The sequence below is a fragment of the Hippocampus zosterae genome, chromosome 2 (assembly GCF_025434085.1).
Source record: "Hippocampus zosterae strain Florida chromosome 2, ASM2543408v3, whole genome shotgun sequence".
NCBI classification, from domain to species: domain Eukaryota; kingdom Metazoa; phylum Chordata; class Actinopteri; order Syngnathiformes; family Syngnathidae; genus Hippocampus; species Hippocampus zosterae.
The window spans coordinates 17853316-17925404 of NC_067452.1; the positions used below are offsets into that span (position 1 = coordinate 17853316).

General features: G+C 44.8%; 2 protein-coding genes across 5 annotated transcripts; one reads left to right on the forward strand and one right to left on the reverse strand.

Annotated features, from left to right (window-relative positions):
- Positions 1 to 7741: 7741 nt before the first annotated feature.
- LOC127595824 (sodium/potassium-transporting ATPase subunit alpha-1) lies at positions 7742 to 37448 on the reverse strand. 4 transcript variants are annotated; one of them, XM_052057708.1, is made up of 24 exons: positions 37280 to 37448; positions 36900 to 37010; positions 34780 to 34839; positions 33995 to 34096; positions 33798 to 33899; positions 33605 to 33718; positions 33395 to 33529; positions 33170 to 33287; positions 32826 to 33094; positions 32692 to 32748; positions 13247 to 13498; positions 12747 to 12881; positions 12465 to 12660; positions 12205 to 12380; positions 11980 to 12116; positions 11654 to 11801; positions 11376 to 11547; positions 11143 to 11297; positions 10934 to 11057; positions 10175 to 10320; positions 9970 to 10100; positions 8481 to 8582; positions 8300 to 8391; positions 7742 to 8100 (listed from the first exon to the last, which is right to left on the reverse strand). In XM_052057708.1, the coding sequence occupies exons 1-24, from the start codon at positions 37289 to 37291 to the stop codon at positions 8072 to 8074; spliced, it is 3075 nt and encodes a 1024-aa protein (XP_051913668.1). In that variant the 5' UTR covers positions 37292 to 37448; the 3' UTR covers positions 7742 to 8071. The 4 variants fall into 4 exon arrangements, with proteins under 4 accessions (XP_051913668.1, XP_051913666.1, XP_051913670.1 ...); XM_052057706.1 differs by having other exon boundaries at positions 11376 to 11544; positions 11651 to 11801; XM_052057710.1 differs by lacking the exons at positions 32692 to 32748; positions 32826 to 33094; positions 33170 to 33287; ... (5 more) ...; positions 36900 to 37010; positions 37280 to 37448 and adding exons at positions 13622 to 13890; positions 13995 to 14112; positions 14195 to 14329; ... (4 more) ...; positions 16729 to 16842; positions 21685 to 21893 and having other exon boundaries at positions 11376 to 11544; positions 11651 to 11801; positions 13247 to 13555.
- Positions 37449 to 56621: 19173 nt separating this feature from the next.
- On the forward strand, positions 56622 to 68790 carry obsl1a (obscurin like cytoskeletal adaptor 1a). Its single transcript, XM_052057662.1, has 25 exons — positions 56622 to 57024; positions 57313 to 58478; positions 59299 to 59568; positions 59664 to 59924; positions 60552 to 60854; positions 60955 to 61221; positions 61313 to 61588; positions 61901 to 62015; positions 62144 to 62304; positions 62394 to 62666; positions 62752 to 63027; positions 63102 to 63377; positions 63466 to 63741; positions 63818 to 64093; positions 64178 to 64447; positions 64530 to 64796; positions 64864 to 65133; positions 66183 to 66449; positions 66547 to 66813; positions 66886 to 66998; positions 67088 to 67241; positions 67329 to 67490; positions 67864 to 67968; positions 68040 to 68306; positions 68399 to 68790. The coding sequence occupies exons 2-25, from the start codon at positions 57350 to 57352 to the stop codon at positions 68677 to 68679; spliced, it is 6582 nt and encodes a 2193-aa protein (XP_051913622.1). The 5' UTR covers positions 56622 to 57024; positions 57313 to 57349; the 3' UTR covers positions 68680 to 68790.
- The last annotated feature ends 3299 nt before the right edge of the window (positions 68791 to 72089 follow it).

Below are 72089 nucleotides of genomic sequence, written 5' to 3' on the forward strand. Positions count from 1 at the left end.
TGTCACCTTCTCTAAGGCTAAATGGTTCAGTACTTTTTGCACAAGCTGCTGTTCTCTAACAAGGAGCTTAATGGCAAAATTCATAACTTTTCAGAACCATGCTTATACAAGAAAAATGCATTGACAAAACTCGCAAATTCCAAATACAAATACTGTCATTCAGAGGATTTGCTTGCAAAATATGACATATTGTTGAAATAACAAGCATGGTGAAGTATGGTTTTATTTTTTGAGGGATTCTGAGGTTTTTACAATGCTATATATCTGATGGCAAAGGAGAAGTGAGACTAGCAAAATTGTATACTCTAAATATTAAGGCATTTAACAAACAAAATATTTTCAGGATGCTGGCACACCGCAACCTGGTACACATCAAATACATCTTTCTAATGAGCTGCCGGGCCACTTGAGTTCAAGCCAAATGAGGATGTTTCCATGGGATGAGAGACAGCTGTCAACATTCACTTGTGTGCCAATTACCGTTTATTTTGGAGGCACTCAAGTCGTCTGTTACACACACATTTGCATTGCGTTCAACTTTTCTAAATTGTGTAACTTCAAAGACGGTGCTAGCTTGGCCAACTAATTAATTCACTTCTTCAAATCATGCTGGGAATCATTGTCTTTCTCAGAGGCTGCCTGTTAAAGCACAAACTGGTCATTACCAGGAAAAGAATGGAATGATACAATAAATAGTAATAATGTAACAATATTGTGCTTGTAGTTTGCAGTATGTGCAACAACTGCACTTCATAATACTGATGGCAGTTTCTAAGAATTTGACCCCTCTCATTCGCTGTAGGCATATACAGTAACCATGCAAATAGTGTACTGTATTGAAGCTATTGAAGCTCTTAGTGTGCTCTAAACTGGTTCAACACCAATGAAAGGTACAATGACAATGCAGTGTTACAAGTAGTTGTCCTCTAGTCTGAAAGTTAAAAAAGTATTTGATTAGAAAAATATTGTAGAGCACTTGATTTCATTGTTCAGTGTCAAGAAGTGAAAGTGAAAATGTAAACAACATACAAAACATGCAAACGCATTCCTCACTGTAAAAGAAGCCAGCTAGTCATCATCATGCAACTGGTGTCTTAGAAGATCAATAGACTCCTTACCGGTTGACATTTCTCATATTTACTGAGAAATATGGTTGTCTGCAATTCAGAGATGTGTTCCTCGAGCTGATCCTTGGCCTCGTAGTCAAGTCCATGGTCCTTGGCCTCGGGAGTCAAGTCCTTGGCCTTGGCCTCGGACGGCCGGTCCTCGGACACAATGAGGGATTAGAGCCTAGAATCCCTTGCATAAGGACCGCAAAAATCACGAAGGAATCCCATATTGATGGATTAACTTTGTCGCTTTAAGAGGAGCGGGTCTGCCACTGACAGGTGACAGTTAGCGCAACGTGTAAAGAGCGGCATCACAGTTAGTTCCAATCACGGTTTGTTGCGTTCGCGATCGGCAGTTTGAGTAGTGTGTAAGACTTTCTGTAACAGTGGTGTCTTTTATTTAGTTATTTTTGCACAGTCGTCACGTTTGGGCGGTCGCACTAGAATGTTTAAACCAAGTAATTTGGGTAACAGCTGGAGTCAATAATGCCGGCACTTCATCTCCGGGTTTGGCCGTTGGGATTTGGAGTCCTTTTGCTCGATTCCAGTTATGTTAGCTGAATGCTTTCTCATGTTTGGAATAATGAATATTGATAATACATAGTTCAAAATCATGGTTGATTTAATTATTTATTATTATTGTTGTGAAGTTGACGTTATGTGCGCATACGGGTTGTTATTTTAGTCCGCAAACTGAGCAGTCGCGCGGATGGAAGTTTGAGATGGCGGCGAAAAAAACTCATCAAGGTCCACTAATTACGATATTTAAGAAATGGGAATGCTTGTCTGATTTTTCGTATGAATCGTCCAAAGGGCGTATCACTAAACTCACCTGTGCCATATGCACAGAACGCGAGAGCAAAACACCACGCGAGGCACGATTACGAGGCAAATTGGTCATTAGATTTGTAGGCTAATCGCTGTGAAAAATATTATGAAACAGTATTGGTTATTCTATCATTTACTGGTTGTAGCATGGTAACTTTATGAATAAAATATTCGCCACAACGTGTAGTAATGCTAATGTTAACTACTTCGCAAAAGATCTGCGATCCCTAGGCTCAAAGGTGGGGATCGAACCGTCGCCAATTCCTAGTGGATCGCAGTGAAGTCCGTAAGGGAGCCTCCACGCCGAATTGATGGGACTTTCCATCACTGGAGAGTTGGTGCGAAGTGGTAATGACCTTCGGGTCAGCAAAATCCCGCGGGACCACGTCCGGCGGTATACAAATCCACCGCAGTCCTGGCGTTAAGCACCTAGCAAGGCGGCGGCCCGGATCCCCAAGCAGACCATCCCCATGGGTTATGAAGGAATGCCCACCCTTCAAAATAAAACACTGGGCCCGGCGCACCCACGGTCCAACCTCGGGTGCTGCAGACCCCCTGGACCACCACCGTCGGCCACCGCGCTGCCGTGGACCCTGGCCACGGGGTCGAAGTGCGGGGGCGGGGTTGCGACCCGTCCCCCTCCCTCAAGCTAAATAGCCCCCAGGATGGCGATTCTCCCCCTCCCCCTCCTGCCCCCTCAACCCGTTTCCCCCTTCTCCCGATCCCCTTAACCTCAAGAAGTCCGGCGGCGATGGCGCGGGACGTCGGGGACAGGCTCAGATGAGGGCCCACGTCCCTAGTTCCACAACCACACCTCGGCGGCCGTGGCACGATGGTCGCTCCCCTTGTGAACTGGTGATGGTGCAAGGGAGAGGCAGCGACCACGGTGGCGGAGCAGGACTCTTTAGTCGTAGCGCTGCTCCCCTCAATCCGAGGAAGGGCCAATAAAAGGCGGCCTAAACACGGCCATCACCGCCACCGATTGGCTGGAGACCCGCCTCCAGCAGATTCATCCTTCATGCGGGCGAAACAAATACAAATACAATAACCGGACTGCTTTCCTGGAAATCGGCGCTTGGAATGTACGAACCCTGATGGACAATGCAAGAGCAAAAAGACCGGAGCGTAGGACTGCCCTCATCGTCCTTGAGATTCAGAAGCTCGGCCTGGACATTGTGGCCCTCTCCGAGACCCGTCTCCCTGGCGCCGGGCACATCGAGGAGTCTCGGCACGGGTACACCTTCTTCTGGAGCGGACGAGCTGTGGAGGAGAGAAGAATTCACGGTGTAGGGTTCTGCGTTAAGTCACGTCTGGTTAGGGATCACAACATCATCCCCGTAAGAACTTCTGAGAGACTCATGTCCATCACCCTACCTCTGTGTCAATCCCAATCCCTTGTGATCATCAGCGCCTATGCACCTACCCTGGACGCCATGGCCTGATCCTCGCGTCAACCCCCGGATAAGCTCTTGGTTCTGGGGGATTTCAACGCGCGTGTGGGCTGGGACCATCAGCTTTGGGGAGGGATTCTGGGGAAGGAACGCGTTGGCAACTGCAACGAAAATGGAGAACTACTCCTTGGTCTCTGCGCAGAGACGGAGATGGTAATAACCAACAGACTGTTTCGGATGGCCAACAAGCACAAGACTACCTGGCAACATCCAAGATCCGGCCACTGGCACCTGGTCGATTACGTCCTTACCCGCATCTGCGACCGAGCGGACGTCATGGTCAGGAGGGCAATCCGCTCCATGGATGACGGATGGTCCGATCACAGGCTGGTAGCCTCAAGACTTAGGCTGAAGATCCCTCCTGCGAAAAGAAGGAAGAAGATCCCCAAGAGGATACGTTTCAATGTTGGGCTGCTGAGGAATCCCGAAGTCCTCAAACAGTACCAGACGTCCCTCGCGGACAAACTGGACACTCAACCTCGGACCCTTCCTGCCACTGTCCACTCAGACTGGGAGCAATTGAAAACTGCGCTCACCAAATTCGCGGAAGAGGTCCTCGGTATCCAGAAGAGGAGAAATCCAGATTGGTTTGCCAAAAACCTGGAAGAAATTGAGCCACTTATTTCAAGAAAGACAGAGGCTCGCATTGCATGGCAGAACTGTGTTTCCTCCAAGAGACATGAAGAAGTCTACCGGGCGGCCAAGAGTGAAGCACAGAGAGAGATCCGGAGGATCCAAAATCAATGGTGGGTCAACTTTGCCCACCAAATGCAGAGTTTCGCTGACCGTCACGATACCAGATCCTTCTTCGAAGCTACGAGGAAGATCATCGGTCCGGCTCACAGTCCTCCAATGGCTGTGAAGGCAAAGGACGGCACAATCCTGCAGGAAAAGGAGGATACTCACCAGCGATGGAAGGAGCATTTCATGGAGCTCCGGAACCGTCCGACATGCGCAACAGACGGCTTCCTCGATCCTGTCCCCCAGGTCCCTGTGCAACACTGGATGACGGAGCTGCCTACTCTCCGGGAGATCTCCGGAGCCCTGAGGAGGATGAAGAACAAAGCTGCTGGAGTTGACGACATCCCGATAGAACTTTCACAAGCTGGGGTTGCACATCTCCTCACCCGCCTCCACACCTTAATCCTTCAATGCTGGGTCGAGGAGACGGTGCCTGGAGAACTGAAGGACTCCGTCATCATCACGATATTCAAGAAGGGCGACAAACTGTGGAAACTATCGTGGAATTTCCCTGCTGTCAACTGCTGGAAAACTCATGTCGTATACTGGCCGACCGACTCACCTGTCTCGCTGAGCAGGTTCTTCCGGAGTCCCAGGCGGGCTTTCGTCCAGGCAGGGGAACCGCGGACATGGTGTTCTGCGCCAGAAAGCTCCTGGAGAAGTGCCGGGAGCAGCGGAGGGAGTTCCACGCCATCTTTTATGATCTGGCCAAAGCGTTTGATTCTGTGCCCCGAGCAGCACTCTGGAAAGTGCTGGAACGTCAAGGCTGCCCCCCCCCAAATTTATATCCCTCATCCGGATGTTTCACGACGGCATGAAGGGTTGCGTCCTGACTCAGGGCGAAATGACTCCCCCATTCCTGGTTCGGACAGGTGTCAAACAGGGCTGCACGGTGGCGCCGATGTTGTTCTGCCTCTACATCGCCGCGCTCATCCACCACGTCACGCCTGTCAAGGAGCACGGAATCAGTCTACGCTACCAAACTGAAGGGTCGCTCTTCAACCTCAGCCGTTTTAGGAGCAAGGGGGGACCATGGTCACGACCGTCAGCGAACTCCAGTACTCTGGTGACAATGCTGCGGTCTCCAACTCCTCCTGGGGCCTCCAGCTCATCGCGGACGGCTTCGCCGCGGCGTACAGGACCTTTGGCCTCTCCGTCAACACCAAAAAGACCAAGACCCTCCACCTGAACCATCATCCAGCCCAAATCACCATAGACGACGAACCCATCGAGCAGGTCTCTGCGTTCCCTTACCTGGGTAGCATAATCTAGCAGCACGCCGGCCTCACGGAGGACCTCACTCACCGTATCCAGGCCGCCCACACAGCCTTTGGACGCCTCGGTCGTCGGGTCTTCAGGAATCACGCCATTTCCACCAACACGAAGATCAGGGTGTATAAGTCTGTCGTCCTCCCGACTTCTCTATGGCGCCGAATGTTGGACCCTCTATCGGAGCAGCATCAAGAGGCTCGAGAGGTTCCACCTAGGACGACTCCGATCTCTCCTCAACGTTTCCTGGGAGGAGAGATTGACTAATAATGAGATCCTCACCTGGGCTGGCCTCACGAGTATCGAGGCCATGATCACCCTGGCCCAACTGCGGTGGGCCACGTGTAGCGGATGAGCAACGACCGTCTCCCGAAGCAGCTCCTCTACGCGGAGTTGCTGTAGGGCACCCGTCCCCACGGTGTCCCGAAAAGATGATTCAAAGACCAGCTAAAGGGTCATCTTCACCGGTGCCGGATTCCCCCCGCACAGTGGGCTGACCTGGCCGCGGATCGGGCGGCCTGGCGTGGGGCTGTGCGGGGCGGGGTCTTCTATACTTGACGCGTCGCTGCGGAGGAGGACCGGTGAGCGCGGAGGAAGGAGAGGGCCCTGCAACCTCCCGGTCCCCCAACCCACTTCTGTCAATCCTGCGGGCGGGGTTTTCGGGAAAGACTGGGCCTCCACAGTCATCGGAGACACAAGCACCAGGAGCCGTCGCCCTGTCCTGGGGGCCGCATTCCTCGATAACGAGGGCCTTCACCGACAATGTTAACTGTTGGTAGAACTCATGATGACGTGTGTTAAATTCTTTCATCAAATTGATCGTAGATTACACATGCATCGTCTTGGGAAGAGGATGTAAAGCCACATCAATACTTACCTGTATTAATGATTACTAGTCAATTAATCTTTGCAGTGTGAGATTGGAAAAAATACTCTGATGATGCCACATGAGCACACCCGTTTTTGATCCATTTATTTTTTAGAATAAACCTGGAGTACACAGCTGCTGATGTAATGTTCATTGTTAATGCATCGTTGTCAAACATTGACCCTTGAAACATACTTTTGATGTTCAAAATTCTTGATTATCAATATCAGTCAAAATAGAAAAATGGGTTCCCATGATGAACGTTTACGGAACCCAACATTTGTAATCGTGGTTTCCCACTGGGTAATCCGACAGAACCGAAAAACAGCTACCATGAATTTCCGAAATCCTCAGGCCTGCTCCTGAATTATTTAAATTTTTGCAGCATTTGTTTATCTTTGTTGTTTGTGTTATTATCTTATGCAATTGAATAAGTTGACCCTTTCAGAATTCAAAATTTGGCACTCTCTCAATCCATAATGGCACTCATACTTTTCTGATCAGCTAGTCCCTGGGACTCGCTGCCGGTAAACTGTAAAATTCTCACTGAGAGATTACCGATTTTTCTGCAGTCAGTGATTGACTTCTAAGCAGTCATTTCTCAACTTGTGCTCTGAGCCATTTTATTTATTTTTCTTTTCTCAGTATAAATAACACGTACCCTGACTGTTCTACTCTTTTAATAAAAACACTTCATTCAAGCGTTAGGGAGTGCAAAGGGTTATATGATGGAGGGGTGTTGCAAATCATGCAGACCTGCCAAGTGGTATGATAGCATTGTTTTATACATCTCCTCGGCTAGGCCTCAGTTTTAAAATCAGTCCTTGGTCCTTGGCCTTGGCCTCGGAAAATTTCTCAAGTCCTTGGCCTTGCCCCGGAAAACTTTCCAAGTCCTTGGCCTTGGCCTCGGAGTCAAGTCCTTGGCCTTGGGCTCGGATTGCCGGTCCTTGGACACAACATTGCTGCAATTGTAGTATGGTATGAGGAATCTTCCATCAAGATGGGGAGCGTCTTTACTTCCTTCTAACGTGACATTCTGAGTGATGAGTTAGTCTTTCTGCAACTACGACATTGTTTGCGAAGTTATTTGTAACGGCTAGGGATAGGAAGTACACATGCTCTACTTTAATTAGGTGCACACACGACAATGTGGAAATTGCTTTTCCAGTTCAACCAATCACGTCATTAACCCCGCCCACCACCTCAGCATGTGACATACAGTGCTGTTTACTTTTACTGTACTTTGGAGGAAGTTGCAACCTAAGTAAGTCCAAATGAATACTGTCAGTACAATATTTAAATGTATCACAAACATCATCCAAATTTTCTTTCTAACATGGTGGGACTCCAACCCCGAGGTAAAAAAAATGGTTATCTTGTTGTTTCTAATAGGACAATAAATCAGTTTGCATAATAGCTGAGCCTGAACTTGTCAAATAAAAATGACAGAATCAAAAACAAGCACAGCAAATATGTAGGACCTGACTCAAGCGCATTTTATTGAACATTTATAACTGTTAAAAACATGTATAAAATTGGTCCTGTTTCAGAAACAAGGCACGCATAGTCAAAGTCAATGTTCAGTGTTCATGTCATGATTAGCATTTGTCATATACGTATCATCAGCACGTTCCATCTCAGTATGTCTATAATAGTAGTATCAAGCATTCACTAATATAAAAACATGTTCCGATGGGTTATTCTTTCCCCCCCCAGAGGTTAAAATTTTATTCCAAGCAGCAAGACAATATTCATGCAACGATGGGAGTGGAGGGGAAGATGAGAGCTGACGGGCTGGTGGGTCTTCAATAGTAGGTCTCTTGTTCCACCCAACCTGAAAACACAGGGGGATGACATATTACAGAAACAAATTGGGTTGCAATGCCACTATTTTCCACCTGTTCACTGAGGAGGAAGTTTAAAGCGGAAATTAAGATTTTCTTTCACTTAACACAAGTTTGTAATAGAGGGAAAGCAAGAGAGCAGGACGCTGTTGCATTACAAGATAATAAAATCATGGTGCTTGATCTCACCTCCAGGGCAGCGTCTGATGATCAGCTTGCGGATTTCATCATAGATAAAGATGAGCAGGGAATATGGGAATGCGCAGAACCACCAGTTGGCCCTGGAAAAACACATGCATATACATACAAGGAAATTAGATATCGCGCTGCGAGGCGGAACGGTCGTGTGACCTACTGGCATCCTACTCACCTGAGAGGGTACATTCTTAGGGCGACGTCCATGCCAGGGCAGTAAGAGAGGAAAGCAGCCAGGGCAGTCTCCTCAAACAGCCCAAAGATCAAGATCTTGTTCCTGTATAATGAAAATAATATTTCACTCATAAAAGAAGCCATGCGATCGTAAAACTAGAGGTGTCAAATTATCGCGTAAATTGTGATGAATTAATTACATCACATTTTGCGTGTTATTTTTTTAATCGCCTTAATCTACATTTTAATCTCTGCCTTTATTGTTTCTGCAGGTTGGGTTTCTTTTTTCTGAATGCACTTTTTATGTGTTGGCTTCCTGGGTTCAAGTTGTTGAGGGTGGGGAAACAACTGTCAGTCACAGCCTGAAGCGGACATTGATTGGCTGCCATTATGTTGGGGCTGGCTTAGCCGAAGCTTATAGGCTCCTATTAGAATTGGATGGGCTCAGTAAGCAGCGGTGAGGAATGGAGAGGTGAAAATGTAGCAGCATCTGAGAGTTATCGGCACAATGATTGGAAAGGTTGTATTCAATTCAATTCCAAATTTACATTCCAAAAACGCCCTGACGACACAATTGATAAAGGTAAATTGTTGTGCCTAATTTGTAAAAAGGATTTTGCTTACCACCAAAGCAGCTCAAATTTAGCCATCCCTCATCAATGCAAAGCACCCAGTCACAAGTGCAGCCACAGCTAACATTAGCACTGAAAAAATTAGCAATATAGCGAGCGAGCTATCCATAGCAAAGCTCTTCGGCAAACTAAACTCAAGAACACCCCACGTATGAGGCATCATTGATGTGTCCTCTGTCGACTACTAGAACATCAACCACAATGTTTATTTCAGCACTTTTAGTTTGTCATGATGAACAGTGTTATTTCTGAAGTGCTAACTTACAGCACTGTTATTTAAGGGTCCATTTTATTTATTGTTTATTAAGTTCAGTGTTGAGTACTTGTATTGCTCAGAAAATTGTTCTTACTGTTTTTGATATGTTGACCTAAGCACTTTCTAAGGACCTGGTGTTCTATATAATTTTGATTTTGTAATTTGGAGATTGACAAAAACAACGTGGTCGAAACTAAAGGTTGCAGGTAAGACTGACTAGTCTCAAATACAGCAGAAAGTAAATGGCTAGGACTGCATCTGTTCAGGTCTGAAAAACAATAAAATACTTTATAATGCCACGTGTTCTTTTATCTTTTGATCTGCCTCAACAATGTAACACATTTAAAATTAAAATAGGGGTTTTCCCATAAATTTTTAGATGAGATATAGATTACAAATAAATATAGATTAATTAGATTTATTAATTACAGATGTAATTAATTAATCACACAATTTTAAATCGTCTGACAGCACTACCAAAAACTATCTTTTAAGGCCAAACGGTTTTGATATAATTGTGTTCAGTTTGGGACAATCAATTCGATGCAGCGTGGAAACGATCCAATATTTAACATATCGTTAAGTTGATGTTTTTCACTGACCTCATGCCCTGCTGGAAGACAGAGTTCCTCCTGGTCTTGCAGATGATCAGATCAGCCCACTGGACAATGACAATGCTGGCAAAGAATGCCGTATGGCACGTGAACTCAACGATCTTTCTCTGCTCATAAGTCTGCACACACAAACAGGCAGCAAAATGAAGACCCGCAATGTTGAAAGACTCCATGTGAATGTGATTGTACTGACCCATTGCTGCCCGTAACTGTCCTCCAGATCATTGCAGTACTTGTTGTCCCAGGACACACGGATGCCCAACAATGTCCGGGGCAGAAAGCCGTTCTCAGCCAAGATCACAAAATAGGTAAAGAAGCCGGCAAGAGCCTGGATCATGCCTGCAAGCAGCAACGTGATTGGATAACCAACATTACACCATCACGTTGTCAGCAGGAAAATAGTTAAAAAATTTCTGATGACAACGGATCTTGAGACTAAATCCCAGATCAATACGTGATTCCATTAACTGATTAGTCTGGAGGTCCTTATGACAAATGAAGACAAGACATCTGTCAATCTACAAATAACTGAGTCAATGGATCCATTACGAAATTACCTTGAAAAAAAATCATAAATCCTCCAATGTGAGAAATCATGAGACACAGTGGAGTGCTGTTAAAAATATTTTGTTTTCACATGAAAACACTTTTAATTCATTATTTTCAGAGAACTGAGATAGGGAAGCAATTTGTTCAGGTCTATTGCGTGTTTGCATTACGTTCTTTTGTTGTTGAGTGAAGGCCACATTAACAAGGTTGAACACGTTTATTCCTGGCTTCATTACGAAAAAGAACACCAATTTGTCATCACTCAAACATATGGTTTCTCGATCAGTGTGGGCCTATTTCTGGTGTATGTTTCTTTTCTATTTATATTAGAAGACCTAGATACCAACCCACCTGAAAAATCTCGCGAGGACATAAAGAGCCCAAAGTGTGGTTTAAAATTTACCAATTTGTCCATAGGCAATGCTGATGAGCCTCTCATTGACCAGTTTGTCTGTTTTGGGGTTTCGAGGCTGTCTCTTCATGATGTCGCTCTCAGCTGCTTCATAAGCCAATGAGATGGCAGGAACCTGAAAGGCAGCATATGACGATTTAGCTGTGCACAGACACAACTCGAACACACAAAAGCAACTTGAAAAGAAGTCATACACGCACCATGTCAGTTCCCAGGTCGATACAAAGGATGGTGACGGTACCCAGAGGCAGGGGGATGTTGGCAATAATGAAGAGGAGGAAGGGGGTGATCTCAGGAATGTTACTGGTCAGAGTGTAAGCAATGGACTTCTTCAAGTTGTCAAAGATCAAACGCCCTGATTAGTAGGACAAGCACACATAAATGGTGTTTAAAAAACATGTTCCGGCCAGACAGCTCAGAGGCACCGCATTACCTTCTTCGACTCCAGTAACAATAGAAGCAAAGTTGTCATCCAGCAGGATCATGTCAGCCGCCTGCTTGGAGACGTCAGATCCGGCAATCCCCATAGCGACACCAATGTCAGCCTTCTTCAGCGCTGGAGAGTCATTGACGCCATCACCAGTCACGGCAACAATGGCTCCCTGGATGGTGAAGAAATTAAAAAGGGTTGAGGGAAAATGACCAATGACCAAGATTTTGCACAGCCCCAAAAAAATGAATGATGCACAAAGTAGTGCATTCTGTAACCGTTCGCTGGCAGCCTTCCACAATGATCAGTTTCTGCTGCGGAGAGGTTCTGGCAAAGACAATCTCAGTGTGGTACTTCAGAATGTCATCAAGCTGCTCTGCGGTCAGGTCCTTAAGGTCTCCACCATGGACAACACAGGCTTTAGCATCCCTGCAGCAAAGTTTTGGTCACTTTAACTTCAAGTGGTACATGCACCAAAACTGGGTTTGCATGGAACTAAAATATCATAAAGCTATTGTGAGTGAGTGGGCATTGGGCGCAGATTATGATCATCTGGCTCTACAAGTGATCAAAACTATCATGCAGCTGCTTTTTCCGCACCAAGTACCTCGGGTTGACTTCATTGATTGGGATGTTGAGACGTGCAGCAATATCCTCAACGGTCTCATTCCCTTCAGAAATAATGCCAACGCCCTTAGCGATGGCCTTAGCTGTGATTGGATGATCCCCCGTCACCATGATCACCTCAAAGATAAAGTGTTGTTTGACTTTTTTGTGAATCTGAAACAAAAAGGCCTTATTCACCAGCAGCAATCGGGCAGCAAAAGCATACCTTGATCCCAGCGCTCCTGCATTTGCCGACGGCATCGGGCACAGCTGCTCGAGGAGGGTCTATCATGGACATTAGGCCAATGAAGCAGAGGTTCTCAGTGGGAAAGTTCACTTCATCGGTGTCGAAAGCAAAGTCTTCTGGGAACTGGTCATCGGGCAAATTGAAATGACAAAAACCTAAAACAATTTTTAAAAAATGCTCATGAGTCTTTCAACTGCATGATGAACGATGCTGCTCACCAAACTTCCACTAACCCTTACCGAGCACTCTCTCTCCCAAACCTCCCAATTCGAGGTAGGCATTTTGGAAGGCATCTTTCATCTCATCATCCAGAGGCTGCTCTTTGCCCTGGATCATGATGGAAGAGCAACGGTCCAAAATCCTCTCAGGGGCACCTTTCATAACCAGCAGATGGTTGGACTCCCTTTCGCTCGATGAATTCTTGTGAATCGAAAGCTGAGAAACAATTTTTTTACCAGTTAGGTTATTGTGAATTCTAACTGTTATCCTTTTCTGACTTCCAAACCGAAACCCAACAATACCTGGTACTTGTTGGTAGAGTTGAAAGGTATCTCTGCAATTTTGCTACTTTTCTCCCTCATTTCTTGGACTGATCCGCAGCACAGCTCAATACATTTCAGAAGCGCAGACTCTGAAGCATCACCAGCTACATCTCTCTGGAGGAGAAAATCTACCGTTAGCCCAAGCCTTTCAGTTTGGCTTCAGAAGGGGTAAACTTAGCATGTATAATCGATGTCCAAAAAGAAAGGAAATTGGCAAAGCACAAAGATGCTTATTTAAAAAAAAAATGTAGATGGTAGATGTCGGTTATAAGTGAAGCCAAAAAACAATTGGCAAAGCCATTATTTGTTTATTTTTACACAAAGTCGGCTATGCTGCATTTCTAAATAATTATCTCAGTATTGGCATCAAAATAAAGAAAGAAAGCGAGAGATACTTGTTGCGTAAGATAACTATATCCCCAATGAATAGGCATCATTCATACGTTGCCACGATACGAGAGAAAACAATTCCATCCTACCTTTAGGATGGGAACGTTGGTCTGCTCTGCCAGGAAGACAGCACGATTACAGAGTCCAGCAATTCTGGCCAGGGCAGTCCAAGTGGCAGAGCTCTTGTCAAAGGATGTCCCGCTCTGGTTCTCAGTTGTGTCTGCCTCGTGGATCTGGTTATCAAACCACATGTGGGCAACGGTCATCCTGTTTTGGGTCAAGGTGCCAGTCTTGTCTGAGCAGATGGTGGAGGTGGAGCCCAGCGTCTCAACAGCTTCCAGGTTCTTTACCAAGCAGTTCTTCTTGGCCATACGCTTGGCAGTCAGAGTTAGACACACCTGGACAAGAGAGGCCTCTGAGAACACTGAGAACCCACTGAAATTGAGCAAAGGCTGAGGACTCACAGTGACGGTCGCCAAGAGACCTTCGGGCACATTGGCAACGATAATGCCAATGAGGAAGATGACAGCCTCCAACCATGAGTACCCAAGAATAAGAGACAGGACAAAGAAGGACACACCCAGGAAGACTGCTACACCAGTGATAATATGGATGAAGTGCTCAATCTCGATGGAGATGGGAGTGCGTCCAACTTCAAGTCCTGAGGCAAGCGTGGCAATGCGACCCATGACAGTCCGGTCACCAGTGCTGATCACAATGCCTCGGGCAGTTCCTGTCGGGAATACATCCAGGGTCACAACGTTCACAATACCACGGTTTGTTCCTCAGATCGGAGCGTCCCTGTCCTCAGCTGCTTGACATAACCTTCCTTCATACCTTCAACACAGTTGGTGGAGAAAAAAGCGATGTTCCTGGTTTCTAAGGGGTTCTCGTTGGAGAAGTCGGGAGTACGCGTCTGCGGCTCAGATTCACCCGTCAGAGAGGAGTTGTCCACCTGAGAATTGTCACATTGCCTGTGAATCAGGAGATAGTTCCACCTTTCTGTTGTGCTAAGATCTTCTCTTCTGTCTTTTTACCTTGCAGCCATGGGCAGAAATGATTCGCAGGTCAGCGGGTATCCGGTCACCGCCTTTTACCTCTACTAAATCCCCAATTACGACATCCTCTGCGTTAATGCTCTTCTTTTCCCCATCACGGACAACCAGCGCTTGCTATGAGGCAGATGGATGCAGTCACTTTTGACAGACATGCACAATTTAACAGAGACTATCTATACATAATATGACAACCAAAAGATGGAAAAAATCGCACCTGAGGGACGAGGTTTTTGAAGGAATCCATGATCTTTGAGCTTTTGGCCTCTTGATAGTAGGAGAAGCAACCAGTGATGATGACAACAGCGGAGAGCACAACACCCAAGTACAACTGCAAAACAAATGTGACATTTAGACCTCCACATGCCATCAATCATCATTTCCAACAAAAATATAAATGCTTTACTATGGTTGAGGAACATTACATTATCATTGGCTGGGTCATGCTCCATGGCAGCCTGGATACCATAGGCCAGGAAACAGAGGATTGCCCCGGTCCATAGGAGCATGGAGAAACCTCCAAACATCTGAATGAAGCCAATTGATTAAAAGGAAAAATATATTTTTTCTATATATTGGGATTTTTTTTAAAAAACTAGAACGTAAAGAGTTGGGAGCAAGCTGTTACCTGTTTGCAGAACTTGACCCACTCTGGGGTGGTGGGGGGAGGAGTGAGTGCATTGGGCCCATCTCGGGCCAGGTTCTCGGCCGCCTTGTCATTAGTCAAACCCTAAGATGGTACGAAGAGAAGTCACTTAAAAGTCCAAAGAACTGCTGCGCTTCATCACGTCAGATAAACAACCATAAAGAACTGCAACTGTTCTCCAGCTCATTGTGAAGATACAAATGCACTGCCACATATTTATGTCCGGGGAGACCAAAGATGATTTACTTTGCAACAGAAAAAGACTCATCCCCTTCATCGGCATAGAGAAGAATATGGAGGGTGGTGATAAAGTAGTGTCGTCAAAAAAACAGAACACACTAGGCTTCTGTGGCTAATGAATTATTCATTCATTCATTACCACTGCACACATGCAGTGCTCGAAGATGCCACATTTAAAGGCACCGATTAACAATTCTCCTTGATCTTGACTGCATGACCGGGAGGACATTTGCATGAACAAAAGCTTTAGCTAGGGCCCACACAATTCGACAGGCTGCTAGTCAGGATTCACCAAAGCAAATTGTCCCAAATATAAAATCCATTTTATATTAACAATGCATAATAAATATTTATTTTATGCTAGAAGCATGCCAACCAAGTGTCAAAAAAGTCAATGCAACTCATTGAAGTATTATTTAGTTTTATGGCTCCCACACAATGCGCGATACTTCCAAATCCGACCAGGACCACACTATCACAAAATATGACTGTTGGCCACTCCCACCAACACATTGGGCAGTCGAGCCCAGGGCCTCCTTTGCAATGTGAACTGTGCAACCCTGTATCGTGTTCTGAGGCTCCTCATGTACGCATGTTGTTTTTAATCCATAAAACGATGGCATATCAGTCAAGGAAGACGTAGGTTGCTACAGAGAGAAGACAGGAATAAAGACAAAAAATGGAGACTCATTGAAAGGGGGTTAACTCTCCCATTCAATTGAATGTCACGAACGTGATGCGTACATTTTTCCTCACAAGCGTCGCCACTTTGTCCACAGGTACAGTGTATATATGAAATTGTAAATATGGTTAAGTACTGTTGTAAGACAGTATGTGTACTGTATATAATCTATTTCTATTGATTGGCAGCAGAGAGTGTGGCTGTGTCTCACTCGCTGATAACCCAGAGAAGTGCATGCATGTTCAGTGAAGTCCCGCTGCATCGCTCACTGTGCGGTGGCCATTAAAGGCGAAGGACCCTTCAGCAATAAACCAATTTTAAAAAGGTCCACTTGTCACCATTCTTCAACTGTCTGCTTCACACAGCTTCCCCTTAACCTTAGTTGTAAGGAGCGCTATCTGCTGCTGTTCAGCTGAATCCTTTGCAGCACATTCAGTTGTGGCACATATTAATTACCTTGAAGCACACTGCAGTCAAAAAGGTGCAACTTGCAACAAACGTGTCTAAGAGGTGAAAGGCGGGGCTTCTCACATTGCTCAAATCTGTCCCATATTTGCGATTCAGCTCATCCAGAGTCAGCTTGTGATCATCCTACAAAGATACAAAGAGAAAATGGGACTTAAGTACCAAATAATGCATCTATGATACATTACGATATGTTAAAGGTGCATCTCGTTGTGAGCCTGCAAACTGAAGCATACTACCGTGATGTATTGTACATAGGAAGTGTGGATGGTCAATGTGTTGTACAATAGACATTAGTCATCACGGCTACTAACTTCCAAAGCACGAGCCACTAATCGCACTTTAGGTATGTCAGCTGATTTACAACGTTACTGGCTCAACGCAAGACTGTAGGTAGTCATTTGAGTCCAAGGTAAACACAACCAACGAACCAGCCAACACCACCAAGTGCCCAGTCATTCCTTGGGCCAATCACACACTCACCATGTCCACTTCCTTTTTGAGTTCATCCATGTCTTTCTCTTTCTTCTTCCCTTTACCCTTCTTTTTGCCTCCCTGCTCAGAAGTGGCGGCCAGCTCATACTGCTCTCGTCCTTCCTGGAAATACAAAGGCGCAGTGGAAAAAAAAAAAAAAAATTGTAATTCAACCAACTTAGAATTTTGCAGTCCACATGCAGTAAATACTGACATTTTTTTTAAGACTGTGGAACGAAACTTGATGAGGCGGGCATGAGCCTCATCAAGCATGCATGGTGGTGTCACCAGGTTTTGAAGTTCGATTAAAGGGATGTTTTCGAGTAGCTGCTAAGTAGTATCATGACAAGAGAAACTCAATTAGCAGTTAAGACTCATCTATAATTCAAAGCCGCACAGGGATGAGAGGTGCTAGCATGTTGGCGGAGAGGTGCATCTGACTACCAATGAGCCATTTGCTCACGGTCAGGGATACAGAGTGAAACAGTCACCATTGTTGTGATATTTTAGACCCAGGTTCACTGTTTTCACACTGAATCCTGCACACATCCTTGGTCATGGAAATGTGCAAACTAATAATGTTTCTAAAAGTTTCCCAGGGAGTTGCTGGAACAGAGTGCTTGATCCCAGCACATGTTATTGTTGCATGAAACCCCCCACCCCGGTCAGCTAAGCTGGGAAAACACTGGTTCGGCATCGGTCTACGGTCAGATCTTAGCCTCTGGACACCCAAGGGCCCCCGGGGACCATCTGGCTTTCGACAAATTATTCCAAAACAGTTCAGAGGCTGAAGCTGCGAAGCGGCCGATTTTAAACAGTTTGGACATCTATCTTTCCCTCGCCCCGACAATTAAATCAAAAAGAATTATAGTTACTGATGTTTGGAAATATATATCCCATGATCATTTTGTAACAATTCCCTTAGTGCCTGAAAATTATGTCAAATTATACCTTAATTTTATTATCATGTGTCCATAATTGCACCTACCCGGTACATTTCATTTATATATACCCTACATTCCTAACAACAAATTTAAATTACAATAAGAAGACATGGAATATAAACACCAATATTGAATCAGGTTAATGTTTCGACTGAAAATAATTCTTAGAAGGTCTGTAAAAAGTGAACAATAACTGCAATTTTGAAACAGATTATCTGCTCAAGTAAACAGGAATATAAAGTCAAAATACATTGCCTTAGTGGGCCATAATAAATTGTGTGGCAAGCTAAGAATGCCCTCTGGCCATGAGTTTGAATGCCTTATGATGAAGTGTTAATTTAAAAACAATGTGAAAAATGTCATTGTATTACATTTGGGCAAGTGTCTAGTCAGGGAATAAAACGGCTGAGTGAGATCATACTAGTTTGAGAGTTTCGAGTCAAATTACAAGATAAACTTTAGACTTTTAATCTTAAAACACTTTTTGCTGGCAGAATTCCGATGGGCAGACCCGGTTGGCATCAGATACCCGAGCTGCTCATTCAGCTGTGCCTAACAATGTGCGCCAACACACACACAGACACACACACACGCACACCCACACTCCTGGGACTTTGCCCGGTTGCTACCGGTGACCAAAGCCACACCTCTGAAGATATGTTGAATGGACAGTCAGTCACATGTTTAATTCCCCCCCCCCCCCCCATCCCCCTCAGCCACCAAATATAAACGGTGAGAAGACAAGTGCATTCAGTTTTAACACCCGTCTCACGTCCTCTGCAACTTTCAGTCCTCGCAATCCAAAACAAAAGACACCAGATGAATCAATGGCACTTCTTGTTGTGAAATGGCAGCAAGCGTGATGGGAATGAGATTTACACAGCCGAACCTCCAAACCTGCGACAATCTGAAAAGCATGTGGAGGAGCTCGCACATGGATCTTGGAAACGAACCTCATGTCCAAAATCTGCTGGCCATTAGCTGACATTTCATGAACTGAAGAGTAAATGAGTATGAATGACGTCAATAAATAACAGTCCCGTTTTTCCCACGCTCTCTCCTACTGGTTCTCGCCCTCTTTCACCAAGTGAAACCAGAGGGGGAAAAAATTCCTGAGAGAGATGCAAAGTGAGAGCGGCACAGCACGTAGGACACAGCGGAAACGGGACGGGGAGTGCGTGGACCGTCACATTTGAGAGGCAGCATGTGACAAAAAAATTGTGATGAACGGAAAGAATGTAAAACCCCCGGGGAAAGGTGTGTGTGGGTGTGTGTGTGTGTGTGTGTGTGTGTGTGTGTGTGTGTGTGTGTGTGTGCGTGCGTACGTGTGTGTGCATGCATGTGTGTGAATTGAGAGGATGATCAGGTTGAAAGAGAATGGACATAAAGATGTAGTCAGTGTGCATACTGAGGGGAGAATAGATGCTGGTTCAGTAGAAAAACAACTTGTGCATGGCCCTCAAACGGAGGATAATGTCTCCAGATTGAATCAAATCTGTCCCTTTTCAGTCTAACAACATCAAAAGATCTTTGACTTACAAGAGCCTAAAAACATGGCATTACATAAAGTGAGCAGAGTCTCAATGTGAGACACTCCACTTGGATTAACTTGGCTGTCGGCCCTTCCACCAACCTGTAGTTGAAATGGACATACTACTTTCTGCAGTTTCTTTGTGGGACTTTGGGTGCATTCATCCAGATAATTAGATACTAGGTCAGAGGTTACTGATGTTGACTCATAAACTTTGTCGATGGGCTGTCGATGCTTTCAGCAATCATCAATTGATTATTTCGAAGGCTCTCAATCACCACATACTGTGTATGGATAATGCTATACATGTTTTTGATGGTGAATATGACATGTCCACAAAACAAACAACAACTAGTCCAGACAATCAGTTGACAGAGGATGACATAACATGTACTTGCAGCTTGGTGCAACAGAGGGCAGTAATGCATTCAATACCTGGAATGAGTGACTTTTGTTTTAATAATAATAATAATCATAATACATTTTATTTATGTGTGACTAATTATTGAGAGGAAATCACTTTAATTGTTTTCTTTCTGACCTTACAGGAGAAATTACCTTTGGACAAAAAAAAAAAGAATTAATCAGCCATCGCTTGTGCCTCTAATTGTATATATAAGAAACCACTGTGCACAAGGAAAAACTACAAATCAACAACATAAAAACTTGTTGACACAGAAAACCATAATGAAGTCTAACTATAGCAGGTAATGTTATCAGTTTTAATTGTTATTTTTTACGAGGCCGCAGGGATGTGGCTGTGATTGGGTGAGAAACTTCATCGAGTCATGCCTTCCGTCTTATTGGTTGTTTTTCTTCAGGTGTGGTGGTTTCTTGCAAATCCAAGTAGCGGCACAAGATGGGGCCTCAAAGGTCAGATTTTCTTTTCACAAATCATAATCATCACGTATTACTCTCAAGTCTCAATGACTATTTTAACATAACTTTGGGGTGGGGGATGGGGGGTATTACAAACTCCCTTTAATATTGCATTTTTCCAAGCAGTTTCTTATCAATTCGATGACACTGCTGTGATGAAATCCCTGCACTGCTCTCAGACGGTGTTTGCATACTATGTAGGACAATCTGTGATGTGGTAACCGTGTGTAGTTCATTTCATTTCAGCTGGGCGGAAACTTCTCAGCATTTTTAAGACAATACTTGTTCCTTGACAAGTTATCTACATTGTACACGTGACTAGTGTTGTTGCAATCGCAAATAACCGGACAAACTTCGACAGTGCGCAATCCAAGAGCAGACATCCTTCTGGATCAGTCAGTGGCGGCAATGCGGCAACTGGTTGTCTTCTTACATCACACACCACCCTCCCTCATCACCTCCTTCTCAGCTCATATGCTCAGTCTGTTTATTGCAACGTGAAGCAGATGTGGGAAGCGCAAGAAAATGCGAAGAGGAGTATCAGTCTCCAACACGAAGAAGGCCTAGAAACAACAATCATCTTGCTCTGACCACCCGCCTCCTCGCGTCAGGAGAGCTGTGTGGTGACGGCTATCATCTCTTCCACGTGTGGCGGTTTGAAAGAAGCGAGGGGAAGAGACTGTGGGCGTCCACTTGGGGGCAGGGAATGCCTCTCACCAGCTATGGGAAAAAAAGAAAGTACGGGCAGCTATTGGCCAAGATGCGGAGCGACCACAGATTTGCAGGAGCATCATGGTATGAGACCAGGCAGAAGAAAAGGGAGGTGGGGGCGGGGGAGGCTTAAAGGGGGCAATCTGGTCGACGTCTCCCCTTGTTCTCTCTCATCGAGCAGCTCCGCGGCCCTGGGGTTGTTGGCTGAATCCATAATGGGTGTTTGTGGTGTGCAGCATGGTGGGGTGTGGCAGCCCCTGACACTTCACAAAGCAACTTCACCAAAACAATTTTAGTGGTGACCTAACAGGTAGACACAGTCCATGCTTCATTCTCTGTGAAAATCATACCACGACGAATGTAAACACATTAATGTTAAATTAAAGCATAAGCTCGCACGGCACCTCCAATCCTCTGAAACGATATCAAATATGGCAAATTTATTTGAGCCTAACGTCATTGTGTGATGATGTGCACTTGTCAAGTAGCTCCCAACAAGGTGTGCAGATGGGACTTTCGATCAAGTTGTGCATTGAAAGCGCTCGACCTCCGGTGCGTACATCCCTCTCACCAGACCCACAGCTGCGCCGAAACGGGCCAAACGTGCAACACTCCCAAGTACGGGGTGATCAAAAACTGCTTATGCGCGGCAGTGTGAGAGCCAAACTTGACCAGCATCAGCATCAGCATTCAGCAACATCCCATTATGCAACATGCCCGCTTCGTGATGCAAACTTATGTTAAACGCTGTGAGGCGACCAAAACAACACGGAAGTGTTTGGACACAAAAATCAACAGGGTCGTCGCTCGACGAATGGCAACATCAGCATGGATCCATCAACCACTTGTTTGAATGCGTTTTTTTTTAGACGTGAGGGGTGGGGGTTATACTGTACTTACTCCTCTTCCCATGGCTGATGAGACGATTCTTCCCTCTTAAATAGAAAATTCACAAGGAGAAATCCACCTTCAACCAAAATATAACAAAAACACAATAAAATGATTTTTTTAAGCACGGTGCGCCGCCGTCCTTTTTTTCTGTGTGCCTTTTCCCCCACAGGTCAACAGCACGTGTCGCCCCTCTCCGCGAGCTCGAAAGCGGCCGCGCAGTGTCCCATACTTATAGACGGCGTTCCTTCCATTGTGACGTCACACTACTTGCCATGACAACACCACGGATGAGGGCGGGGCGTCCTCATTTATTGGGCGTTTTTCTTGCTCTAATCTCTCCATCCATATCCCTCTTTTCGGCTTGCGTTGCAACTCTGAATAGACTTTATTCATCACGGATGAGGAAGACAATACATCGAAGTGGCAGCAATTAAAAAAAAAAATCTCCATCTATTTGCACACATAGTATGTTGAGAATCATCGTGTGTGAGAGTACCACATACCCTGATTCATCCACACACTACAAGCTTGACAGCTGGTGTGCATGGTGCTTTGCGTGCAGCCAGCTTGCTTGTTTCCAAATTCTCATTCACACGTTGATGCGCAATTTTCTCTTGTGTGACAAAAAAAAAAAAAAAAAAGTGTCATCAAATGGAATTTGTCATACACTCACACAGGCCCCTTTTGGCTGTGGGGCCCACTTGGCATATCCACGCCTCTTGTCCCCTGACAAGTGGAGCCCCTGCTCATTGTTTCTTCAGACACATTTCTCTGGCTTGCTGCTGCCACTGGGAGAACTGTGCTGGCTCTAGGATGCTGAGTGCACTCTGTCACCTTTGCAGAGGCAAGGTTGGAGGTTGAAACACACTGTAGCTATAGCTGACAGGCCAAGCAGAGCCTCGGGGCCCATTTCCACTATGGAGCATGTTGCTGATAGGTAAATTCTCTGTGGACTTACAATAAAACTTGGAAAACGTCAACCTTAAAACTTTCAATGTATTTTCTATGGATGCGTCGCAAATCGGCAAACAAAATCCCGGGTGGACTTAATGCACAGATGGGCGCACAGCAGCAGTTCCATGCTTGAGCACGTGCATGCGTGTTTGTGAGCGGTATTTTTCTCTTGCATTCACATCGCTGCATGTGCAATCAGTGTCGCTTGCGTGTTGCCAGTTTTGCTCTATAAATAGCATCGATTTTATTTAGGTGTTGGAGCGAGTCTGAAGGGGGGGGGGGGGTCTCAAATGAGTTGCCATAGCAACAGGCACGTTCTGGTGCTTGTGAACGGAGGATGAAGGCATGATAATGTCGACCTCCTTCACTTTCTCTCTCTCACTCCACCCCCCATAGTTGAATTGTGTACTGGTATGAGCAGTTGTATGAAATATTTTAAGCAAAGCATCGATGAAAACACATTCACGGCCAAAATAAGGCCATTATTTTCTTTCATCTTTTCTTTCTTCTGTTTTCTTTTTTTATGGCACAGACTCATCTCTTGGCCTGCTAAAATGCTGCCTCAGGAGAATGTCTGACACAACTAGGCATCAACACAGACGTTTAAAGTCTCCTGCTATTGAAGTATCAAGTACAACTTTATTGTCAAATGTGCTGTACAGCACAGATGAAATTTCTTCCCTCTCAATACAAGAAGAACCACTGCGGGTGCCCGCACCGCCATCAAAAGAAAAGTTAACATAAAATGACAAAATAATACAAGCCAACACATTAGCCACAGACAATTGTGCAATCTTAACCACTTTCTTGCATGTGTGGACGAGATGTGAATTGTTTTTCAGCATTTTTTGACCATGACATTCATCAAGGAGGAGACTCTGTGCTTGGTGGTTGCGTCTTCTCGGAAGCACGGGTATTGGTTTTTGATAGGGAGGAATGTCGGTACCATTTGACTGTCATTGCTGAACACGGAGCGCTTGTGTTTTTTTGCGCCTGTCATGGGCAGCATTTTTCACAGCCCCGCTTTGTTTAGTGGAGAGGTCGGGGCTGTTGGACGGTCTGCGGCTGGATGGATGCATGGCTTGATGAGCCGACGATGAGAAGAAAGGAGCGTCAGCGCGGAGCACCGATGCATATGTGGAACTGGAAGTCGTGGCTTGGAATTGAAGCGGACAAGAGATGTGCGTCAATCTCTTTTCATCAATGGATGCTACAGCTTCATGTTTACTTTCAAAACTCAGCTTGGCGCAGACGTGTGCACATTTTCAGCCTGACGTCCCTGATCCACTGGTGAAAGGACATCTATAACTGCTTCATACAACAAAGAGGATGCAAAAACTACAGCAGGAGTGAAGGGTCCTTAATGATAACGAAGGTAAACACAGAGGTGATAGCTTGAGAGGCATCTCAGCTCATTTTCACTTCGGGGCTCGTTGCATGAATGCTCAACAGTGTGACCCTTTGCAAACACAGGCTCTTGAGATAATGGACACACACACTGACACACACACACACACACACACGCGCACACACACACGCACACACACACACACTGACACACACACTGTTTCTGGTTGCTGTAGATAACGCTGACACGATTAACAGATGGAATGATTAGTACACTAACAGAATCTCACCCAGTTAATGTTTTGTATCTTAGGGCTGTCAATATACTCTCCTTTCTTGCTGTGCTCTAACTTTGCATACCACTCTAGGACCCAACTTTTTGGAGCAGCTGAGGCAGAAAATCCTTTTGCTTGTTGACCAGACGTGATTCACTGGTGCATAACCGCTGACCCTTAAAACCCCTCCTACCCTTCAAGTGCAATTTCCACCCCTGCACATGTCCCATGAAGCGAAAATAAAAGCATGTTGACAGAAATAAGTCACAAGTAGCCATGTTTTACATACTGGTTGGGTGATGTTTATTGACATGTAAATCAAGGAAATTAGTTTGTTGATGGAATCTGTGTGGTTCCTCAAGCTTGTATGTAACATGACAGTAAATAATGTCCCACTCGGGCTCAGTAGTAGGTCTCCTGCTCCACCCAACCTAGAAATCAAAGGAGACACAATTAATTCGCAACTTTGCCAGAAGGTGACACAAAGAGTATTCTCTAAGGATGCACAATTATTGACCAGAGAATTATCGGGCCGATATTAAGAATTATGACCTCATATGATCAAATCCGATAACATTAGAAAAAAGATGATTAACACACACACACACACATCATTTTTTAAAATTAATTAATTAAAAAAATCCAAAAATAAAGAAAATTCAATCTTATGAAGCAGTACTTTAAGGTTGTTGCACTCCTTTCTATCGTATATGTCATGGTTCTGTTTGTGGCCAACAGGTGGCACTGTAGGGCTCCACCTGCAGCTGCACAACTGTTGGTCATTATGTCATTAGTTGTTTAAGGACTCCCGGCACGACTACTCAGTGTCAGGTCATTGTTTGCCTGTCATTTTTCGGTCACTGTTAGTTTTTTAGCTGCAGGCATGGTTTTTGTTTGATACTTTGGATTATTTTTGTTCTTGGGACTTTGTTTGTTTTGGATTTCGTTTTGTGTGTTTTTGTCAATACATTTATTCAAGTACACCCTGCTCCTCCTTCCTGCCTGCTTTTTGGCGTCCTCCACCACCTCCGATACGTGACAGAATAGGCCTGTTGTAACCTTTCAATTTAAGCTTGCTCGCCGTTGAACATAACGAACGCAGCGCGGGTCATGTGATAAATGATAAATGACAAAATAAATCATGTGAAAAATGGAAATAAGCAGACGAGGACCATGACTGATTTATGGATGTGATGTTAGCCTGGCTAGTTTTGCTAGCATGCTAGGTCTGACCCCGTGGTGGGTGGATGAGAACTTCAAACTCTACAGGGCGGTGCGATATGGAGAGTTCAGCTGTGCATCCACTGGATGTATTTTTTCAATTCACATTTTCAGCTTGCAATACTTTTTAGTGCTCTTTATGAATCATTATCCAAGAGTTTGTGGACTCCTAGAAGCCTTTATTTTATTTATTTATTTATTTATTTTTATCAGTCATGTGGATTCAGGACAGTGATATAGAATAGTTATTTCAGCAAAAGAACATCTAGAAGGGGATCTGCATTTTCAATCATGGGTCTATGACTATCGGTACTCATTTACATGTACATGCCAGGTGATACTCATTCCCTGTATCTTTTATCTTATGCACTGAGCTGAATATTTGAGAATTTCTACTTCAGGTGTGCACAAACTAGTTAACTCAAAAAATGAACCCGCCATCCGTTATCGGTTTCAGCTTTGAGAAACAAGAATTTTACGGGATCTGTTTGAAAAATATATATATACACCGTGTGTGCCTAGTATCCTCATAATAAATACTGGCAATATCATCATCTCATGATGAATGTGACCACTGTTGCTGTTACAGTTAATAAAAGATTAATTCCGTTGAGATGAGGCAGATGTTGCAGTTGTTGGGTGAATCCCTGAGATAATAGCATCATCCTTGAGCAAAAAAAATTAAAATAAAAAAAATTGAGAGATTCTAATTTTGTGAATGTTGTTTTATGAATGTTGAGCTGCACTAAAAATGTTTTAGGTTGGTATGCTTGGTTTTAGTTGTGATCGTGACGCAGTCACGTTGTTCACCATGGATGGGCAGCACTCACCCATGTGTGCCACAAGGCTCAGATGCAGCACGTGCACGCACGCAAGCACGCATACACACACACACACACACACACACACACACACACACATAGTGTATTGAAACGCAGCTGGATCATCATAAGCCTGCATACTAGTTCTGCTTGTTTCATTCAGGCAGTGGGTAGAAACAAGCATTAACAATGGCTGAGTTGAGAGTTCAAATCCCACAAGGACCCACCATCTGCTCGGGCTCGTTGATCTGCACTGAGTCATTGAATGTTGTAAATGCATGCACATATTGGGTCAGCCTTGCTATGAATGTTGGAATGCTGATGAAAAGTACTGCCACCAGTTCACTTCTTTGCATTAAACTATGTGCATGTTAATGGTTGATGAACAACAACCACATTTAGCAATCATTCTTTAAGCATCTGCTAGAAGAGGGGAAAAAAATCATCTTACCGCCTGGGTTGCGTCTGAGGATGTATCTTCTTGCCTCATCATAGACGAAGATCAGCAGTGAATAGGGGAAGGCGCAGAACCACCAGAACGGCCTGACGTCATAGACAGACAGCCACAAAGTTTAGACATGACAAATGATGCGAAGGTGAGTTGTTAAATTTTGTGTCCTGTACCACATTCTACACGGGTTGCAGTTTTAGGGTTACAACAGCATGTCCCCGGTGGTAACCTCAACGATTTTACTTGTGAACCCATGACCCTGGGATTTTAATTTGTTCAACATGGAAAAATACTTGCCTTTTAGGACCAGGGTTCAAGAAGTTACCTTGCAGTATTGCTTCTACCGACACAAATGTTTGTCATTTTGTCAAGTGTATAATTGAAGAATCAAAACAATGCTAAAATATAAAGTGGTTTAAAAGAATGCGTGAAAATATGCTATACATAGAGTATAGGCAAGGGTATGAATGGTGGAGAGATACAGTATACCAATTGTGCATAGTTATTTTGGCCCCATCCAAAGCCTTCTCCCAGGTGGACAAGCCTAATAATCTCCTCATGTACCCGAAAGGCATCCCAAGCAGTGACTCTACTCTGAGTCCCTCTCAGATAACAAAGGGTGAACTTTGCCTTTTGGCTAATTACAGTTCACCGCGAAAGAACAGTACAGCAAGAATTTATCTGTCAATGGTGAACAAAACCTCACACAAAGGCGTTGAAAAGGAATATTGGGACATTGTTAGTGATTGTGCATATTTACTCACTTGAGAGGGTACATTCTAAGGGCAACGTCCATGCCAGGGCAGTATGATAAGAAAGCAGCCAGGGCTGTCTCTTCAAACAGTCCAAAGATAAGGATGCGGTTCCTGGGGGGGAAAATAATTAGCACAGTTAGTTCTGTTGGCTTTTACTTGTGAAAACTCTGCGAGAGGCAAGATGGCATGCCCACCCCGCTCACCATCGAATTTGAAAGGTGCTTTCTATTTGAGATGGGCACTCCATCAGTATTGACAGTTGACAGACACGCTGGCGGACCGGTGAAATTTATTGATGAAAGCGCAGTTAGAATAACATGACGGACTGACAATTACAATTTGGTTCGGCTTAAAAAAATGATGAAATGACAAATTGACCAGCAAAATTTGGTAAATTGCCCATTTCTGATTTGTATCACCAGCTTTTTGTGTGATTCAGTTGGAAAATGACTTGTGTGAATACACAAGCATCATAATCCCCGCCCTCTAGTCATTTTCATGTTTTTTTTTGTTTTAAAGTGCTATATGTAAATAAAAGTGAGTTCTGCAAATTTTCTGTTGGTGCAAAATTTGTTTTTTTGCATATGATTATTGCCATGAAGAATAAACATTAGCGTCAACAGAAAGAGCTCTTTCATCGTACAAACAAGGACATACTTCATGCCCTGCTGCAGGATAGAGTTCCTCCTGGTCTTGCAGATGATCAAATCGGCCCATTGCACAATGACAATACTGGCGAAAAAGGCTGTGTGGCATGTGAACTCAACAATCTTCCTTCGCTCGTATGTCTGCATGGAAACAAAACAGACGAACAAAATCAAATGCCATTCGGGCCCTTTCCGAAACAAATGTATAATTTTAGGCTTTTGAAAGTCATTGCTTTCGATGAGCATCACTGACCCATTGCTGCCCGTAGCTGTCCTCCAGGTCATTTACATGTTTGTCATCCCAGAGCACTCGAATTCCCAATAAGTCCATGGGCAGGAAGCCGTTCTCTGCCAGGATCACAAAGTACGTGAAGAAGCCTGCCGTGGCCTGCATCATACCTAGTGGAGGATCACAACACAGAACTTCAGAACTGAGACATAAAGCAATACAGAGGAGCTTTCTGTCTGTAAGAGACAAGCTGGGTATTTATTTTCTGGGTTCAAGCAGAATAAAAGTACCAATTTGTCCATAGGCGATGCTGATAAGCCTCTCATTCACGAGTTTGTCTGTTTTGGGATTTCTCGGCTGTCTCTTCATGATATCACTCTCGGCTGCTTCGTATGCCAGGGAGATGGCAGGAACCTGGTGAGCGGTGAATAAGGCTACTTACTTGGACACAAATGCCGCAGCGGAAAGTTGGGACCAAAGTTTCCTCAAAGATATCAGACACCCACCATGTCAGTTCCCAGGTCGATACAGAGGATAGTGACGGTTCCCAAAGGCAGGGGGATATTAGCAATGATAAAGAGGAGGAAGGGCGAAATCTCAGGGATGTTGCTGGTGAGTGTGTAAGCAATGGACTTCTTCAAGTTGTCAAAAATCAGGCGGCCTAAGCAATGGAATACAAGCAAACAAACATGTTTTTCATATTACTCACCGACGGAGGAGCCAACATGACCCGTGCAACTGACAAGTGTCATCTGAAAAACACCACATTACCTTCTTCAACTCCTGTGACAATAGAGGCAAAGTTGTCATCCAGCAGGATCATGTCAGCCGCCTGCTTGGAGACGTCAGATCCGGCAATCCCCATCGCGACACCAATGTCAGCCTTCTTCAGCGCTGGAGAGTCATTGACGCCATCACCAGTCACGGCAACAATGGCTCCCTGGATGGTGAAGCGCGACCAACAGATTTAGGGAGCTGTCAGCAACTTTTTCAAAAGAGTTGCCATGCATGTGACTGAATTTCCGACCTGTCGCTGGCAGCCCTCCACAATGATCAGTTTCTGCTGCGGGGAGGTTCTGGCAAAGACAATCTCGGTGTGGTGCCTCAGGATGTCGTCAAGCTGCTCTGCGGTCATCTCCTTCAGCTCCCCACCATGGACAACACAGGCCTTAGCGTCTCTGAACAGGGAATCAAAGTAGCATGAGCTGACATTCTGGTTTGGTTCAGATAACTGCAATACAGCTTTTTCCATTTTATAGGGCTGAAACATACTGTGTGTGAACAGCACCGCCCTGCTTTTCAACACACATTGACTGGATGACAGAGAATTGTTTTTGCGTTGTCAATAAAGGATAAGAAAAAAAATGCACATTTTGAAATACCATTGTTTATAATGGTTTGAGAAATGATGATATTTGTGGTGTGTTACTTTACTTTATTTCATTTGTTGTTGACCAACATGCTGCTTTGGTGTCACAACGTTTACATCCTGCCAAAATAATTTGCTGTGGAAGCCCAAGGCAGATCATCATTTATTGTTTCAACTTGTTCCATAGTCAAGTGAATGTGAATTGAACTGAAGCGCTTTGTGAAAATGTGGCTCAGGGTACCAAAACAACTGAACCCGAAGGTAACATGTGCTGACACACTTTTGTTTGGGTAACAAATAAAGTTGTTTGGTACCCAATGAGGGGAGTTAAACACTGCAGCACAATGAATGGAAAGAGAAGATGCCGATCACAGTTTGTGCAAGTAGAAAATATGGGGCAAAAGAAGAAGAAAAGTGAACCAGAAAAAAAGTTCGAGAGCCACCTCATGAATGCAGACAATGAATCGCTTCATACTCTTTGAGTGGCAGCTGCGGCGCTTTATCTCAGTGACATAAGCCTCTTTCGCACAAACCATCTAAGCCGATGGTTTCACATCTTTTTCACGGCTGTCCTGTGTGTCTGATACCGATACAGTATTGAGGTTGAAGTCGACGCAGCAATTTACCGGCTTCAGATATAATATCAGAGGTTTAACAGAGGTAGAAAGACGCAATGCGTGAAGTTGTGTGACCAGCTTTGGTGTGTTGTCCCTGAAATGGACAAGTGGAATAAATGCTGGCTCACTGTCACAACTTTGATCAGCCAACTTCCCGGTAATACAGGGTGAAAACATTTTAAAGGAAAGAAAAAAGATTTGCTCCACGGTGAAGGCAATCAAGTTACAAATTCTGAAGGCGTAGCAGAGTGATGAATGTGTTTATGAAAGTCCAGATTTATTTGTCTGCAATGCCTCAGAGGTAAAAGCATTTGTGCTAAGTGCGGTGCAGAAGGTGATTTAAAGATCAGCTTCAGAAAGACGGCATATTTTAAATGTTGCGAGTATGTCAAAATACCAACCCTCAGAAGGTCTGAGATGAGTACAAACCTGGGATTGACTTCGGATACTGGAACATTCAAGCGAGCTGCAATGTCTTCAACTGTCTCGTTGCCCTCAGAGATGATACCAACGCCCTTGGCGATGGCTTTGGCCGTGATTGGATGATCGCCTGTTACCATAATAACCTTTGGGAGTTGAGGAAGGTAAAATTGTTAATGGAATGAGCAACAATGGACACAATTCGTCGGCACTTTCGAGTGTAATTTTACCTTGATTCCAGCGCTCCTGCATTTTCCAACAGCGTCTGGCACAGCGGCACGAGGAGGATCAATCATGGACATAAGGCCAATGAAGCACAACTTCTCGGTAGGAAAGTTGACCTCATCAGTGTCAAATGCAAAGCCCTCTGGGAACTGGTCATCAGGCAAATTGAAATGGCAAAAACCTGAAAGTGTTTGATATCATTTAGACATCCATTTCTATCCATATCACCAGTCAGTCAGACAAATCACACTCACAGGCAATGTAGATTTGCAATTGAACATAACATGCCGTTTATGATTTTGAACTGATGGAGAAATCCAGATTGGCCAGAGAAAACCCACAAAACATTCAATGGCTATTTTTCCGGAGCCCATTCCTGACCTCAGGTTTTGGATTTTTCCAGAGACTTACCAAGCACTCTTTCTCCAAGTCCTCCGAGCTCCACATAGGCATTTTGGAAAGCGTCTTTCATTTCCTCATCGAGTGGTTGTTCTTTGCCTTGTATCATGATGGTGGAGCAGCGATCCAAAATTCTCTCTGGAGCACCCTTCATGACCAGCAGATGTTTGGTCTCTCCAGAGGTTGAGTTCTTATGGATGGAGAGCTGCAAAACAAGTCAGGTAAACCTTATTTTTAAACGCAAGCCGGACGTTCACGAAGTTTGAAGACAGGCGTTTGCAGTGTCATGGAATGTTAAGCAGGTCAATATATAAATGCAAAATAACGTTCCATTGTTCCTTTGATGGACCTTATTAACGGTTCAAAAATGGCTTAGTAAGGAAATGAAGAATCCGTCCACCAGGGGACATGTGTGAGCGGATTATCTGCATTCATTTTTTTCCTTTTTTTTTTTTGCTGTTTACCTGGTACTTGTTGGTGGAGTTGAAGGGGATTTCGGCAATCTTTTGGTATTTCTCTCGCATGCCTTTGACAGATCCACAGCACAACTCAATGCATTTGAGCAGAGCGGCCTCAGAGGCGTCTCCAGCTACATCCCTCTGTCAATTGAAAGTAGTCAGAGATCAGTGGACACATTACAACCACAAGTGCTATTTTGCATACTTTTCACAGTTTGGTGGTGTCTGTTATGGAAACGATCTGGAATATCTGCCAAGGAACTAAAGCCGTTTATGAAAACGTTTCATTAAACAGAAAGCTTTTCATGAAGATTTGTTGTTCACTTGGTTTGCGGTGGCTTTCTTCCCCGTTCATACTGCTGAGAACTTCAACGTGTGTCTTTGATTTAATCAACACCCATATATTACTGGGTCAGTGACATCAGCTTTGTCCACCAATGAATTAAACACGGCTTTATAACAAAGTTTTAGATATCCTTGTCTATTGGTCAATTATTCACTTTTTTTTCTTTCTTTTTTGCAGCACAAACCAAAAAGTCCATGATCTGATGCAGTGAAGAAACAACGAGTTAATACCTTTAGGATGGGAATGTTGTTCTGCTCTGCCAGGAAGACAGCACGATTACAGAGTCCAGCAATTCTGGCCAGGGCAGCCCAGGACTCAGAGCTCCTGTCAAAGGATGTCCCACTTTGGTTCTCAGTCGTGTCTGCCTCGTGGATCTGGTTATCAAACCACATGTGGGCAACGGTCATCCTGTTTTGGGTCAAGGTGCCAGTCTTGTCTGAGCAGATGGTGGAGGTGGAGCCCAGGGTCTCGACGGCTTCCAGATTCTTCACCAAGCAATTCTTCTTAGCCATACGCTTGGCAGTCAGAGTCAAACATACCTGACGACATCCAGTGTTATGGCGGCATTCAAGCAAGTAAACACAAGTTAGTAGAGTTGAACTCTAGCAAAACTCACAGTGACAGTAGCCAGGAGGCCCTCCGGCACATTGGCGACGATGATACCAATGAGGAAGATGACGGCTTCCAGCCACCCATACCCAAGAATGAGGGAGAGAACGAAAAAGGACACACCCAGGAAGACTGCTACACCAGTGATAATATGGATGAAATGCTCGATCTCAATGGCAATGGGAGTTTTGCCGCCTTCCAAACTGGATGCCAGGGTCGCGATGCGACCCATGACGGTGCGGTCTCCTGTGTTGATGACGATTCCTCTGGCTGTGCCTGTAGAAAGGTTTTTCAAGGTCATTCCAGATTCTAGAAACTAATACCTTGCTGATGGTTTGTCGGAAGCAAGACCTTCGACGCAGTTGGTGGAGAAGAAAGCAATGTTCCTCGTCTCCAGCGGGTTGTCGTTGGAGAAGTCTGGCGTACGGGTCTGTGGCTCAGATTCACCAGTCAAAGAGGAGTTGTCCACCTGGACGGCGAGAGCCATGGTGAAATCAACAAAAAAATGCATTATAAGATCGCCTGATTTAAAACAGCATTCCAAACAAAGGCCTGGTTCATCAGATGAATACTAACCTTGCAACCATGGGCAGAGATGATTCGTAGATCCGCGGGAATCCTGTCGCCACCTTTTACCTCCACTAGGTCTCCTGCCACCACATCCTCCGCATTTATGTGGTTCTTCTCTCCGTCACGGATAACCAAGGCTTGCTGTGTATGAAACATGAAGGCAGGTCATCTTTGGCGCCTCCGTGTGAAAGTTGATGTGGATTAGTCGAAGCTCACCTGCGGGACAAGATTTTTGAAGGACTCCATAATCTTGGAGCTCTTGGCCTCTTGGTAGTAGGAGAAGCAGCCGGTGATGATGACGACAGCGGAGAGCACAACACCCAGGTACAACTGCAAGAGCAGGAATTGTTCAACAAACGGTGTTGATCAAACATGCTTAACTCACTCACATTCACAAAGACTGTTTTACGTTATCATTGGCGGGTTCATCTTCAGAGGCAGCCTGGATGCCATATGCAATGAAGCAGAGAATGGCGCCAATCCAGAGCAACATCGAGAAACCTCCAAAAAGCTAGCAAGGAGATATTTGGAATTCACAATGAACACGGTGGAGAAATTGAGAAATTATATTGAATCAATTCAATCCAGAATGGAAATTCATTTCACCTGTCTACAGAACTTCACCCACTCAGGGGTAGTGGGTGGCGGCGTGAGAGCGTTCGGACCATCCCGGAGCAGAATCTCCTTTGCTCTGGTGGAGGACAGACCCTAAACAGGTGTGAAACAATTATAAAAATTCAAAAAGAATAATTCATTCAATGAGCGTGTACAGTATATGCAAAATGGGGAGAAGAATTCAAGTTAGGTACGGTTAAAAAAAAAGTTGCCGTGTCCAAAATTAAATGTGTGATAATGGCAAGGAGAAAGGTTGTGTTACTCTGGAACAGTTTGTACTCAGACTTTCCAGTCAAGGTCATGCTTTTGTTGTAGAGCAAAAAAAATGTGGGAGTCAATGAGAATGAATACTTTGTTTTGGGGAAAACTGAGACAGGTCAAGTTTCAGGAGATAATCAACATCAGTCCATTGTCTGGTTTATGTGAGGCTGTATTGTGCTTGTAGTCGGATCCCATTCGTGCTCAGCCAGGTCGCCTTCAAGCTGAAATTTGTTTGATAAAATGAATAAAGAAATTGCTAACTGAAGGCAGCCATGTCTATGAAGACCCGAGGAGACGTAAGATGGAACAGAGATGGATTCAAAATGATAACATTTAATATAATCATCTGTAAATCCATTTTCTACCACGATATTAATATCGTAGAGGGACAAGTATGTTGCTTGTTCAAGCTGCCGGTGAGTGTTTTTGTTTATTGTACTATTTGAATCGGTTTTGTTCTGTCTTGTTTAGGCACGAACACAAGAACCGAAAGACGCATTCTAATCTAAACTCACCCTAGCCAGGTCGGTTCCGTACTTCCTATGAAGTTCATCCAAGGTGAGCTTGTGGTCATCCTAAAGTAGAAGAAGAGACAGTGAGAAAGATTTGCAGTAGGAATCCCCTTTGGAGAACAATTGACCGTCATTTCCTCGAAAGGGAACTCCAAGATGACAGCTAAGATGCAGGCTAAGAGTCTGCTGAAAGAAATTTCCACCCAATGAGTGCTTGGCATTTAACAATAGCAGTATCAACATGGCTTACACTCTGCTTCGTGTGTTTACTTGGTGAAGTGATGTAACCAAGAGGGATATGAACAAGAGGCTCTGACGTGCATGCATGCGCCTACACAGCATCTGTGTTTGAACGCCCACAAGTAAAAAGCAAGATGTAATTTGGATGATAAACCACCGGTCCTCTATCTAATACCAGCCTCCGAATTTAATGGCACGCAAAGGCATTTGAAACATTTTTCAAAGTTCAGACATTAAATAAGAATTCAGCCTCAATCTTCATTCAAGAGAAGATGTGGCACCATTGAAATAAATATGCAGGCATCTTCATTCACTGTGTACATTTGCATTAAAGAATGAAATAATCATTAACAGTTTCATCATTGTTTCACTAATGCCGCAGTTGTTTCTTTCCTTTGAGAAACAATGGCAAACTTTAATGGAAAAGCTTTTGAAAAGGTTACTGAATAATAGGGATGGTTCTGGGTGACGCCAAGCTGCTGATACAGTTGTTATGGTTCCACTATGTCCTTCGGTGGTGCGAGGACTTTGAGTTCAAGTTCAGACATACTGAGGCTCATAGTCATTAAAGTTTCATCTGAAGAACAGTTTTATTGCCTGTGTACTTTAAATTCAGCTGCAATGGGTAGACACATTCGTGGGACTCTTTCAAAATACGGTAGAGGCCACCAACCATAGAACATGCTGTACATGCGTAGAAAGATGCTTAGTAAGCTGATCTCAACCAGCACTGATCAATGTGACCTTGTCAACGTCAGTTAAGACAACTGATCAAACATTATTCAAAGAAAGACGCAAAAAAAAATAAATGTCTGAACATTTTATATTATTTGAGTGGGAGTTGGACTGTAGCAGATGTGTGCACATTTGATTCGCTCCTCTTTCACCTATAACTGTTTCAAACAACAAAGTGTTTGCAGGAAAAGTGGTTAAGATTGCACGACTGTCTGTCTCTTACGTGTTGTACCATTTTATTTTGTCATTTTATGTTAATTTTTCTTTTGATGGCGGCGCGGGCACCCACAGTGGCTTCTCTTGTTGTCTGGTTGAGAGGGAAGACATTTTATCTGTGCTGTACGTTGCACATTTGACAATAAAGTTGACTTGACTTGACTGTGAAAAATGTGTATTCATTCCTGGTTTTTAAGTTTGTGCTCACATACGACCACATCATGACCCGACCCAGTGAAGGACATTGTCAGAGCTGAAGGTTACACTCTCCTTATTTCCTTCCTTCAGAACACAGACAGAATATTTGCAAAGCTCCTCTTGCCGAGTGGCAAATACTTGATTGTGGCTATCGACTGGGACACAGAACTTCTCTGTGTATTTACACAAAACATTTTTTTTTCTGGATGTAAACTTGGAACTATTTTGTGACCTTGACAAAATTATAACACTTCTTCATGCCTTAAGAAGCCTTGAAAGCACTGACAGGCATTCTTGCGTCTCTTCCAACGCAGGACGTGTCAAATTTAATATTCTCTTGTGCAACAACACAGAGAAGTTACACTTGAGCAACTATGTTTACACAAAAAGCGTCAAGTTAGTGTTTCTGTGCTGCTTCTAATGGCTAGTACTGCTTCCCTCAGAGATTGAATAACTTACAGCGTGTGAAATGACTAACACGTGACGGCGCTTGTATCCGTTTAGAAGGCAGCTCTTGTGAAATTGAGGGCACACAGCCTCCTTTCATGTGACTACGCCATGAGGTCAAAGCCGAGTGTTTGTCCAGGCCATGACGGTGACCAATGGCAGCCAACGGTGGCGTGACAGAGCCTTAGATGGGTCATGCATGACTCCAGGCAGGACAGTTTGGTTTTCGGGTTCAGAAAGGTCGCCACATTTCATGCCTTTTCCGGCCATTTACGCAGAGAACTCACCAAATCCACTTCTTTCTTCAGGTCATCCATATTCTTTTTATCCTTCGCCTTCTTGCTTTTCTTGCTCTCGCCATCAGAGGTTGCTGCCAGTTTGTACTCATCTTTCCCTCTCTGGATCAAAAAGATAAGAGGGACCAAATGAGCCTTGGTGAAGGAACGGGCAAATATGCGAGAAATGGCTGCCCCTTTGTTTCTCAAACACTCAGACAGACATGTGCTAATTGTCTGTTGAAAGTCAGTCCGTCAGCCAACACTTTTAAAAGACCCCCACATGCACAAATAGCTGAAAGCAAAACTTAGCCGAGCATAACCTCAAACGGAGCCACAAGACTTCAACAAAACTAGGCCAAAGCATGTGAGCAACAAGTTCCAATACTTACTCCCAGCCCCATACTTGCAGTGTCAGTCCGAGAACAGCCAATCCAATTGTCTTTAAGTTCAACTTTGCTACTCCGCCTCTCTCTCTCTCTCTCTCTCTCTTTCTCTCTCTCTCCCCCCACAAGCCCTACGTTTCCCTCTCTCGCCCAAGCAGAGAAGATAGGCTGCTTGACATTAGCATACATTTATACCTACCTGTCAAGGGAAAGGGGGGTGGGGGGGTCGAAGGTGGAGTTTGGGGGAAGGGGAAATTGAAGGAGGTTGGTTGTGTGTGACTGGGGGTGGTTGAAACCGAACAGGTGAGTAGTGGTGGCGTTCATGGTAGTGGGTGTGGACTTAATGGAAGAGTGCGGAAGAGAAACTTGCCCTTCATTTGCTCTTTAGTCTTTGGCCCAAATTGGGCCTCCTTTCACTCAAGGTTAGGAGAAGGTAAAAGTCCAGGGAGCGCATGTGTTTGACAAAGGATAAAAGAGACAAAGAGGGGGTGGGGGTGAGGGGGGATGGTCACTTTCCCTGACAGAGCCCCGGAGTCAGATGTCGGAACAAAGTGTCACTCCCAAGCTGAGATACAGTAAGATGAAATGTTAAGCTTGTGTGGTGAATGCGACACACAAATATTTTTCCTGATACATAAGGAAAAGTCGGATGTTCTGTTTTGAACAACTGGGTTCAGCACTAACTGAAAACAAAATAGTGAAAAAAAAGTCATTTTTGCGAGTACTTTGGATGGAGAGAGCAGGTTTGTGTTTGTGAATAAAACTGAGCTGCTGCTAAAGCAGGAAACACGCACAGGAAGTAGAAGGTTTGTTTGGTTTGCAGGAAGCCCTAAAGCTGAAAAGAGCACGCTTCAATGAATGACTGAGCCATCCCATGCCCCCAAAACGTCCTTGAAAATGTTTCCATATGCAAAGGGCGAATAGTGAAGATTATGACATTCTACCATGGGATGGCTCTGTTGTGTGAGTCTCAGTGATCGTTGTGACCCCGAAGGAGCAGTGTTTACAATTTTGCCACTTTGAAGCTACATTTGGGGACGTTTCTGGTCCTTCTTGGAACGCATGTAAATTTCAAGCAAATTTTCGGCAGCCAAAAGTAATCTTTCTTCAGGACTTGGCAACTCTTGGTTAATCTGAGCCCTGTGTGCATTATGAAACCAAGAAGCGCAACAACCGGCAAGGAGGTTGTCCTTGTTGGCTGCTCGTGGTGGAAAAGGAGGAAGGGGGAGGGGGTGGAAGTATTTGTAGTAAACGTCTAACTGTTTATGGTCACAGAGCGGTGCAGGGAAGGGGGAGGGGTCAACTGGGGGGGGGGGTGGGATTCAGTTTATTTTGCTGCACAACCTGTTTTTCTCCTTTATAATCCTCCAATGACAAAGACCCACCAAAAATTATACTGAACTAACGTGGACAACCACAAGAAAATGGCCAAATAATTTTCAATCCAAACAAAAATTCTGAATCATAATGCTAGCAGCTCTTTACAGAGCAATCGAACCCTGTGCAGAACGAGGTTTTTGGTGCAGTTACTGCAAACTGCAGCTCTCCGGGATGCTATAGCTAAGATGTGCTTCACTGCACATCAAGTCACACGTGCAGTAGTCCCTCGAAAAAGGTGCACGCCCTCTTTCTAAACACGGAATGGTGACCCTTCACAGGCTTTTCACTCTTATTTCTTGGGGAATTATCCTACCATTTGCAGGCCAAAACACCAAAGCATTCTTTTACCCGGGGCTGATGACGTGGGGAGCAGTCGTTGCTCTTGTTTAACCTTAAACAAAGCCCTCCACGCACAGGTAGCGTGTAAGCTAATAATATGCCCTTTGCAAGCTCGTGGCTGTGAATGAATGATGAGAAGCTTCTCGAGTTTACCGGAAAATGTGCAGTAAAAATGTTTCACCCTCGAGCAGAAATGCTGCCATTCTGGACTTTGGACTATGAGTGGCATATAGTCCTTTAAAATGTTTAATAATCAAACCAAAGTTTCTACGTTTTACAACTACGTGATAGCGGCTGGACACTGATTGACTATAAGCGCGACCAGGTCTAGATTAGGACAGGTGAACCTCGAGTATGTCACAATTGAACGACAATGAATAATTGGGTTCGGTATCTTGCTTAGAAGCTTTGTCCAAGTCATAACTTTTAACATTGTGGAGAAACATTTATATGACATTCTTCCTCCTCCTCGGGTGAACATGTCAACATTTTTGCATTGAAAAGCTGTGACTCTCATTCATAATCGGGATGTTTTTCTCCATGAAAGCATGAAGCTTACAAACAGGCTATGGCATTGTTTTGAAAACAAAGGAGCTTTCATTGTGTTAGTATTACTTGAATATCGAGGGGGCAAAGCAGTACGAGCAGGGTGTTTCTCAAACTCTTGCGCTAAGATGGCGAGTGAATGTCAAGTATAATTTTAGAGATTAAACGACGACATGCTCTATCCTCGAGTGCGACTTCGACTTGAACCTGTCTGTCTGAAACACTGACAAAAAACAGAAGACAATCTGAAGGTGTCCCTACATTTCCACAGTGGAAACTATTTCAATAATATTCTTACGTTTTGATTATTATGTGAACCCTCCTGTTTTTCCTCCAATAGAGACTTTTGCATGCCTGCTCTAAATTCCCAGCCCTGGTGTTCGTGACAGGCTGAGAAATAATGGAATGTGTCTGTTAGCTCTTATTTTACTTAAGACTGCATGCAGCGCTGCTGTAAATTTCCCCATTGTGGGACAAATAAAGGATATCTTATCTTAAAATGTTTTGGTTGTGGCAGATGAATTGATAAAGTTGCCGCAGGAATCAGTAGAGCCTTTTGCAAAAAAAAAAAAAGAATCAAGGGAAACGGACACACAACTAAACTTTGTGAAGGTCAAACGTGCAAATGATGGATCAAACCTTTGTAACTAAATGTACACAGTGCATATGGACAACATTATTTGGTATGCTAATCAAGCTGAAGACAAAACTAAGTATCCACAAGTTCCTACTTATCCATTCTGACAAGAACCAATAATAATTGGCACACACTGGCCCCACATAAACACGCACACACGCACACACACACACACAAACACACACACACACACTTACCATGAACTGTTTCCTAGCCAATCGCAGGGCACACAAAGTCGTACAAGCCTTTACACTGACAGTCACAATTAAGCATGTTCACGTCAGCTGCCATGCATGTTTTTGTAATGTGGGAGAAAAGCCATGCAGACACAGGGAGGACATGGCTGTATGTACCGTATTTTCCACACTGAAAGGCGCACTGGATTATGAGGGGCACCTTCAACGAATGGCCTATTTTGTCATTTTGTTCATGTATTGGGCGCACTGTATTATAAGACGCAATCTACAATGCATCCACCTAAAGAAAATAGAACAGAACGATCAAATGTCAGTAAAACGTTTTTCATAAAGCAGCGACACAGTTCACTTAACCAACCGCAAGTTATAACAGTTAGTGCAACATTTGATCTCGTAGTCTGATATCGTGACGGTAAATCAAATGAAAGCACAATATCGCTCAAAATAGTCCAAAGCAAGAACAATAACTCAACGTTGTTCAAACGTTAACATCCATATTCACACCATGCCCTGGTCGGATCTTTTTTTCACTGATCTTTGCAGTATGCGCGGAAAGTGGCAAGCTTTTCTTTGTAGACTTGAGGCAGTTGCTGTGAAACCGTGGTTTGTTTGTGGATAGAGAGAGGATGTCTTTTCATAAACCGAAAGCACCAAGTAGGACTGCCACCAAATCAATTTATTTTCAGTCCCTGTGCAAGCGCTTTTGTCTTTATTCGAATTGTGACTGTACAGACACTAATACTTGCTGCTCTGTGCGCAACAACCCACTGTTAGAGTTGGTCTTCCAACTGTGGCCATTACGCTTTGTTTCCTCTGAAGTTCTGTTTAGGTTTCTTTACCTGGCTCAGTGCATCTTGTTCCTTACGCCACTCCCGCACCATTGACTCGTTAACATTGTACTCTGTCGCAGCTGCTCTATTTCCATGTTCAACTGCGTAACCGATCGCCTTAACTTTGAACTCTGCGTTGTAAACATGTCTCTTGCCAGCCATTTTGGGAGTTAACATATTACCGTAATGACCATACACAAGGCGCATTGGATTTTAAGGCACTCTGTGAGCTTTGAAGAATACAGAAAACTTTTAGGTGTGCCTTTTAGTGCGGAATACACGGTATACAACACAAGTGTCAAACTCAAGGCCCGGGGTGGGGTTGGGGGGGGGGGGGCAGATCTGGCCTGCTGCATCATTTTATGTGGCCCGCGAAAGCAAATCAAAGTCAACTTTCATGATGCTTGCTAAAATCTGTACCAAAATTTCAAATTCTCATTTTTAATAAAGAAGAGTGATACTGTTAGCATTTTCTTGTGACCAAACCCCTCATTACAGTCACTTAAACAATAAGTGAATAAACCGTTATTCTTGACTTCTTTATATGGTTTGAGTCATAACGGCCCTCCAAGAGAAACGGTAACTCAAATGTGGCCCACAACAAAAATGAGTTTGACACCCCTGTAATACAATATATGATATATTTCAGAAAAAGTCACACAATTAAAAGTGTGTACGTTTTCTATGGATTGTTCTTGAGCAAATAAAGGCCATTAATTAAACAGAGCACAGTGTGTGACTTGTGGGACCACATACAACATGTGACTGTAAAGATAATTTTTGAGTTAACTTACCCTTTAAGGGCTTTTTTTCTTCTTTTGGCCATTTGGCTTCATGATAACTATACATGTTGGATCCTGTAAACACCAATAGTTCAGGTCTCAGAGTAAACGTTTTTGAAATCAAATCCATTCTCACTTCTGTGTTAAGACTGAACATGTGCCATTTATCATATTTTTCCATATTTTGTGCAGGCCATGGGAATGGGTCACTTTGATGACATTATAGTTTGCACAGGGAGAAAACGTTTTGTTTCACAATTGATGTTGTGTCAATATAACCTAAATCCAAGATCATGCTTTGGTTTTCTGCATCATATTTTCCACATGAGCCTCAAAGGGAGAATTCTAAATAGGTTTTTGGATTGTTGTTGGGTTCAAACAATGCAATGAATGGAAAGGAATGTGAAACTGTCATTCAGACCACACACAGACCCAGACACTTGATCCGATCTGGGATTAGAAAGATGCAATTGGAGAACAATTTTGAATTTGGGCCGCATGGTGGCACAGTGTGGAGCAAATTCAGATTCATCTCTGGGCCCTCCATTTTTCTCCCACATTCCCAAAACATGCATGGTACTTTGAATGAGGCCTCTACATGGTGTGAATGTGACTGTGAATGGTTATTTATGAATATTTGCACTGCTATTTGCTGGCGACTAGTCCACGGTGTACCCAACCTGTCACCCCAAAATCAGGTGGGATTGGTCTCACGAGGACAAGCGGTGGCCTACAGAACATGGATGGATGGATATGAAGTTTGACACCATGAATCCAAAGGAGTAGTCAACATTATCATAGATTCATGTATTTCTTGTGTCAATATTAACAATTAAGCTAATCCTAGAAAAGCAGGTTAGACTGACGAAGCCAATTATGACACAACAATATTTGTCTTCCAGACCAATACATGTCACACAAGCACATGCACACAAGCACCTGTGTGCATGTGAACGAGCACTGCCTGGAAAATAGACTATTGGTGGGGCCAGAGCCACCAGCCGCCAACGCTAACAAAGAGCTACTGTTTTCGCTCACTTTGCTTTGCAAACACCGGTGTAGATACATGTGTGAGGCGAGGTGCATTAAAGTGTGTTTGCTTTGTGGAATTTCATCAATGAGTTCGTGGCCTATGCCGGCTCCTCCTGCAATTTGGTGTCACCTTCAAAATAAAAGCCATGCCCTTCAAAGTAAAGCTGCCCAGTGCTTCTCTGACAGATAGCAGAAGTAAAATCAAATTGCTAGGATTGGGTCAAAGGCTAGACTTGGAAGACAAAATTAAATTCACACAGTTATACAAGCTGTACATCAACTATAATGTCATATGAAAAGATATGAACGTTTTTCAAAATATGAAACGCGTACTGAACTTTCTGACAAACTGCATTGTATCAGCAAAATTACACTGGACATAAAACACATCTCCTTGTCGCATATCAATGTCATGCATCCTCAACTCTTTATAACATGTGTTCAGTGCTTTGTGTTTTAATTTCATGACTATCCCTCTCTGTCACTAGATTATGTGTGCTCATGTCTTTTTGTATATACTGTGTGTATATATATATATATATATATATATATATATATATATATATATATATATATATATATATATTCAACGGGGGGAATTAATCATCACTTTTCTTCTGCTTAGCGTGTCCCAGGCCCTTGCAGTGAGTGTGTAAATGTTTCCATTGCTGCCCGATGTCAGCAAAAGAAACATGTGACTTGAGTGGGCTGTTGCCCAATACCATATTATTTCTTGCCCCCCCCCCCCCCCCACCCCACCCCAAACACACACACACACACACACACACGCACACAAGCCTCCATCATGCTTTGGAGTTTTCCACTCGGCTGCTTAAGCACACTTCCCACATTTTCGCTTCATCTTCATTTTAATCGTAACACACATACTTGTGCACACTACACACACACACGTTGAGAATTCCTTTGCCAGCTCCTCCCCTCCACATGAGACTTTCCCCCTGTGCCTTCACAAGCTTCCCTCATGGAAAACTACCAGCACACACACACACACACACACACACACACACACACACACACACACACACACACACACACACACACACACACACACACACACACACACACACACACACACACACACACACACACCCATAATGCACCACGCACAAACGCTATGTATTTTGTATTTTGGGAAACCAGAGATAAAATGAATGGAGGGACACTGTCTGAGCGGGTGCTGCTCCTCCTGACACACACACACAGACGCACGCACACACACACACACACACAGACGAGAGAAAACAGCCGTGGACGACAGCTAACTCACATGGATCCGCCTCTTTTAACACTGGGGTCATTGCCAGAAGTGTGTGTTGAAACCAGAACTAAGCCACCTCCTCACTCGCTTACATATGCTTAAGATAAAGTGAAACCACACTTTTAGGCATGTAAATGCATGCAAACACCTCAACCTCACCATGTTAGACTTTTTAACACTGCTGCTATATTCAAAATGATGACACAACAGACTCAGAGATATAAAATATTCCCCGTGCCTTGCCTTAAGAGAATTGCTTGATGTTGTCGGTACTACATATGATTTGCTGCGCATGCACTGTTTCGTGTCTGCTGCAAAACCACCCCGTTCTGGTGTTAAACAAGTATTCTTATTCTTAGTATCACTAACTGGGTCAAATTACAACGGACCTTTCAGTCTGTCACTGACGGAACCTCATCATCACTGACGAAATACTAGAACACGACCCGCCTTATCTTGCAAGGGCGGCTGGTTACAAGAGGCAACAGCAAGTTTACTCGGCTTGCTTGAGTAGCCTGCATTGGCAATATGTGTACAGTAGGTAGCAGTATGCACCAAAAGAAACAATAGCGCACGTATTAAAAGGTTCAAGACGACAACTAATTAATGAGCTAAGAGATCAGAAAGTAGCGTTGAATACTGGATACTGGAGAAAATTTAATGGAGAAAGTCTTGTGAGTTAAGTTTTAAATACAGTATTTTTATTTCTGTAAAGTGTCGGGTTAAATGGGAGGCTGTGTATTAAGCACACCCACAATTATTTGTCAACCGCCAAAAGACAGAAGAAGACTACGGAGAAGTGCTTCATGTTGATGATGATGATGGAGATAATGAAGAAGAAAGAGGCCATGAGTATAAAACAGCATCGATTGATTGTCATGGCATCTTGGTGTCGTTCGACGAGGATTTAGGATGCACTTTGAACCACCACGATTGTACCTTTGGCAAAAATGGACATGGGATTTGGAGTCGGCTGTGTGAAATGTATGTGAGTGGAAAGACCTTTGATCAATTCACCGTATGATGTAGATCAGGGGTCACCAAACTTTTTGAGAGTGAGAGCTACTTCATGTGTCCTGATTGTGTGAAGGGCTACCAAATTGATACGCGTCTGAAATAACATTTGTACAAATTAAATTTAATAATATTAGAACATTAGCTAGCTAGACGTATACTGTAGCTAGCTAGTTAGATAGCTAAATAGGTAGCTATAGAATCTATAATACTGCCCATGTTTGCATTTTTAAATCATAATTTCTACGAGCAAATCACAATCCTAGCACTGGCGGGCTACTGGTGTGGTCCTCACGGGCTACCTGGTGCTCGCGGGCACCACGTTGGAGACCCCTGATGTAGATACATTGACATCCAGACTGCACTCCATTTACCATCCATCCATCCATTTTCCGAACCGCTGAATCCTCACTAGGGTCGCGGGGGATGCTGGAGCCTATCTCAGCCGTCTTCGGGCAGTAGGCGGGGGACACCCTGAACCGGTTGCCAGCCAATCGCAGGGCACACAGAGACGAACAACCATGCGCGCTCACACTCACACCTTGGGACAATTTAGTGTGTTCAATCAGCCTGCCATGCATGTTTTTGGAACGTAGGAGGAAACTGGAGCACCCGGAGAAACCGACGTGCTAACCACTGGACTACCGGGCCGCCCTTCCATTTACCATTTTAAATAAATTGATTTTTCATTTCTTGGACCATGGCATGTTTTATTTTTTTTTTTTGTGGCCACACAGCATTTAAAGATTAACATCAGGATTAGATACTATCCATTGTAGGTTATCCACATGATAACAACGAAGCGCCGTTGCCAACTTCTTAGCAAGGATAGTTGCTATTCTGAATTATTTAGGGTTTGTATTTGGGTGGCACACACACACACGCACACACACACACACACACACACACACACACACACACACACACACACACACGCACACACACACATACACACACACACACACAGGGCAGTGTTACCTAGCAACAAGGTCCGCCCTTGATTTTAAAAGAGGTGCATGGTGGGAAAATATGTCCGCCGGAAAAAATCTGGGGACACAACTCTGGATTAAGGATGACCCACCCAAGAGTGATGATGTTGCACACTTCAAAAACCAACTCATCAGGTTTATGTGTGTACCAATGTGTGTGCATGTATGTGTGTGTGTGTGTGTTTGTCTGTGCATGCGCATGGGATTAAGGGTGTTTGTATGTTGGCGAGATTATCAAAACTCAGCATTGACAGTCAGCACCATCACTATCTCCATGTTGAAATCATCATATTCTGCTATAAATAAATGTATTCCTTTTAATCTCATGACCACAGAGATGGATTACAGTCAATCTGTGGTGGGATTTGCAGGAGGTGCTGTGAAGATGGAAGAACGCAAAGATGTTAATCAAAGTGCAGTCAAAAGTCATCTGGTTGTACGTGACACATGCTTGTGAATGAAGATGTTGATGAATCGCACGTACCGTCACATCCGTAAATATTGTCAGCGCAAGGGATTTTACTGCAGCCTGTTTTACTCAATCGGGCTCACGTGTGCCCTGGATTACATAATTCATCATTTCCCTCATCTGACTCTTTGCCAGTCAGCTGTGTGTGTTTCTCTGTGTGTGTGCCACCAGTTACCATTTCGAACAGCGTGCACGTGCATAATACAGCAATCAGCTCAACTCCTTCATGAAAATGAGCACCAAAACAAGCAAGCACATCTAAACCAGTATGCTTTACTTCTGGAAATATATATATTTTTTAATTCATGAGATAAACACACAACCTCATGATCATTATGGGTCAACATCACGATGAATTTCAGATTCATATTAGTAAGACTTGTCTAGTGTATGCAGAAAAGTGGTGAAGATTGCACGACTGTCTGTGTCCTATGTGTTGTGTTATTTTTGTTATTTTGACTTCAAAATGGCGCCGCAAGAGTGGCTGCCTTTCCAGCAGCTCCTATATGTTAACTGTTTTGTTAAGCGCTTTGTTACAGCTGCCGCTGTTGTGAAAGCGCTATATAAATCAGCATGTATTGTATTGTATTGTATTGTTCTAATTCTTCCTTTCATAACTTTGCTGCTGTGAATCTGGAATTTCTCCATTGCCAGACTAATAAAGGTTTTCTTATCTTATCTTAGTCTAACTAGTCTAGTCTACATTTTGTTGCCAAATTTACAGATGACATCCAGTGAGGCATAGCACATCTACCAAATTCACAAACACACTTAAGTCATTGCTTTTTCACACCAATCGTAGACTAATTTCTATAGTCAAATTATTGGATGAATTGAGGGCGAGGCAACTCTGGAACACCCAAGAGAGGCGCAGTGCCACACAGCCCAAAACATGGTGCACCAAACAAAATTAAGTTCTGCCCATTTTTCCACACATGCACCAGTCTATAAGAATAGGCCCTATTCAGATGTAGTGTGTAATGTATTTTTTTAAATAAAATAATCAAAAATATAAATACTGTAGTGTATTTTTATCATGATATAAAATTACCCACATCACCAAGTGCAGTGGGTTTTAACCTTGTTAGAGGTACCGAATCCAACCAGTTCATATACACGTTCACCGAATCTTTCATTAGTGAAAAATAAAAATTGGACTTTTACAAATTCAAGACATTCAAAGAAACCACATTTATTAAAAAAAGAAAAAGTAAATAAAATTATGGTGGCCAAGTATCGTTTTTTAAAATTGTACGACATACCATCATGACAGTCACACGGTGACTACTGAGCGAACTAAATTTCCCGCAGCACTAATTGGACAAGCAATGTAATGTGACCCTCTGTAGCCAGGGATGGCCAAGCGGGCGTGTCATAACTAATTGACATGTTGAGTTGGGTTGTGTCTTAACCTCCATGGCAGAGGCTCCATCGAACCCCTGAGACCAATTCACCGAACGCCTAGGGTCCGATCGAACCCAGGTTAAGAACCACTGACTCAGTGCAATATAAGAGACAGAACTATTAAAATCTCTTCCAGAAGATGGCAATTAAAAGTAGAGTTTTCAGTCCTCGACGAAAAAACGAAATATGTTAAAAATCTCTGTTTGGCAAGCCAGTAGAGTATTTTTTAAATGAGTTTTTGACAAATCATCCCTCTCTGGCCCCATCTTATACATCTGCCTGAATTCTTGATGATGTCCAGGTGCGACAAAACTGGCCAACTGTTCTGTGTCCGTTTATTGTCTATATACACGCACACACACACAACTACACACACACACACACACACCAAACACATACAAACACGCACACACTCCCATGCACACTCAGTCTAAAATGCAGCACCCAGCTCATTCGTGCTGATAGCTTTCTTGCACAGATGAATAAACTCCAGTTCTCTACAAAAGTTAAGAAGAATCAATCGGGCCGCCTTTGAGAGAAACAAAAGCAAAATGAATGTAATGGGGATTTATGATGTGGCCAACGACCACCTCTCTTTCACTTTTATTTGTTTTTTCATTCAAAAACAAATACAACATTAAACCAATAACATTTAGTGCTTGGCAACTTTCCAGCTTGAATATGCCATGCTACCAATGAATCCTTGGCTAACATCTCCTTGTTCACATTCTATGCTCAGCTGCATGTCGCGTGCATGTTTGCGAGAGGTGTCGCTTTGGTCAGGTACCCAAAGGTTGGGTGGGGGAGAGGAGAGAGTGAATTGAGGCTATGTTCAAATCTTGCCAGCAGCGTGAACATCTCAGATTTCATCTTCAACCCAAGTGTCTAACAAGATTTTTTTTATTTGTTTGTTTGTTTGTTTGTTTGTTTGTTTTTGTGGCTTGGCTCAGTAAATGTTGGAAAAGATTCTTCTCCACAACATCAGCTCGTCAGAAAGCACAAAAGTTGCAAAGTGGACTGTCAAGGAAGCGTCACTTCCCAAACTGCATGTGGGTTCATACGAAGGACACCTTCATAGGCCTGCAAATTGGTTACCGTGGTAACAGCAGCTTCAAGTTTTGGTTGGTGGTGGAGGGAAGGAGTGTTCTAGAAAAAGATGCTTGCTGAAAAAGGTGGTCATTAAACATCTACACCTTTCTCCATTCATATGATTCCGGGTCTCTGTCTGTCAAGCACGCGCACGCGCGCACGCACGAACACGCACACGCACGCACGCACGCACGCACGCACGCACACACACACACACTCACACACATACACACAAACACACGCACACGCACACGCACACGCACAGAGTAATTAACATGGCATTAATTGGAGTAGTAGGTTACCAGAGGCCAATTAACAGCAGGACCTTCACATTGAACAGCTGTGTTAGTTAGTACTTGTAAGCCAGTAATTGTCATGTGCATGAGTTTTTCCAGTGCAATGCACAAATACACACAAACATACGCAATCTTAAAGACACACGCCCCGTCTAGATTAAGTACACTATGGAAACAAGCTCTATTTTCTGCAGTAACAGAGAGGAAACAACATGAGGAAGGGGGAGTAAGGAGCAAAACATCAGCTGAAGGGTAGGAATTCAGAGCAGATGATTGCAAGCAGCAACCAGGCGATGTGACGGCTCTACTTCTCTCTTCACATTTGCCCTCCATGTGTTTGTGTGTAATTGACATGCACATCTGCCGCCAAAGCCCTTTATACATTACGTGACTGACCTGAGTTTTTCTGCAATATTTTCTGCCCGGCAATATTTTCACAGAGTTTTTCTGCTCGGCATCCACCAAATCAAATTTTATACATGTGGACAAAGTGTGTATTAATGTATCAAACCTTGCATCCATTTTCTTGCACTAATCCTTGGTCAAGACACAGGGGCAGCATCTCAATCAGGGAAGCCCTGACTTCCCTCTCCACCGCCACTTGATCCGACACTTCCAGTGGGAACCCAAGGTATTCAATTCAAGGGCCGAATATCGAATCCACAACCTCTGGGTTGGGAGATGACCACTTTACCACCTGAGCCATGGCACTCCCAGAATCAGTGACCAAGGACAGCTTTGGCAGAGTTCGTCCATGAAATTGAAAATGGCGTGGTACACTTTGGACTGATAGCCAGGGCACATAGAGACAAACAACTAATCAAATTCATATTCCAACTATGGCCATTTAATAATTTTTATTTAAAATAACATCTGTGCTTTTGGAATGTAGGACGAAGCCCATACACCTGCAGAAAACCCACATGATCACAGGTCAAAGATGCAAAACCCACACAGGAAGGCCGTGGCCAAGATTCCAATGCCCAACCTCCGAACTGTGGAAAGGCTGACCACTGGTTCACCATGCTGACGTTTTTGAAATTATCAAAAAAATAAAATATTCATTCATTCATTTATCTTCCGAACCGCTTGATCCTCACTAAGGTCGCGGGGCGTGCTGGAGCCTATCCCAGCTGTCTCCGGGCAGTAGGCGCGGGACACCCTGAATCGGTTGCCAGCCAATCACAGGGCACACAGAGACGAACAACCAACCACGCTCACACTCACACCTAGGGACAATTTAGAGTGTTCAATCACCCTGCCACGCATGTTTTTGGAATGTGGGAGGAAGCCGGAGCACCCGGAGAAAACCCACGCAGGCCCGGGGAGAACATGCAAACTCCACACAGGGAGGCCGGAGTTGGAATCGAACATGGTACCTCTGCACTGTGAAGGCGACGCGCTAACCACTGGACTACCGGGTCTCCTAAAAATAAAATAAAATAAATAATAATAATAAATAAAACTCCCAACTTTGTCAATGTTTCTTCTTTTTCTGAGCATGTTAGAAAGTTTCAAAGAGACAGGATGGGCCAAAGGTCACCTTACTGCGCGCGTGTGTGTGTGTATATATATATATATATATATATATATATATATATATATATATATATATAAAAATCCTCGTCTCACCCCCTTGGGTGGTGTCCGTCCCTCATTCAGCTCGGGTCCTCTACCAGAGGCCAGGAAGCTTCAGGGTTCTGCGCAGTATCCTTGCTGTTCCCACCACTGCACATTTCTGGACTGAGATGTCCGATGTTGTTCCCGGGATCTGTTGCAACCACTCATCTAGTTTGTGGGTCACTGCCCTGAGTGCTCCGACCACCACAGGCACGACTGTCACCTTTACCTTCCAGGCTCTCTCCAGCTCCTCTCTGAACCCTTGGTATTTCTCGAGTTTCTCGTGTTCCTTCTTTCTGATGTTTCCATCATTTGGGACCACTACATCCACTACAACAGCTTTCCTCTGCCCTTTATCGATGATCACGATATCTGGTTGGTTCGCCATTACCATCTTGTAAGTCTGGATCTGGAAGTCCCACAGGATCTTCGCTCTGTCATTCTCCACCACTTTCGGAGGTGTTTCCCCTTTTGACCTTGGGGTTTCCAGTCCATACTACGCACAGATGTTTCGGTAGACTATGCCAGCCACCTGGTTATGGCGTTCCATGTAGGCTTTCCCTGCCAGCATCTTACACCCTGCAGTTATGTGTTGGATCGTCTCAGGTGCCTCTTTGCACAACCTACACCTTGGGTCTTGTCTGGTGTGGTATATCTGGGCCTCAATGGCTCTGGTGCTCAGGGCCTGCTCCTGAGCAGCCAGGATGAGTGCCTCTGTGTTGTCCTTTAGGCCAGCCCTCTCTAGCCACTGATTGGACTTCTTGAGATCGGCCACTTCGGTTATGGTCCGGTGTATATACATCCCGTGTAGGGGCTTGTCCTCCCATGATGGTCCTTCTTCCAGTTCCTCATCTACTGTTCCCCATTGTCTGAGACATTCTCTGAGTACGTCACCCGTTGGAGCCTTCTCCTTGATGTATTCATGGAGCTTGGATGTTTCATCCTGGACAGTGGCTCTCACACTCACTAGTCCCCGGCCTCCTTCCTTTCGGCTTGTGTACAGTCTCAGGGTGCTGGATTTGGGATGGAATCCTCCATGCATGGTTAGGAGCTTTCGGGTCCTAACGTCTGTGGTCTGAATCCCTTCCTTTGGCCACCTTATTATTCCTGCAGGGTATCTGATCACTGGCAGGGCATAGCTGTTTATTGCCCGGGTCTTATTCTTGCCATTGAGCTGGCTTCTTAGGACTTGCCTCACTCGCTGGAGGTATTTGGCCGTAGCCGCTTTCCTTGTTGCCAGTTCGAGGTTGCCATTGGCTTGTGCAATACCGAGGTACTAGTAACTGTCTTCAATGTCTGCTATTGTTCCTTCAGGGAGTGAGACCCCTTCAGTGCGGACTACCTTTCCTCTCTTAGTCACCATCCGCCTACATTTCTCAAGCCCGAATGACATCCCAATGTCGTTGCTGTAGATCCTGGTCGTGTGGATCAGGGAGTCTATGTCCCTTTCGCTCTTAGCATACAGCTTTATGTTATCCATGTCGAGGAGGTGACTGATTGTAGCTCCATCCATAGCCTGTCTTGGTGATTACTTGGCTTAGGGGGTTCAGTCCTATGCAGAACAGCAGTGGGGAGAGTGCATCACCTTGGTATATGCCACATTTGATGGACACTTGGGTAAGTGGCTTGCCATTGGCTTCAAGTGTGGTTTTCCACATCCTCATCGAGTTCGTAACGAAGGCTCTTAGGGTCTTGTTCACCTTATACAACTCCAAGCATTCAGTGATCCATGTATGCGGCATCGAGTCATAGGCTTTCTTGTAATCAATCCAAGCTGTGCACAGGTTGGTACGTCGGGACCTGCAGTCGTGTGCGACTGTTCTGTCAACCAGGAGTTGATGTTTGGCTCCTCTGGTATCTCTACAAATGCCCTTCTGTGCTTCGCTCATGTATTGATCCATGTGTCCACTTATCTTAGCCGCAATGATGCCTGACATGAGCTTCCATGTTGTGGAGAGACAGGTTATTGGCCTGTAGTTGGATGGGACATCCCTTTGAGGATCCCTTGGGGATCCTCAAAGGGATGATCAGGATCGTTCGCCCTTCGGTTAGCCATTCTGGGTGAGTCCCATCCCTCAGCAGCTGGTTCATTTGTGCTGCTGGGCGCTCATGGAGTGCTGTGAGTTTCTTTAGCCAGTAGGTGTGGACCATGTCCGGGCCTGGTGCTGTCCAGTTCTTCATATCTGAGACTCTTTTCTGTAATGTCTGCCACTGTTATGGTAACTGGGTTCTGTTCAGGGAGGTTGCTGTGCTCCTCTCTCAGGATCACCAGCCATTGTGCACTGCTGTTATGTGCAACCTCCTTCTCCCATATGCCTTTCCAGTACCTTTCAGTTTCCAGTCTTGGTGGGTCAGCTCTGTTGTTAGGACCCTGCCACTCAGCGTACACTTTCGCAGGTTGTGTTGTGAACAGCCTGTGTATTCGTCTGGCCTCATTCTCTTTCGTGTACCGCTTTAGGCAGCTGGACAAGGCTTGGAGCCTTTGTTCTGCAGTTTCGAGTGCTTCAGGTATGGTCATCTGGATGTACCTCTCGGGTATCTGACTTTTCATCACACCTCTCTGGGCCTCCGTCAATTGACTCAGATCTTTCCGGGCCGCCTTGATCTTAGCCTCCAACCGTCTTTTCCATGGTGGGTAGCGTATCTCATGGCTTCCATGGTTGCTCTTATAGCCCAGAGTCTCCAGGATCACTGATGCTGAAGCGTATATCAGCTCATTGGTTTCTGTGATCGTTACGGTAGGGATCGCCCTCAGTGCTGCATTCACACTTTCCATGAGACTTTCAGATGGTACTTCACATAGCCGTTGTAATCGGTTTCTAGGTTGCCCAGCTTTCATTCTCGCTATGATCTTAGCTTTCAGGTCAGTTGCTGCCTCGCTCAGCATTTCATTCATTGGGGCTGGCCTCCCAATCTCATCATCTGCATTCATTGAGGCTTGCCTCCCAATCTCTGGTATGACCTCCTCTGATGTGGCAGCCTGGGGGGTTCCTTCACCATGGAACCTGCGTTGTACCTCATCAATCTCAAGTTGTGACAGCAGTTGCCGTTTGTGTATGTTGGAACACTGAGTTACTAGTTGTTTCGTGGTCAACCGTGACTGTGGGTTCCGAAGTAACCATTCAGCCCACATTCTCTGTATGTAACCCCTCTGACTAGGGTTCCAACAGAGCCATGTTATCGCATCTCGCCCATCTCCGCTTTGTTCCAGTAGCCCATTTTTCATCAAGGTGCTCTGGTTCCCCAGCACCTGACGCAGACCTTGTTTGGCCGGGCGACGTCTGAGCCGGCATGTCATTCGTCTTATTGTCTCTCATCATTGTATGAGGTAGGCATTAGCGTGAAGGATATTGCCCAAGCACCCACACTGGATGGTGTTATGTGCTCATTTTTGCCCCAAGGGATTCGAACCACCATCTCCCGTATGCCAAACCGATGATGCCTTACCAACTGAGCTATCCAGCCGCTCTCTCTCTATATATATATGAAACTGAATCAGCAAGACATAAGGGGTAAAATAAATAGAACTCTGGCGTTATCTAGTGGACAGACTGTGCCACTATATAACAATGACACGCACCTGCTCCCTCCTCCCCGATGGGCATGGGGATTCCTCCTACGTGGAGTCACTGGTAAGAAATAAACTACACTTAGTTGTTGACATCAGGTTGGATTCCTTGTTCTTTGACGTTGAAGTTCAAGCTGCTTTTGATTCCTGCTACTAATTGTCATGCCAGCAGCTGCTGGGATGAGCGCATGCAGAAGGTCAGTGACCTTCATGAGACATTGCTGTTCATAGAACAATAATCTGCATTCCACTTGTGCATTAGTGGATTATCACAATATGACCAGTACTTTTTTTTATAGATAAAAAATAGAACTATATTTACTTGCAATTTTGTCATGCGGTATGTTCTCGTGTTCCTATAGATAAAAAATAGGAAATTGGGAACTGTTTTTTATTGATATAAAATAGGAACTACTTTTTATCGATAGGAACATGAGAAAATACTGCATAGCAAAATTGCAAGTTCTTCAGTATCAAACGCATACAAGCATGCTTTTACGGATCTCGGTTTGCGTTTTGGCACACAGCTACGCAGGTAATGCAGGATGAAAAATCAATAGGCTATTTGAAAAGAAAATACCACATTTATTAATTATAGATGATATCAACAGTCTTTTCATGCCATGAGAATTTAAAAAGCTGTCCACCCGGGATGTTATCCTGAACATACTCATGCATTCATCACTAAATATAAAGAGATAACATGCATGGGGGGTGGGGGGGGGATCTAAGCCAGACTCCGGCAAAGCACATCTCAGGGGTCATATCTGGCCCACTCACACTCTCTGACCGGCCATCGGTGACAATGATGTCACAGTAAATTGTAAAATATGCAGTACCATTATTTTGAAAGTTGGGGCTTTTACGTGCACGCGTGGATGCTAGTACAAGCAAGTTCGCAAGCAAGAGCTGCAAATTGTGTGAAGTGTTGCCAACTTTTTCGCAAAGTTTTCGCTAAATTTAGCGAATACTCTGACTCCTCTGGCATTTTTTTCCCCCCAAAAAGACTCTTCTACATTTTTTCCCAAAAAGTGACTAGAAGAAAATGGCAACAGCGGTCCTAATGTTAGCAACATTCCGATTTCCTGCATGGTAACGGCAAACAAGTCAAGAACATCTGGTCTTATAATACTGTACGCAAATCTACAAGTTCATATACTGCATGCATTAGGTGGAGTCCTGACTTGGACGGGCTAATATGAATTGGTAGTTGTTGTCCAAAATGAATGTTCAATTCTTTAAAGTGTAAAGATGTAATTTTAATGACCGCTTGTAATTTTGTTTAAAATCTGTATTTCCTAATTATAACATCCATCCATCCATTTTCCGAACCGCTTGATCCTCACTAGGGTCGCGGGGGGTGCTGGAGCCTATCCCTGCTGTCTTCGGGCAGTAGGCGGGGGACACCCTGAATCGGTTGCCAGCCAATTGCAGGGCACATAGAGACAAACAACCATCCACGCTCACATTCACAACTAGGGACAATTTTAGAGAGTTCAATGAGCCTGCCAAGCATGTTTTTGTCATGTCGGCTGCCCCAATTATAACAGCATATACTATCTACACACGTAGCAAATTATTAAAATAAGAAACTAGATAAAATAGATCATCAAAATTGAACATCAGAACTGTCATCGATTGAACTACCGGTATTTCAATCAAACATTGTTTTTGTAAAGGGAGTGTTGATAGAACTTTTATTGCTGGGATTTAAATGCAGCTGAACTGAATGAAGTTTCCTTTAAGTGTACTCATGGACATCCAAGTAGAATTAAATTTGTTCATGTACCAACAAGACTCCAAAGCACCAGCAGCTGTGGTGTCCCCTCTCCTTCTGTGAGATTGAAGTCAGGGTACGTGTTTCTAGCTTAGTCTCCTCGCTATCTTTAGTGGTAGCGGAGTGGATAACATTATCTGTCATGGAAGCGGATGGTATTTTTAGTGGTAGGAGTGGGGGTTGCAGGCTCGTGAGAGCAGCTGCAAATGTCCTGACACCATCAGGGCCCTTCCTCCAGAATGCTCCACTCTCTCCCAGGATGCCGGACAATGTCGGTGTCTGACGTATACACTGGTCATTTTATTTATCAAAGCACGGGGACACAAGAAGGACAGGACAACTGACCACTGACCTAACTTTCTCATTTAGAGCTGAAAACCCCAACATCTTCAATCGAAAGGGAATCAATCATTTCAAGAAGGACAATAAAGTCAGCAGAATTAAAACGTCACCAGCCAGAGAACGAGGGACCGCTGGGCTCGAAAGCAAGCATCTCAAAAAAGGTAAGTTTAGCTTGATCTCCAACAACACTCTTACGTCACAATTTGCCAAGCATGTGCGCACACTTACCATTCTGAACTTAAAGCAGCACAGTGTCCGTTAGCCATTAAACAGTTTACCTGACACAGGGTCTGATCCCTAGTGTCTTTTTTAGACGAACTACTTTTCCAAATCCCAGCCTCAACTTTCGCTGGAAGACTTACTGAATGTAAAAAAAGGTGCATATATGTATATATATATATATATACTGTATATAAAAACATTTTGAATTTTGATTCATTTGCCCTTAGATCAATTTGCCTCATTCAACAACATAAGACTGACATCATGGACATTTTTGGGGGCGCCCCTCGTGTTTTGGGTTACCCGCGGCCTGTGGTAGTACAATGCGGCGCTGATGTCACTCTCAGATGCCAAATCGGAGGAGACCCTCGTCCTGATGTGATCTGGGAGCGCAAAAACATCCCGATCGTCACTGAAGGACGGTACAAGCTCTCAGAGGAGGGAAAATTCTACCTCCTGAACATCCATGGGGTAAGCGAGATGGATGCGGGGCAATACATCTGCAAAGCCAGAAACAATGTTGGGGAAACCTATGCAGCAGCATCCCTCAAAGTGGAGGGAAATGACCAGGAACTGGAAGTGAACGGTGTCAACCAGCACATCACAGAAAATGAGCATATGAATGGAACCAGCACATTCCAAAATAGAGACCATAAAGAAGAGAATGGTGACCAGACGGAAGGGAATTTAGCAAACAAATCTGACCCGGAGGTTGACTTCACATCCGATGACAAACCCAAGTTCCTTCTCATGCCCCGATCGTTGCGAGTGGACAGAGGAGAGGACGCTGCCTTCTCATGTAAAGTCTGGGGCAGGCCTTTGCCGGAGGTAGTATGGGAAAAAGATGGCAAGAAACTGAATGACATATTTGAGAGTGCTCACTTCTGCATAAGCATTCAAGACGGTGGATGGTTCCATCTCAAGATTAACAGAACACGCATGCCTGACAAGGGTGTCTACACCTGCAAGGCCATGAACTGCAATGGCGAGGCCCTGGCTGGTGCTGTGCTCCTTGTTGAACCTGTGCCCGAGCAAGAGAATTGCAGAAAGTCCAACCAGCGGTCGCCAAAACACATAGAAGAGGAACTCAGTTTGTCAAGGCTCAGGGAGAAGTCGCCGATCAGTACGTCAAAGGTCAAGAAGTATGTAGTGGCAGAGGGGAAACACGCAAAGTTCCGCTGCTTTGTCACAGGGAAGCCAAAGCCAGACATCATATGGAAGAAGGACGATGTGCCCGTCAAGCCAGGAAGGCGCCACCTTATATTTGAGGACAGGGAAGGTTATTACACACTGAAGGTTCTGTACTGTAAAGTTCAGGACGCAGGACTGTATGCGTGTGAAGCATCCAATGCCCTTGGGGAAACTCTCAGTGCAGTTCACCTGTCAGTCAAAGGTAAGATACAACTTATTCAACACTACCGAACAATTTTTCGTGTGCAGTGTCCTGCTATTCTATCCGCACATTTTTTTATGCCGCTTGTACTATTCAGGAGTTCAAGGAAAGCTAGAGCCTCACAGCTGCCTTTGGGTGAGAAATGGGATACACCCAAGAATAATCAGATATCAGGCACCGGGCTCACATTCACACAGACACCTATGGGCAATTGCACTACTTGAAATGAAACTAGATAGAATGCTCCGGACAGTCGGAACAAAGGAAGCGTCAGTACCCAGCGAGAACTCCTGTTAGGACAGGGAGAACAGTCACACATTGACAAGCCACAAGAGCCGCGAGATTCAAATCTACAACAAAGACAAATGTCTTGTGGCACATTTTAATCCATTTCATTGTCACATAATATATTCAAAGTCATAAGTGGTTATGTAAATCCCAGTTTAATTTGAGAGGAGGCATTGCACTCACAAGATGAATATATAAGCCTCCTGCTTGCATTCTTCACCTCCTCCTCCTCGTACATGTGTAGCTTTTCTCCAGATATTCCCACTTCCTCCCACATTCTAAAATCATTCCCATTTGGTTCATAGAAGACTAAATTGCCAATAGGGACGGATATGAGTGTAATTGATTGCCAACCATGCAGTCCAAGGTGCAAACCCCACCTCTTGCCCAAAGTCAGCTGAGATAGCTGGAGGGTAGGGAGATGGAGAGGCCTCCTTATTGAAGAGAGAAGAGGACAATAGATACATGATATAGATTCCCACATGTGGCTTTAAAGAGTAAAACAAATCATGGCCCTCTCTTTACTCTTAAGGCACCCATGTGCGATTTAAGCATCCATTAAAAGATTTGGAGGTAAGGGAGCGGAATGTTGCTGTTCTGGAATGCGAGGTACCCGATGAGTCAGTCCTGGCCACATGGTACCACGAGGATCAAAGGTTGATGCCCAGCAGCAAATATAGGATTGAGCAGCAAGGCACCAGGCGAAGACTAACCATCCAAGATGTGGAAGTGGATGATGATGGAGTATATCTCTGTGAGATGCCAGATGGGGCTAAGAGCATAGCGGAGCTGTCAGTCAAAGGTATTCGCCACCAGCTCATCTTTTATCATCGTGAGCCTTATTCATATGAAAGTGAGCGGCCGGAAGAATATTCACACTAATTCTTACTCTCTCAGGTAAAATCGTGCGTAAACTTCCACGAAAGGTGGAAGTGTATGAAGGCGAGAATGCTGCATTTTGTGTGGAAGTGGAGGACGAAGACATGGAGATCCTTTGGTTCAAAAATGGGCTAAAGCTGCATGAGACACACCAGACAATTCTCAAGTCTTTTGGGAAAACGCACATTCTGGTTTTTGTCAACGTGGTCCATCAGGACTCCGGGGTGGTGACTTTTGTGACGGGAAGATCGAAGACCTCGTCACGTCTTAAAGTTAGAGGTATGATGTCGTTCTATGTTTTCAGGCTTTCTTTCTGTCATTTGTCTGCCATGTCATTTGGTCCTTTTTTTAATGCAGTGACCTGGACCTTTCAAAATATGTACATGCATATGGATGCTTGCCAATTCACATCTTACATGAGATTATCCTAACTACTGCACTTCTGGTCACTTCATTTTGCATAGCTGCTGTCATACTAGAGTGGCTCAAACTACCGGCGACACATTACTATAAGGAGGTTTTACATGCTTGGCGAGTAAAGCTGACTCAGATTAAAGAACGAGTGAATACTCTATAAATCCCCGATGTTTATATCAAACAAAAGTAGTCTAATCTTAGCAAATTGCATTCAATTTTTGGTGCAGGATCAGAAGCTGTCTGTAGTTTAATTGGGATTTCATTCAGATTTCCCAAATAAATTGCAACGTGAAATACCATTGAGCCCATCCAGAAAATTATGTTAATGTTGTCCGACTGGGGAAACTAACAGGAGGAAGTGTTGGTAGTCACTGACTTTGCAGGTGAACAATGGCAAAGATCTTCAATGTCTGAGTGCTTTTATAGTTTGATCCAAAGAAAAGAGCTGAAATCTGTTTTCTGGTAGAATTACTAATGCTTTTCTTGAAGCCACAAGACACCGTCCACCAATGTGTCCACTTGGAGTCAAAATGGATTTGTATGGCCCAAATGGCGCCGTGCTCTCTTGGGTTCCTGCGCCGGACAACCAGATGACTCGCTCTATCTTTGTGGTGGAGAGTCAGGAAGTGGGGTCACAAGAGTGGCAGAAATGCTTTACCTCGGAGAACGCCACCTCAACTGAGATCCGCAGTGACACTGTATCACACGAGGGAGACTACCGCTTTAGAATCTGCTGCATCAACAAGTACGGCCGCAGCGGCCATGTAGAGTTTCCAAAAGTTGTCCATATGGGTAAGTTATATTCTACACTGTCGTGTAAAGAATACTGCCACTGACAAAATATAACGTGTGATATTTGGATCCCAATTGTGAGGTTTCTCACTTTTTTCAGTTCCAGGAATAAAGATTTGTAGTCACCTTCAGGACCTGGAGGTGACAGAGGGAGAGGATGCTCTCTTTTCCATCGTGTTGTCAGCCTCAGTAGTTGGTACCTGGTTTTTGAACAGTGCTCAGCTACAAGACGGTGGACGATACACCATAAAACAGTCCAAAACACAACATACATTGGTTATCCATGAAACTCTCGCTGCCGAGGACGTAGCAGAGATCACGTTTATCGCCAATGGGGTGCGAAATTCATCAGTTCTCAAGGTTAAACGTACGTGAAGCAATCTCTTGTTTGTTGTTGTCAAACTGAGCCTCAGACGAGTTCATAATGTTGAGTATGGAGCCTACTTGTGTCTTTGCAGCCACAGTCATGAAATTCAGCCCTTTGCTGGAATCTGACAGGACCAAGAGGGTGGAAACCGGTGAAATCATTGTGCTCTACTGCGAAGTATCCCACCCTTCAGCCCAAGTATACTGGTTCAAAGACGGTGAGGAGCTGCAGGTGAGCGATGCCCTAAACATCCAATCAGATGGGATCATGAGGAGAATTGTGATTCAGTCAGCGGAGAAACATCACACTGGAGTTTATACATGTCAGACATCGGGGGACATGATCACATTCATGGTCGAAGTTGCAGGTAAAGTGCCTGAGCAAATTCTATACTTGTATATTATGTATGCTGGTCTATATGTATGTATGCTAGAGATTCATTCAAATTTTAAATGTGCCGTCATCATTGCTGCTAGCCCGTCGGTACGTTCACATTTTAAAAGAAGGTCAAATTAAAGTTCACCTAGAAAGGTTCTACTGCATTTTCGGCATTTTCGGTTAATTCTCAAAGATGAAATATGCTTTGCAACATCTAATGGATTTATGCCTTTTTCCGACAATCACTTTGGATATACAGTTGCCAGAGAATCAGTAAAACATCTCTCCACCATTGTTTCAGGTCCTTCAGTGGAGTTCATTCCAGCCCGGGAGGAAGACCTTCATAAAAGCAGCATGGAGCTTGACCCTGTTGTGCTGCTCTGCCATGTCTCCAGAGAAGATGCTCAAGTTCTGTGGTAAGAGAGTAGACAAGAGGAATTTATCTGGTGCACGTTTTTATGCAATGTTCTCACTTTTGTTGTTGAATGAAGTTGGTTGTTTCTGATTTTATTTCCAAATGTGTATCTGGTATGGTCTGGTCCAGGTATAAGGATGGTTGTGAAATCGAACCCAACGACAACATCACTCTGCAGGCAGAGGGAACACTTCGGAGGTTGATTATCCGTTCTGCCGAAACCTCCGATACCGGCAACTACATCTGCCAAGCGGAAAACAACAGTATGGAGTTCACCGTTAATGTTAGAGGTGGGTTGCAGATATACAAGTAGTGCAATAGCAAGAGAAAAAGCTCTTTTTTAAACAACTACAAACCAAGTCCGGCAATTGCTCCACAGAGCCCCCGGTGATCATTGTAGAGCCGAAAGATGATGTCATGATGGAATGTTACATTTCGGAGGACATTCACATGCAGTGTGAGTTGTCTCGCTCAGCCGGGAAAGTCCAATGGTTCAAGAATGGAGAAGAGGTGGAGGAGAGCGGCCATATCCAGCTGACCAAAGAGGGTCCCTACAGACGCTTGACCATTCTCCACAGTACGGTGGAGGATGGGGGGGAGTATGTCTGCGAAACAAATGGGGACTCTGTATTCTTTCAATTGATTGTCACAGGTAAAACTGAAATTTGATTTCACAATGAACACACATACAGCATGTTTGATATGAAGGCTTCAATCATATTTCCTTTATGCACCAGAGCCTCCCATACGAATTATTTCCCCCGCCGAATCTGAGCTGAAACTCACTCACTTGGCTTCCACCAAGCTAGAGCTCAGCTGTCAGATCTCACATTCTGACGCTTATGTGACGTGGTACAAAGACAGTCTAGAGGTGGAAGTGTCTCCAAACCTCATACTGGAAGTGGATGGATCAAAACGCCGGCTGGTTATACCCGTGGCCTCTGTGAAGGACGCAGGAGAGTATGTATGTGATACTGAACATGACTCTGTTGCCTTCATAGTGACTGTTACTGGTAAGAATTAAGGTGGATGTTTTACTTGAAGATACTCCTGTAACATGTTAATTAATGGGTTTTCATTCACTTAGAGCCACCAGTGGCACTTTCCTGCCCTAAAAACACACCGAGGAAGCTGGAGTGTTTTGCAGGGAAGTCAATCGTACTGGAAGTCGAGGCTTCTCGCCTCAATGCACATGTGAAGTGGCTGCGAAACGGCCAAGAAATAGAGGGGAGCAACTTTGTGGCCATCACGGAGAATGGCTTACTACGTCGTCTTGAAATCCTCTCGCCTTCTCCAATGGATTCTGGCACATACACCTGTGATGCCATAGATGACAGACTTGACTTCCAGGTTAACATTTTAGGTAAGGCTGCTAACCAGTTATGCTTATCTGGGTTTGTTTTGGCCATTGTAGCTTATTTATTGTTTAATGTGTAATTCTGCAATTTTAGAGCCCCCAGTGAATATCTTAAGGAAGTCTGAGATTCACACAAATCTCAAGGTACGACCTTCTGATGACATTGTGCTAGAATGTGAGCTGTCCAGAGATAATGCTAAAACCAAATGGTACAAAGATGGCTGTCATATTGAGTGTGACGGTAGATTCTGTGAGGAGGAAGAAGGTGCGTTTCGCTCACTTATCATTCTCAATGCTGAGCTTGGAGACTCTGGAGAATACTTTCTGGATGCTGGAGATGATAACATCAGATTCCAGATTACGGTGCAAGGTAGCGTTTACTGTACAGCAGAAAATCAATGCTTCACATTTGGAAAACCAATTTTAAACGTTATTGTCTGCGTCAGAGTCTCCGGTGACTATTGTGGGCAACTCTAAAGATGCTGACTTCCAGGAGATGACAACGGGCGATGACCTAATACTGGCTTGCGAGTTGTCCCGTGCAAATGCTCCTGTCCAATGGTACTGCAATGACAAGCTGCTTGTCAGTGATTCCCGCATCCATATAGAATGCTGCGGGACTCTGAGGAAAATCATCATTTCAAATGTTCAACCTTCGGATTCCGGAAAGTACATGTGTGATGCAGTAGATGACAAGATGATCAGTGTTGTTCGGGTTCAAGGTACAGGCATCCCCTCAAGAACTGTATCATTCAGTGCATACAGTACAGGGAACTGACGTAACTTTTTTTGTGGTATTCTTAAAGAGCCTCCGGTGACATTCCTGAATAAGGAAGATGGCATTGTTGTGACTGGTTATGAGGCAGAAAGTGTGACCTTGACAAGCTTTGTGTCCAAAGAGAGTGCTCTGGTCCACTGGCTCAAAGACTGGACCCCCATTGAAGATGAGCGCTTCCAGGCACAAATGGAAGGCCACAGGCGTAACCTCACCATTGCACCTTTAAGACGCTTGGATGCTGGCGAGTACACATGTGATGTCAAGACTGACCAAATTCACTTCAGCTTGCTGGTAAAAGGTATAAACTGTTTTTAACATCTGATAATTAATGTGGAATCTGAGATTAAAATATATATGTTTGGGTCATCTCTGCATTGCAGGAATGAGAATTAAGTTTGTAAAGCCAATGCAAGACACTGTGGCCCATGCTGATGGAATGGTGACTCTCCGCTGTGAAGTGTGCAAGCCCAAAGCAGATGTACAGTGGTTGAAAAATGGCGTGGAAGTGGTTCCGAACAGGAGGTTTTCCATTCGAGCAGATGGAGTCGAGAGATGTTTGACGATACATCGTTTGACACGAGAGGATTCTGGAGAGTACGCCTGTGAATCCAAAGATGACCGCACAGCGGCGAGACTTGTAGTAAAAAGTAAGCATTCCTAGATGATTCCATTGTACTTGAAACGTGATTCATACACATTGTTTTGTCACTTCAGTGCCTCGGGTGGTTGAGTTTCTCACTGAGCTTCAGAACACCACCGTGCTGGAAGGAGAGGATGCTACTTTCAAGTGTGTGGTTTCGCCCGAGGATGTGCAGTTGGTTTGGTTCATGGACAATGAGGTGATCAATCCCAGTGACCGTATCCAGGTTGCACAGAATGGCCTGTGCCACAGCTTAGTGATGAGGAAGTGCCACATGTTGGACTGTTCCAAAATCAGAGCTGAAGCTGAAGGGACGATGAGCAAAGCAAATCTCAGAGTGCAAGGTGGGTGTATTGGAAGCAAAATTAAGATTAAGATATCCTTTATTTGGGGAAATTTACTGCCACAATATAAATAGTAAATAGCACAGCCACATTGGTGGCTGTGCTATTTACCAATGTTTGTCACATCATTTCATTTTTTATTCAGCAGCCTGACAGCAGTCGGTAGGAACGAGCGGCGGCATCTCTCCTTCTTGCAGCGCGGGTGTAACAGTCTCTGGCTGAAGGAGCTACCGAGTGCTGTCAGGGTGGGAGGGACTGTCCATCATAGCTTTTAGCTTAGCTAGCATCCTCCTGTTGACCACCTCCTCCAGAGTGTCTAAAGAGCAGCCCAGGGCAGAACTGGCCCTCCTGACCAGTCGCTCCAATCTCTTTCTGTCCCGGGCCGAGATGCTGCCTGACCAGCAGACAATGCCATAATGGATGGCCGAAGCCACCATGGACTTATAGAAAGTCTTAAGGAGTGACCCCTGAACCCCAAAAGCCCTCAGTTTCCTGAGTAGGAAGAGTCGGCTGTCCTTTCCTAATCAGGGCGTCCTAGTTAGTAGACCAGTCCATTTTATTGTTTAGAAGAACACCCAGGTACTTTTAGGAGGTCACCCTCTCTATGTCCATACCGTGGATGTTCATCAGTGCAAGTGAGGACTGTTTCCTGCAGAAATCCACAACCAACTCCTTAGTTTTCCTAGGGTTGATCTGGAGGTGATTCTGCTTGCACCAGTCCCCAAAGTCCTTGGTCAGTCCCTTGTACTCCCGATCGTCTCCCTCTGTAATGAGGCCGACAATCGCAGAGTCTTCAGAGAACTTCTGAAGGTGGCAGTTTGGAGTTGTGTGTCTGATCCATGCTGTGGGGCGGTGGTCCACTCCAGCATTCTGTAGTTTGTCACCCAGTAAATTGGGCTGAATGGTGATGAAGGCACTGGAGAAATCAAAGAACATGATTCTCACAGTGCTTCCAGCCTTCTCCAGGTGTAACAGCACTGAGTGGAGGAGGTAGATAATGGCGTCCCTCCACACGTTAACTTGATGTCGCCTTTCTCCTTCATGTTCAGAGGCTCAAGTTATGTTTATAAAGAAAATGGAGGCTGTCATGGCAGAGGAGTTTGGTGATGCAACGCTGGAGACAGAGATTAGCCTTGAGACCGGCGAGGTGCAGTGGATGAGACAGGGGCTGGTCATCCAGGCCGGGCCACGATATTCACTCAACCAAAATGGATATCAACGCAGTCTGACCATACACAATCTAAATCTGTCGGACCGCGGAACCTACCGTTGTGAGACTCTGCACGACAGGACCCAGGTCAAGCTAAATGTAGAGCGTAAGTGGTCAAGCGATACGCTGTCAGGCTCGAGGAGCATTATAAGACATTCTTCAAATAGTTTTTTTTTCTAATTTGACCTTGTCATCCAATGTAGCCCGCAAAATCTACATTCGTAAAGGCCTGACTGACCAGGAAATCTTAGAACGTGAGACGGCATCTTTTGAGGTGCAGTTGTCCCACATTGACGTAGAGGGCATTTGGCAGAAGGACGGCATTCGGGTGAAGCCAAACAACCAGTTTAGGGTAAGCACCAATGGGCGTGTTCATGGCCTCACCCTTTCCAGTCTCACCCTGGAGGACACAGGTACCATTGTCTTTTCAGCCGAAGGGGTGCGCACGACTGCCAGGCTCACAGTCAAAGGTAACAGTGGATTCTTTTGTTTTGTTTTCCACTGTTTCCTGTATAATTATTTACAAATGATAACATTAACAGAGACACCAGTTACCACACTGAAAGCTCTGGTTGATGTCCGCGTGGAAGAAGAATTTCCTGCCACTCTGGAGTGTGAATTCTCTCGACAAAATATAGAAGTCAAATGGTTCAAGGTAAAACGATTGGCATCTTGAATACAGAATGAACCTTAAAATAGACAAAATATGAGAACTAAACGTGTCTATCTTCAACAATAAACCAGAATGGGACTGAACTGAAGCCAGACAAGAACTGTCGGATCTATTCCATGGGGCGAAAGAAGTTCTGTCAGATTCTGCAGTGCTCTTTGGCAGACTCTGGCATCTACACCTGTGATGTGGGGGAAAGCAGCACTTCTTGTTCTTTGGAGGTTTATGGTGATGAAAACACAAAAATTGCTTACATAAACTGCAAATTCCTTCGGATTGCTTTATCCGATTCAACTCTGTTTCCCGAACTTATAGCGCACGAGCTGACGATTCTGCAAGACTTGGAGGACCTTTACATCCAGGAGGATCAGAACGCAGTCTTCATGTGTGAGGTTTCCCTTGGCAACGTGAGCGGAGAGTGGTATAAGGACGGCCACAAGATTCGTCCCACCAGCACTATCAAGACTCGCACGGAAGGTCATTTTGCAACACGTTTTTACTGAAAATTATGATAATTCCTTCTTCCAATCATTTGTTCAGTCTATATCCCAGGTGACATATGGAGGGATGTGGGATATACCGTAAACTGATTAAATACAAAAATGACCAATGAAAACACTGTTATGTGTTGCCTATTCTAGCTGACAATGACACTTAACTGAACTTATAGACAGTGAGTGACTGGTAGAATGTCCCGATAAACGATAGTTCAACTACTGACAATCGCTCTGTCACTTTCAGCAATTCTGACTGGCGCATTGCGTGGAATCTGTCACATGCAAATTCTGACATAACAAACACTAATACCGCCAGACGTAAGGCAATGACATGTTACATTATTTTATTTCAGGAACTAAACACTTCCTGCTGATGTGCAATGTCAAAGCTGAGGATAATGGAGAAATACGATTTGTTAGCAGAGATGTTGAATCTACGGCTTACCTTGAAGTAGAAGGTAAAACGGCTGTGACGGTCCTTTGTGTTGTGTGGGAGATCAATATCTTGAAATGTTTCATCTCACTTTAGAACTCCCAGTGTCAATTGTCAAACCATTGCGGGACAGGACAGCTTTGGAGAAACACCGTGTCATCCTGGAGTGCACCACGTCTTCAGCTAGTTGTAGTGCAACCTGGTACCGGGGCAAGGAGAGGCTTGTGCCCTCTGATCGAATGGCTCTCCTCGTCGATGGTTGCAGTCATAAACTCGTGATCCAGCAGGTAGCAGTTGAGGATGAGGGCACATACAGTATTGAGGTTGGGGAGCATACCTCCCAAGCCAAACTCATGGTGGAAGGTAGGAACAGTTAACATGTTAATTGCATTAATGTTACTGCAATATTTAGTTGATATATTTTGGTCAGTAATAAGAAACAACAATATATTCAGCCCAGGAGCTTGTTATCCTGCAAGAGCTGGAGGATGTGGAGGCAACAGAGAATGAACCGGCGGTTTTCCAGTGCAAAGTCTCTTTGGCTATCAGGAGAACCCCGGTGTGGACGCTCAATGGTGAGAATATTCAGCCTGGCCCCTCAGTCCGCCTGGAGAACCACGGCACTGTGCACAAACTCACACTGAAGCACACTAGTATGGACATGAGTGGCTTGGTGAAGTTCAATGTTGGTAAAGCAAAGAGCAGCGCCATTCTCACTGTGAGAGCATGCAAATGATCTGAAACTGTAAATCAGCCTCTATTTACTATTTTCATTGCAATTTTTTAAAAACAGTGATACTCATTTACCTGCTTAATTTACACTGTTAAACAGAGGTGGAAATATGTCCTACATCAGGGGTGCCCAAACTTTTCGGATCGAAGATCTACTTTTCGATCAACTAACCTCACGGGATCTACCCTTACCGACGTGCGCACGCATACGCACACGCGCACGCACGCACACACACGCACACACACAGACACAGACACACACACACAGACACAGACACACACACACACAGACACACGCCATGATGAGAAACAGCCTGAAACTGAGGCATGCGACGCACTTCTGCAGCCTGTTAACTATCGTAGCTCACAAGCACCATTTTAAAGTGCTTCCCTGGACGCTCCTAGATTCCTATTCTTTGCCCGTGCCCTCGGTGAATTGTACACGAAGCAAACTCTGAATGAGAAGAATGACGATAAAAGAGCAACAGCTCTTATCACACGCTGCAATTGCAGACTGAGCGCTAACAACTTCCGGTGACGTAATCAGGCGCCACCGTAAATTCAACATTTACCTGCTTTATTTTATTTTTTAAATATTTATTTTGTGAAAATGAGACTGATAGGATGATTAGGGTGCAGCGTACATGACACAAAAAATATATTACTAACATGTACAAAGACACACAAATGGTTGTTTGTTTTTTTTTTCTCTTCGACACTCTTCAGATCTACTCGGGACCTGTCTTAGATCTACCGGTAGATCAGGATCTACCGGTAGATCTAAGATCTAATGGGCACCCCTGTCCTACATGATCAATTCATAAATTTCACGCCTTCATCTTCAACTTTCAAACAAGACCCAAGTTAGTGTGGGGGAAAAAATTGAGTCCCCATTAGATTTCAAGGAATTTGGGTCAAGGCATTACTTGGTTAACCCAAGCAAGTAATCTGTTTACGCAGAAAACATGTACACAGATTAACCACTTGCACTCAACTAGCTGTAACCCCACTAACAGAACAAAAATGCCAAAACAGTCTCTGTACTGTCTATTAGTTTGTCTAATTAAACCCATACTGGACAAAAAGCTATGAACTGCTAGCGAGCTGTTATTATTTGTCTAGCTCTGTGAATAAATCGCTAAGCTTACCTGTCATTGTGATGGAAGTCTTGAGTTGTGTCTCTTTTCTTTGAATTACAAAACTTTCCAGTCGCCATTCTCTTTTTCCCCAAACTTAATCATTGAATTCAAAATACCTGAAGATGACCTGTTTTCTCGGTTTCGTCATTTGACATTAGCAAGCTAAACCATCTTCTCATGGTCTCACCACCCGTGGGAGTGGTAAAAGGGGTCGGGTGCTATGCAAGCTGGGCGGCAGCCAAAAGCGGGGACCCTGGCGTTCCGATCCTCGGCTGCAGAAGCTAGCTCTTGGGACATGGAATGTCACCTCTCTGGCAGGGAAGGAGCCCGAACTGGTGTGTGAGGCAGAGAAGTTCCGATTGGATATAGTCGGACTTGCCTCCACACACAGCCTAGGTTCTGGTACCAGTCCTCTCAAGAGGGGTTGGACTCTCTTTCACTCTGGAGTTGCTCACGGTGAGAGGCGCAGAGCAGGTGTGGGCATACTTATTGCCCCCCGGCTCAGTGCCTGTACATTGGGGTTCACACCGGTGGACGAGAGGGTTGCATCCCTCCGCCTGCGGGTGGGGGGACGGGGCCTGACTGTTGTTTGTGCATATGCACCAAACAGCAGCTCAGCATACCCACCCTTTTTGGAGTCCTTGGAGGGTGTGCTGGAGAGTACTCCTGCTGGGGACTCCCTTGTTCTACTGGGGGACTTCAATGCTCACGTGGGCAATGACAGTGAGACCTGGAGGGGCGTGATTGGGAGGAACGGCCCCCCCGATCAGAACTCGAGTGGTGTTTTGTTATTGGACTTCTGTGCTCGTCACGGACTGTCCATAACGAACACCTTGTTCAAACATAAGGGTGTCCACATGTGCACTTGGCACCAGGACACCCTAGGCCGTAGTTCGATGATCGACCTTGTGGTCGTGTCATCGGATTTGCGGCCGCATGTTCTGGACACTCGGGTGAAGAGAGGGGCGGAGCTGTCAACTGATCACCACCTGGTGGTGAGTAGGCTGGGGGAAGATGCCGGTCCGTCCTGGCAGACCCAAACGTATTGTGAGGGTTTGTTGGGAGCATCTGGCGGAATCCCCTGTCAGAAGGAGTTTAAACTCCCACCTCCGAGAGAGCTTTTCCCATGTTCCGGGGGAGGCGGGGGACATCGAGTCCGAGTGGACCATGTTCCGTGCCTCTATTGTTGAGACGGCCAATCTGAGTTGTGGCCGTAAGGTGGTTGGTGCCAGTCGTGGCGGCAACCCTCGTACTCGCTGGTGGACACCAGCAGTAAGGGATGGCGTCAAGCTGAAGAAGGAGTCCTATCGAGCCTTTATGGCCTGTGGGACCCCAGAGGCAGCTGACGGGTATCAACTGGCCAAGCGGAACGCAGCTTTGGTGGTCGCCGAGGCAAAAACCCGAGCATGGGAAGAGTTCGGTGAGGCCATGGAAGCCGACTTCCGGACGGCTTCGAGGAAATTCTGGTCCACCATCCGACGTCTCAGGAGGGGGAAGCAGTGCACCACTAACACTGTGTACAGTGGGGATGGGGCGCTGCTGACTTCGACTCGGGACGTTGTGAACCGGTGGGCAGAGTACTTCGAAGACCTCCTCAACTCCACCGACACGTCTTCCTTGGAGGAAGCAGAGCCCGGGGACTCTGAGGTGAGCTCTCCTATCTCTGTGGTTAAAGTCACCGATGTGGTTAAAAAGCTCCTCTGTGGCAAGGCCCCAGGGGTGGATGAGATCCGCCCGGAGTTCCTCAAGGTTCTGGATGTTGTGGGGCTGTCCTGGTTGAAACGCCTCTGCAACATCGCGTGGTCAACGGGGAGAGTGCCTCTGGATTGGCAGACCGGGGTGGTAGTCCCTCTTTTTAAAAAGGGGGACCGGAGGGTGTGTTCCAACTACAGAGGGATCACACTCCTCAGCCTCCCTGGTAATGTCTATTCAGGGGTGCTGGATAGGAGGGTCCGACAGGAAGTCGAGCCTCAGATTGAGGAGGAGCAGTGTGGTTTTCGTCCCGGCCGTGGAACAGTGGACCAGCTCTACACCCTTAGCAGGGTTCTCGAGGGTATGTGGGAATTCGCCCAACCAGTCTACATGTGTTTTGTGGACTTGGAGAAGGCGTTTGACCGTGTCCCTCGGGGAGTTCTGTGGGGGGTGCTTCGTGGGTATGGAGTACCGAACCCCCTGATACGGGCTGTTCGGTCACTATACCACCGATGTCAGAGTTTGGTTCGCATTGCCGGCAGTAAGTCGGAATCGTTTCCAGTGAGGGTGGGACTCCGCTAAG

Excerpts from the sequence above, each read along its gene's own strand:
- obsl1a (XM_052057662.1), top strand. The coding sequence starts at position 57,350 with ATGGACATTTTTGGGGGCGCCCCTCGTGTTTTGGGTTACCCGCGGCCT. Across the intron at positions 65,134-66,182 it reads AGCAAATCTCAGAGTGCAAG|AGGCTCAAGTTATGTTTATA; the intron begins GTGGGTGTATTG and ends CTTCATGTTCAG. Across the intron at positions 66,814-66,885 it reads TGCCAGGCTCACAGTCAAAG|AGACACCAGTTACCACACTG; the intron begins GTAACAGTGGAT and ends TAACATTAACAG.
- LOC127595824 (XM_052057710.1), bottom strand. Across the intron at positions 11,298-11,375 it reads TGTTACTGGAGTCGAAGAAG|GGCGTTTGATCTTTGACAAC; the intron begins GTAATGCGGTGC and ends CCTACTAATCAG. Across the intron at positions 8,101-8,299 it reads CATCAGACGCTGCCCTGGAG|GTTGGGTGGAACAAGAGACC; the intron begins GTGAGATCAAGC and ends CTGTGTTTTCAG.